Source organism: Coffea arabica, chromosome 1c (assembly GCF_036785885.1).
Source record: "Coffea arabica cultivar ET-39 chromosome 1c, Coffea Arabica ET-39 HiFi, whole genome shotgun sequence".
Taxonomy (NCBI): domain Eukaryota; kingdom Viridiplantae; phylum Streptophyta; class Magnoliopsida; order Gentianales; family Rubiaceae; genus Coffea; species Coffea arabica.
Window position 1 is genome coordinate 48192254 of NC_092310.1, and position 72089 is coordinate 48264342.

General features: G+C 38.5%; 5 protein-coding genes across 5 annotated transcripts; all 5 read left to right on the forward strand.

Annotated features, from left to right (window-relative positions):
- Positions 1 to 25136: 25136 nt before the first annotated feature.
- LOC140005844 (uncharacterized) lies at positions 25137 to 26369 on the forward strand. The gene has a single exon (XM_072046924.1). The coding sequence runs from the start codon at positions 25137 to 25139 to the stop codon at positions 26367 to 26369; it is 1233 nt and encodes a 410-aa protein (XP_071903025.1).
- Positions 26370 to 28822: 2453 nt separating this feature from the next.
- Positions 28823 to 42745, forward strand: LOC113741433 (uncharacterized). The gene is made up of 4 exons (XM_072046932.1): positions 28823 to 29081; positions 35782 to 38774; positions 38869 to 39123; positions 42629 to 42745. Exons 1-4 carry the CDS (start codon positions 28823 to 28825, stop codon positions 42743 to 42745), a joined length of 3624 nt encoding a protein of 1207 aa, XP_071903033.1.
- Positions 42746 to 43587: 842 nt separating this feature from the next.
- LOC140005846 (uncharacterized) lies at positions 43588 to 45370 on the forward strand. Its single transcript, XM_072046935.1, has 2 exons — positions 43588 to 44158; positions 45072 to 45370. The coding sequence occupies exons 1-2, from the start codon at positions 43588 to 43590 to the stop codon at positions 45368 to 45370; spliced, it is 870 nt and encodes a 289-aa protein (XP_071903036.1).
- A 4661-nt stretch (positions 45371 to 50031) lies between these two features.
- On the forward strand, positions 50032 to 60273 carry LOC140035050 (uncharacterized). The gene is made up of 2 exons (XM_072074457.1): positions 50032 to 50468; positions 56348 to 60273. The coding sequence occupies exon 2, from the start codon at positions 56426 to 56428 to the stop codon at positions 59936 to 59938; it is 3513 nt and encodes a 1170-aa protein (XP_071930558.1). The 5' UTR covers positions 50032 to 50468; positions 56348 to 56425; the 3' UTR covers positions 59939 to 60273.
- LOC113694481 (uncharacterized) lies at positions 51383 to 56120 on the forward strand. The gene is made up of 2 exons (XM_027213298.2): positions 51383 to 51825; positions 54573 to 56120. The coding sequence occupies exon 2, from the start codon at positions 54573 to 54575 to the stop codon at positions 56073 to 56075; it is 1503 nt and encodes a 500-aa protein (XP_027069099.2). The 5' UTR covers positions 51383 to 51825; the 3' UTR covers positions 56076 to 56120.
- Positions 60274 to 72089: the final 11816 nt, after the last annotated feature.

Genomic DNA, 72089 nt, shown 5'->3' on the forward strand with positions numbered 1-72089 from the left:
CATTGTCAACCTGAAAATTTGTCATGTAATCACCACCAGTCCTCTTTTTAGCCTTAGGGAATTTTTTTCCAAAAATAAAACAGACCAAAAGTAATTTTAGAATAAATAAAATTTTAAAAAACAAAAAAAAACACATTTCTTTAGATTTATGGCGAAAAAGTATTCACAACATTACATGCAAATTTCAACTTGTCTCTTTTAGGGGGAAAAAGGAAGTCAAATGAAGGAGGAAATGGTAACAAAAAGAATAAGCAAAGGTTTCTGATTAGGAGGCAAAAAGTAACAATAAATATTAAATAGTACACACCAAAAAGAGACGGTAAGAGGAGAAAATCATGAATCATGATTACTAGACTTAGTAAGAAAGCAAATGTCAAACTCTTTCTGCAGTTCCTATAACGAAACCAGTTATTTAGTTATATATGGATAACATTGAAAGAAAATTCATCAACTAATCCAATAGAGAAAAAAGCAGAATAAATGATGAGAATGAAGGGAAAAAAAAGAAAGAAGTACAAAATAGAAACTAAATGAAAAAGTTGCAATGTAAATAAGGGTTTGTTTAGTTAATTTTATTCAGAAAGGAGAAAGGAAATAAGGTGACAAAAAAAAAGAAAGTAAAAAGAAGAAAAGAAAAAATGAAGATAATTTCCTCAAAAGAGAGATGTGGCACGTGTCAAAATAAAATGAAAATCACTTGGCAATCATTGGAATTGCTACAGTAACTTCACTTTGTTATCCAAAAACAGACTCAAAAAATTGAATCCGGGCACCCTCGCACCCTTGTAACTCATTGTCTCTTATGTTAGATACTTTGAAATAGACAATTTTTTTTTTAACTTTCCAAAAGAATAAGAAGAAATATTGCCACCTTAATAACATAATGGATGATATTTTGCTCTAAAACATGTCTGAATTTGTGAATTGTAAAATGCCTTCAAAACGGCCAGCCCTAAAATTACAGAACTTCAATTCTAATCACTGAAGATAGGCGACTGTGGGGTTCTTGAGCAGATGAAGAAGCTACCAATTGCGACTCTTTAATTTCTCTACTACTTTGTCCATGGTAGAAATGAAGTTGTCGAGGAATGTTGAACTAAAGAAATTGCCAACAATACTATGATGAGGTACTTTCTTGAGACAGGTTTGCTTTGCTTAAGTGGTTACCTATACACTACATCCATGGCTATAGGGTAATTTTTGCATGTTAGTTATATTTCATTGACACAAACTAGTACCAGAAAAGCAAAACACGGAGCAGCTCGTCATAGAGCAACTAAAAAGGAATTAAAAAAAAATTTTGACAATACCTATTAACGGGCTATGATTAAAATTTTCCTAAGATTGATAATATGCTAGACTAAGAGTCTAAAACTTACCATAGACCATTCAAGAACAAAACATCAAAAACTACAGTTGCCCCCTATTGTGAATACCGTTGACATCAGAGACAAAGAAACCTGTTTTTACTTAAATTTTTTTCCATATTGAACCTTTAAAGGTATGAGTCGCGGAAAATATGTCTTGGTGCAGCAATTTTGGGTTGCGAGTAACGGTGCTTTTGTGATGACCGTATAGATACTCAAATAAGAGTCTTGGTTGTTGTGTCAATTGAGATGAACTCAAATGATTCTTTTCTGTTTCTCTATAGTTTTTCTTTTGTAATTTCTCGTGAATTTGGTAAGATATTTATTCGTATTACAATAAGATATAAAATTTTAGAATATAATACTTTATTTAATAGCACGTGTCTTTCACGTGATATTAATGATCTCTAATATTATCTGCAATGATTGTTTTAAAAGTTAAGGTCCATATATTTTATTCGGTGCAAATGGAATAATGTCATAAAAGCACATTCAAATTATTCTATTTGAAGAAATTACAAAAGATTTTAACAAAAGAATGAAAGAGAAAAAATTTAGTTGCATATGAGGTTTCCATATATTGCTCATAAAAGAAATCAGGAACTGCCATTTAAGACGAACTTTAAAAAGATTAACTCCAGGTGGTAGTACTGTAACAAACAAAGAAAAAGCAAAAAATAAAATCGAAAAGTCCAAAACAAATGACCTTGAAGAGATAGACTTAAAATTGTAGCTTTTTGTGTGGAAGGAGCTGATGATATTCGAGATAATATATCTCTGTGGAAAAATACTTATTTTAGATGGCTTACCTGTTTGATATTGAAGTATTGTGGAGCTACAAAAGTGGATGGCAAGAAAGTATCAGTAATTTATGCTCTAAATTCTGTTGAGATATGCGACCTTATTACAGACTTGTTAACCCTAGAATAAATGAATTAGTTGTTGAATAAATCTTGTTATTATGAGTAGTTCCACATTTATAGTTTTTTTGACTAGTTCAAACATTTTGAATTATAAGTACTTTTGTTGAGATTTGTTGGCATAAGATTATATTGATTTGTTTATCGTATGCTCTATAAATAGAGAGTTGATGAATAGAGAATTTAAACTCCATTTTTTAAGCCCCAATACAAGTCTTAATAAACCATTTTTTTTTTCTCAGAACTAAGTGTTATTAGAAAGTTATACTATAAATTCTAATAAATTGGTATTAGAGCCAACAAAGCGGCTAGGGACTGAAAGATTTTTTTTTTTTTTGAAAAACCGGTTAGGGATTGAAATTTAAAGTACTGAAAATAGTATTTGAGTGATTCTGTAGTTTATCTGCCTTTGTCCAAGCTAGAAATGAAGATGTCAAAAAATTTTGACTCGTGTAAATGACAACTAAATTGATGACTTTCAAGAAATTATTTGCTTAAGGCTTGAAGGTAATTTTCATGAAACTCCTGTCCAATTTACTTGCATTGTGAAGTACGCTTTGGACTTGATATTCACCTGAATTTTGTTATTGTCAGTAGCTCAATGCTATGGACGTGTCAAATGAGATTCAAAAAAAAAGTGCACAAAAATCTCTTGAACCAAGTTTACTACTTATGTTGTGCTCCAAAAAAAAAAAAAAAAAACTACTAATGCTGTGTTTATGCTTGTTTCATTTGGGGAAATTATTAGGTGTTTAAATAATTTCTTACTTAAAATAATTATTAGGTGTTATTGAACATTTCCACATTGTGCAAAAAAAAAAAAAAGCGTTTTCAAGTAACTAAATAAATAAATAAACTTGAACACTAATTTAAAGTCATCTTTTTTTAATTACCTGTTAACAATTTGCCAAATTGGATACTTGCATAACTTATTTATGTTCAATTACGTTATTTCTATAATCTAGATCACTAAATTGGCCACAAAAAAAAAAACTTTGACTTTATGCATGTTTTTTTTTAATTTTTTGAAAAAGGAATATGGAAAGGGTCACAGAAAAGAATAGGAATCCTTAGTTAGACAGATATTTAATTTATCTGGTAATCAAGCCAAGGCAGAAAATTGGCTGAAACTTTGACTAGTGAAGAAACTGAATCCCAACTCTTCACCCCCTAACTTAAGATTTCGTAAGAGAAATCTAAATCAAGGATTAAAGCCAACCAGTTGGAGCTTCATCATCCTTAAATTTTTGCCCGCTGCCCATTCAACTGTTCTGCATACGCATCCACGAAGAAGCTGTCAACAATATCAACAAGCAGGAACGGTAAATCGCAGGTGTAATACCATATGAAGTATGAACAAGTTGTAACTTTTTTTTTTTTTTTTATTATTAAAAGCTGTAACTCAATGTTAACAAGTTGTACATATCCATGAAGAATTTGTCAACAACATGATCCTAGACAAGTCAGAAGAGAGTAGTAATGAAGGGAAAAGAAGCAGGAACGGTTGAGTGGCGGGTGTCATGAAGCGACGAAGTTCGACGAGTTCCTTTTGGGGGGTAGAACTTGTCCAATTCTTTGTAGCTTTGGCCGTACTCGAGACTTAGGAAAAAGTCGTGTTTACTGCGGCTAATGAGACGAACTAAATGGTATTACGTATGTTTCTTTATAGTATTTCTTTTGTAATTCTACGTTAGTTTGGAAATTATTACTAGTTACAATAAGAAAATAAGTTTAAAACATGCTAGTTTTTTTTTTTTTTTTAATTTAAGAAGTAAGGAGGGGGTAAGGAGATTTAGAAATCTCGAATCTCTAATTCTTGGGATCTTAACATTAGCTACTAAACTAGAGTCTTATCGACTAAAAATGCTAGTCTAGGTGTACGTGCATCACACGTGCCGATACTCATCTTCGATATTATTTGTAGTTGCTTTTCTAGTGATTAATGTTGATTTCAGTATACCAAGAAAGTATGCATCTAAGGATCAAAATTAGTTACAAAAATTCTTTTGCTGATAATTAATAAATTGCATTAATTCTGTTTAATGAGATATACTTTTCTAGAGTTAAAACAATGGGGTTATTGAATGGGACATCTTTCTCAAGTTACATCATGTGCAACTGTCTTGTAGATTTCAACACCTTTCATAGCTCTCAAGTTTCACAATTTTTACAATAAAAACAAGAAAAGATATATTAAGCAAAAACATTGAACGTATGGACAATAATGAAGAGTGCTTCCAAGAATAAAGTCTAGACAATCATGATCACCAGAATTCAATTTGGAAGAATACGTCCGCGGAATAGCAACCAATACATATATTAATGAAAAACTACTGGAGCATTAGTGACTAACACATCATGGCTCGCTAACCTTGGCAAACTAATGAGGTGGCCGATTAAACGCAAGTTCTCTCTCTCTCTCTCTCTCTAATTAGTTTTGATTTGCTGCTAATTGGTGCCCATTGAGAACTAATCACATTGTTTCAAAATATTTTTTTCAACACAAGAAATATTTTAAGTTTGTCAGACTAATCTCCTTGCGCATGTGTATCCCGTCACTCGAGGATACACAAGCAACAGAGAGGTTATTCGAACACACGATCTCGGGACCTAATTAAACTATTCCGAAACCATCTGAGCCAACCCAAGGGGCTAATCACATTGTTTCAATTGAAATCCAATTTTGGTTCTGCATCTATTTTCAATATTCCCAAAATCAAACAAGTCACTGGCAAGGTAATAAATTAAAAACTTAAAGTTCCTATATAAATGCTAAGTCTTATTTAAATGTCAAGCTTACGGTTCTGCATCTACATAAATGTACATATAAATAATGCTTGTGATTTAGATTATATGAGGGAGAATAAGAATCGAGCCAGACAAAATAAGTAGAAAGAAGACCTTAATCACTATGTCAACCCTTTCTCAAATCAAGAACTAAAGATTCATCGATTCATTTATGGACTCAAAATAAAAAAGGAGACTTGGCAAACTGATGAGAAGAAGGAAAAGCTTACCTAGGATAGCACGATTTTTTCTCCAAAAAGACGAATTCTGGAAAGCACAAAAGTACTTCAATGGCAGCGTCAACAGCGGCGGAAATTGGAGGCGGAGTTGGAAAATTTCGCGTCACTACTCAAGAGGAAGACAAGATTGATGCTGTGCTGCACTAGACTAGAGGGTGAAAGAGGTTTAGCAGGGAGAAATGGCAGAGGAAAAATATGAAATTTTTTTTCTGGAAATAAATGAAGACAAGGAATGGGAGAAGCAGCGATAGGTACGGGGTTATGTTTATGGGGTGTGGGTATCGGGAGTGTATGACTATTAAATGATTAATATGTATATATATTTTATAATTATTTTTTATTTAAATGGGTTTGGGTTTGGATCAGATGCAATACTTCATATTCGATTCGGATCGTTAATTTCAGTAAATGAGTAGTGTTTGATTCTCGAATTTGACTCGTGCATCTATCGAGTCAGGCTCGGGCTCGCTCAGCTAAGTGGACGAGTCTTGAAGTATGTTTAACATTGGATCGACGAATGAGACTTGTGACTCGAGCTCGATTCGTTTATCACATACGAGCTGAGCTTGCATGATCTTGAAATCTCGAACAGCTTTTATTGTCAATTTTGGTGATATTCATAAAAATGTCACAATTCAATCACACAAGTTTTATAAAATGACATATATGTCATTTCTTATTGAACCCAAACGAACTACTCGAATAACAAACGATTCGAGCTGACTTGGCTCGTTAATTAATTGAGTATATTTCTAGCTCAAACTCGACTCGTTTACTAAAATTAATGAGCCGAGCTTGAACATTATCCAACTAAGCCCATTCGAGTTTTCGAGCTACTCGTTTTGTTTAACAGCACTATTCCTATGTCAATCATTTCTCATGGTTAATGAGCTGTTTTGGTTTCAAAATCTTGCTAATAAGGGAACACATTGGCCTAAGTCTTGAAAATAAGAAACCAAAATAGTGATTTTTCCTAATAATAAGTTTTTCAACTGCTCAATTTCATATTTTGTCGTGCAGCAGGCGTGCCATGTCAAAAAGACCTCAATCCAAGTTTTCTATTTGGTCATGTGAGTGTCATTACTTTTTTGTAATTGTGTCAACTTAATTGACTCAATTTTTTTTAAAAAAAACTGAATTATGATCCCTCTAATACTAGCAATTTATCCAAGTTCCTCCATCCAAATACCAGGTTTTAATGTGTAACTGCCAAGTGAATGAAACAAAAAAACTTTATCAAATATCAAAAGTTAAAGCTAAACCAGTACTTCCAAAACCAATACCAAGATAACATATACATCTCCAGATCACACAAATTGAGGCCAAAATTCTGTATAGGTGTATAAGTCCCATATTCCAAATGTGAGGCCAAAATCACAAAGTATAGGTGTAAATTTGACAGGTTGTCGAGCCTGTACAATAATAAATACCTGCTTAAAACATAATTTCTATAGATAGTGATAAGTAGGGTCTCTTTTAAAATTCAAACTAACAAAGGGGGGTTTTTTTTTATATATAAATGGTAATAATTAAACGGTTCAAATAAAAATAAATAGCCAACTAAAAATTAAATGACAAATTATTAAAACCAAATTAATAATAACTAAGCTATAGCCAAGAAATAACTTCGACAATGGTTCACCTAATTGATCATCGATACAAAAGTAATATTAATTATTAACTAATAAATAAGTTATAACAGCAAAACAAGTGATGACAGTCAACTCCTCCTTACTGTGTCGGTGATTAAGGTACGACCGTTAATCACTACTCTAATCAAGAAATAATCCTAAGTACGACCATAAGATTTAATTCCCCAATTGCCTTACGTATTAGAGGAACCCTATTCTAACCAAATAATACAGTACCAGGGTTATTTTAGATTAACCCGCGTATTCCCCTGACACAAACCCAATCATGCCAGTTGCCATTATTTTAGAGCAATTAAATAATTACAGATTTAACGCTCCAATTGACATTAGGTTGCTAAATTAATTTAACGTCCAAACCCAAGATACTCAATTAATAAAACAATCATAAGCACTGCAATCAGACAGGATCATCAATTCCCTCCAAAAGTGAGAGTTTCTCTCTCTAGGTAAGAGTGCGAGTCTCTCAACTTTGAGAGTTTCAAACCTTTTCAAAATTTTCAAAATTTCCGGAAAGACACATTCACAATCCCAAGCTTCGAACAGCAACCAGAATCATTAGTGCGTGGTGAAGTTAAGAAGATTGAACATTTAAGAGTGAGGAAACAAAAGCCGAGAACTTTGAGAGAATCTGGTTCCCCACTCAGGGGAAAGCTTGCACCTAAATTTTAGTAACAATGTCGGAATATGAGAACATACAGAAGCGATCTTAGCTAATCTGGCCCAAGGAAACAGACTCCATGGAAGACGTAAGAGTGCTGACAGGTATCTTCAGAGCCATTAACACCACTGTTCTTGGTCGGGTGCTTTTTTCTGATTGAGTTTTGTTGTCTCTCTCTTCCAAAAGTTTTCCTGCATTTAAGGTAGATATTTTTTTTAAATAAAAAGAAAAAAAGAAAAAAGGAGGTTTTATATAGAATAGTCGGTTAATTTTTATATAAAGACTGTTGCTGATTTCCTTCGTTTCAGGGAGGGTGGTCCTCCTTTCTTAAGCGACCAAGCCTGCCTGGGTAGTTTCTTTGGCCTTTGTTTGTCTTGTTTTTGGTCTTAGTAGAGATAGTGGGAGGTAACTTAAGAATCTGGTTATAACCCATGGAGGAGGAACTAACAGATGCGATAAAAAAGTTCGCCCTCTCAGATAAAGAACTGGAAGGTACCGACCTTGGAGGTGAAGAGATAGATAGAGGTATTCAAGAATGTCAGTCAAGTTTAGTGGGGAGAATTAAAGGGGAGAAAGTGGTGAACTTTGTTGGAGTTAAGAATTTTGTGAACTCAGCCTGGGGGTAGCCAAGGAATCTAAGGATCATAGAGTTGGGTCCAAATATTTTTCAGTTTTATTTTCCAAATAAAGAGGACAGAGATAGGATAGTAGGAGGTGGACCGTGGGTCATGGACAATCAGATTCTGGTGATGAAACACTGGTTTGAAGGTATAGAGGAAGACTTATCTGCGTTTGACCTGGCACCTCTCTGGGTCCAAGTTTGGAATCTACCAGTACACTGGATAACAAAAGAAGCAGGGTGGAAAATTGGTTCTGTATTTTAGGAAGTAAAGGATGTTCTGGTGCCTCAAGTTGGAGGGAAGGAAGGTAGACATCTAAAGCTATTAGTGGTACTAGATACTTCCCTACCTCTATTCAGGGGATCGACAGTTAAAGTTAATGGAGCTCTTAAATGGTTGAACTTCAGATATGAGAGATGTCCAGATTTTTGCTACAAGTGTGGAGTTCTTGGACATGGAGAAAAGTCATGCAAGGAAGTAATACAGATTTGCAGAGGGAAACAGGAACATCAGTTCGGCCCTTGGATGAGAGCCAATACAGGAAAATCATCACCCCAAAAGGAACAACAGAATAGGTATAACTCTGAAAAGAATGATTGGGGCTATAAAGATGGAGAGATGGTTCTGCTAAATCCTAAGGAAAAGGTGAATAAGAGTTATAGTCAAAAGGACTTTATGCCAGGGAGAAAGGAAGTCAATAGAAAGGGTAATGAAGTGGAACAGACAAATAGGGAGAAATCCAAAGAGATTGGAGAAGGTGAGGTACAGCAACAAAGAGTTGAAGTTAGCTGCAGTAAAGAGAAAATGCATAGCTTCAGTTCAATTAGCAGCAAGAGTCAGAAGGAAAGTTGTTCCAGAGAAGCTTCAAAGATCCTCATTGGAGGGAAGAGTAACAGTGTCCTTGAAGAAGGAAGGATGAGTTTTTCTGAGGAGGTAGAGAAACATGAGAAGAATAAGGATGAAGTGGAGAGGACTGGTCTTGAAAAAATAGCACAGGAGCTAATGCAAGTAACAGTAGTGGAGGAAGATTCTGGTAGGCCTGAAACAGCCTTAATGCAAATTGATCCAGGATCTTCTGACGTGGGTTCAAAGGCTGCCCAGAAGCATAACAGGAACATGAAGAAACAGTTGAGATCTCCCAAAATCTCTAGACAACCTTTGAGAGAACTGAGGGGGAACAGGTCTCTGACACCTCAACAAGGGAAAAGGAAACTGATCTTGGTGGATGAAGATATGGTTGAAGTGCAGGTGAATGAAGTTGGTCCTAAGAGAAACAAAAAGGAAGAGGGGGAGGGGGAATCTGAGTGAGAATATGGAGGGGGTAGGGGCCAACCTTAACTGGCCCCTCATGTTCCAATGAAGGTTCTGGTGTGGAACTGTCAAGGTGCAGGGAGCCCCTTGACAGTTCCCCAGTTGAGGGAGATTAACAACCTCCTCTCACCAAACTTAATATTTCTAAGTGAAACCAAAAACAGATTTTGTTATATGAAAAAGGTTCAAAAAATTCTGAGATTTGAGGAAAGTGTAATTGTGGAAGATATGGATAGGAAAGAAGGGATGGCCTTGTTTTGGAATAATGATATAGAAGTTAGGAAAGTGGTTACAACTGCCCTCACCATAGAGGCACTAGTGTTTGAACGGGATACTCAACTTGAGTGGTGGTTTATTGGGGTTTACATGAGCAGTGATGCTAATATAAGGAAACATCAGTGAGATGTTTTGACAATGAGACAACAATTGTGGGGGGATAAATGGCTGTTAGCAGGGGATTTCAATGACATTCTCTCCAATGAAGAGAAGTGGGGAGGGAGAGTAAGAGATGACAGAAGTTTCAAGAATTTTAACAGTTTTATAGAGCATAACAGCCTTGTGGACCTAGGATTTACGGGTAACCCCTGGACATGGAGCAACAATTGGGAAGGTGAGGGAGAGATTACGCAAAGATTGGACAAGGGTCTGAGCACTGTAAGCTGGGGTCAAATTTTTGATAAAGCTAAATGTGAACATGTGGAAACTCTGGGATCAGACCATAGTATGCTGTTCATAGACAATTGGCCTAGAGTAGAAAAACGAAGATCAAGATTTTTCTTTGATAAGAGATGGCTCAAAAGGGAGGACATTAATCAAGTGGTTGAGCAAGCTTGGAAACAACCAGTTGTAGGAAACAGTATGTACAAGATTACTAGACAGGTTGCTAATTGCAGAGTGGCTCTACTCAAATGGAAAAACAACTTCATAGGGAACTCTTTGCTAAGAATCAATCAAGTTAAGCTTCAGATTAAGGAGATCAATGACTCTAAGAACTCAAGAGTTAAGGATAAGATTGCAGATTTGAAGAAGCAGTTGAAAGAGGCTTACTCTGATGAAGAGCAGTATTGGGTTCAGAAAGCAAGGATTGATTGGTTGAGAGAAGGGGATAAGAACACCAAATTTTTCCATGCTTGTGTGAAGGGAAGAAGAAAGAAAAACAAAATGCTTAACATTCAAAGGGAGGATGGAACTTGGACAAATAGTGAGGAGGAACTGGGAATGGAAGTAGCTGACTATTATAGAGGCCTTTTCTCTAGTTCAGGGAGTGAGGGTATAACAGAGATTCTTCATGGTATACCCCCTACTATCACTACTGAGATGAATGCTAAGTTAACTAGAGAAGTAGATGAGATGGAAATTAAATCAGCTTTTTTTTCCATGAATCCTAATAAGGCACCAGGTCAAGATGGTATGTTTCCCTTGTTTTTTCAAAAACTCTGGCAGGTTGTTAAACCTGATTTAGTTGCAGCCATTAAGCATTTTTTCCAATCTAGCCAGTTGCCTAAGTCTTGGAATCATACGGTCATCTCCCTCATACCCAAAATTCAGAATTCTACTAACTTGAAGAGCTATAGGCCAATTAGTAAAAATCAGTTAGCTTTTATCCCAGGCAGGCAAATCCTTGATAATGTCATTTTGTCTCATGAGTATTTGCATTACATGAAAAATAAGAAACAAGGACAGAATGGTTTTATGGCTGTGAAGCTGGACATGTCCAAGGCCTACGACAGAGTGGAGTGGAAATTCCTTGATGCCATGATGGAAAAGATAGGCTACTGTACAGTCTGGAGGAATTGGATATGGAGTTGCCTCTCCTCAGTTACATACTCCTTCAACATTAATGGAGTACCTAAAGAGTTTGTAATTCCAGAAAGAGGAATAAGACAAGGTGACCCTCTGTCACCTTACCTTTTCCTTTTATGTTCAGAAGGGTTCTCCAATTTATTGAAGCAAGCTGAGGAAGAGAAAAGGATCTCAGGGATGAAGATTAGTAGGTCTAGACCAAGCATGACTCATCTATTTTTTGCGGACGATTCATTGATTTTCTGTAAAGCTGAAAGAGAGGAAGCCAGGGAACTCATTCAAATTTTGAGGAAGTATGAGAAGGGGTCTGGTCAATCTATAAACCTGGAAAAGTCCTCAGTGTTCTTCAGCAGCAATGTTAGTTATCAGAGGAAAGGGGAAGTGATACAAAGCCTAGGCACAATTCAGGTGGCTACTCAAGGGAAATATCTGGGGCTCCCTATGGTGATAACAAGGTCTAAACAGCAAGTTTTTGGATACATTAAGGACAGTATCAGTAGAAGAATGAATGGCTGGAAAAACAAGTTGCTCAGCCAAGGAGGGAAAGAAGTTTTGTTAAAGGCAGTTTCCATGGCAATGCCAGTTTATACAATGTCTTGTTTTAAACTCCCTAACAAACTGTGCAAAGATGTGACCTCCATGTTAGCTAACTACTGGTGGGGAGAAAATGATGGGAAATATAAGATGCACTGGTGCTCATGGGGGAGATTGGCTAAAGAGAAAAAAGAGGGAGGGTTGGGGTTTAAAGATTTGCAGAATTTTAACAAAGCCTTGCTGGTTAAACAGGTATGGAGACTGATTTCCAAACCAAATTTATTAGTCAGCAAGGTTTTGAGGGCAAAGTACTTCCATAGGGACCCAATCTTTAAATGCAAAGTCTCAAAGTGTACTTCCTGGATTTGGCAAAGTATGATGAATGTGAGAGATTTTGTGCAAAATGGAATTAGGAAGAAGATTGGCAATGGCAAAATTACAAATATTTGGGAGGATAAATGGATCCCAGGAAATAAGGATGGGAAAGTCAGATCTGCAAGGCCTCAGAATTGCAATATCAGAAGAGTAGATGAGCTGATCAGTGGCTTTAGATGGAGGAAACCATTGGTACTCAGAACATTCAATAGGAAGGATGCTGACGAAATTCTGGATATCCTCATAAGTATCTCAGGAAGGGAAGACAGCAACTACTGGCTACATAGTGGCAATGGCATCTATTCGGTCAATTCTGGATACAAGGCTTTGAGTAGAGATGCAACCCAACACATAGGAAGAGGAGCTGATGAGGCAGAAACGAGCTCAGCAAACTCCAATGGAAAGCAATGGAAGTGGCTGTGGAAGCTGAAAGTCAAAAGCAAGATAAAACACTTCATTTGGAGGAGCCTAAATGGGCTATTGCCAGTTAATGCTTTGGTGTTTAATAGAACACACCATGGAGATCCAATATGTGATGGCTGTGGAGAACATACTGAGTCTATTGAACATATGTTTTTTCAATGCAGCAGAGCTCAAGAGGTATGGAAAATGGCCCCAATACAGTGGGATGGGCTAACTGGACAGACAGGGAATTTTAGAATTTGGTGGACTGCAATGCTGGAAGCCTCATGTAGGAAAGAGGGGAGGGAGCATATAGAGCTTACCACGAATATCCTTTGGCAAATTTGGAAAAGGAGAAATGAATGGAAGTTCAATGCTAAACGAAAGCATCCTTGGAAAACAGTTAACAAGGCTCAACAGGAATGGCAAGAGCAATCACCAGCTTGGAGTAATGAGACAATGTCCCCTGAGGATACTGGAAGGGAAGGTGAGGAAGTAGAACCAATGGAGGTACGAAGTGATGAAATGCATATCAAAATATCAACCAGTGTGCAGGAACAATCCAAAAGAGTTGGTATTGGGATTTTAACAACTAACCACAGCAATCAGGTGGTGTCAGCCTGGGCACTAGTTGATAGGAAATCAGGAAATCAGTTGCAGACTATAGCAGAAGCTGTAAAGATGGCCATTATAAAGGCCAGACGGCAGCAATGGCAGGAAATTACAGTCCATGTTCCCAGCCCGCAGCTGCTGAAAGTGATTACGTCGGGAGTGGCTAAGGATATCAAAATGTCTACTTTGGCTGATGATATTAACAACCTCAGAGCATTGTTCCAAAAATGCTCCTTTTGTCTAGATAGGAGATTAGATAAAAGAAGTGATATGATTAGTGATTATGCCTTAGGCATTGTTCAAGATGAGGGATGGATTAACCCTCAGTGTTTCTAACACTTTTGTATAGAACTCCTTGGGCCTTTGCTCATATAAGTGTACATCTTTTGCCAATCAATACTAAAACTACCGTTGCAGAAAAAAAAAAATCATAAGCACTGCAATCAGAGAATATGTAAATACCAGTAAATAAGAGGAATAAACAAAATTAATTCGATCTCACAATTTTTATATGAACTAAAGTCTCCGTTATTTTTTGACTAGAAAAAGAGATTTAGTTCATCGACATCGAAACAATCTCATGCGATATTGTAGAAGTAATTGTCGCGTACATTGTCCTCAATTGAGATGATTGAATCCGATGAAATAAGAACAATTGAAAGAACTACCAAGTCAAAAAGATGACTAAATGTTCCTTCCTTCGAATTGTCTACCCGAAGGAGTAAGAAAAACAAGAAAAAGTCAAAGTTGCTCTATTATGGCCCTCTGATTCCTTTTTGAAAAGCTACCAAAAGAAGAAAAAAGGAAGTGTTCTAATTTGACTCCAAGTCTGCCGCACTTTTTCCACTGGTTAAGGAAACATAATTGAATTAGTCTTCTCCTTCTTACTACTACTCAAACTCTTTTACTTATTGCCACAGGAATTATTCCTACGCATCTCATGTACACCGAGGATATATGGCCAGCAATTGCATCAATTGCCAGACTTTGTGACCCCGCTTTGCAACTTTGGATGTCCTGCATCAATTAGCAAATGTAGCAAGGAATTTGCGCCTTTTACCGTATTTTATTCCAACTCCCTGCAATCAGTACAAATTTTCAAAAGTAAATAAAATCTGTCCAATAACGCACATTTGGTAAGATAATAAGAGGGAATAAGAGGGAATTAATTATAAAATAAATGACAAAATTATGACCTACCAAAATCAACTGACTTCCGGTACATATTGCTCAAAATTAAGCAAAGACACTTGTCCACCGAAAGTAATTACAAATAGCTTATTATCAAACAATAGGTGGATATTGCTTGACCTAGTGTCCAATCCTTCTTTTGTATTCAGCAGGGTAATAGCTTTCAGTTTGTGTTAGATCAGCAAGCTTTGGTTCACCAGGAATGGTGTAGTGGTTCACCATCAAATTCACCGACCCATTAGCACTGGATTCTGGCATTGCCACAAAACCATGTGGACGTTTTTCATGACCTGCTTTGCAAGTTTACATTTCTCAGGGAAAAGATAATGACATTTTGGTAATGGAATTTGGTGGACAAGACCTATTTTAGGTGGACAGAAAATTGAAGTATTGTCCAACATTTACTCGTTTAGCATGAAGTTGAAATAAAGGTGTAAAGGATGAAGAAGTTGTGCTTAGTGATTCAGTTGTTCCTCCACCTATTTCGTTGAAGCTGAAAATGAAGTTGTCAAACCTATCAATATACCGTCATCAAAATTGGCTAGGATTGGTAACATGTTTACAGTCAAATAATACTAGACCAAGAATTTAAAACATACCATAGTCCATTCAAGAACAGAACATCAGAATTACAGTTGCTTCTATTATGGAGTTCCATTTTGACTCCAGATACAAATACACTAGTTTTCACTTCAATGCTATTTCTTGTTCAAATTTTAAGAGTTTAAATCGAGGGAAATATGTTTTGGTGGAATGATTAAGGGCTGTGGAGTATTGTGCTTTTGTCATGACTGCAAATTAATTCTTTCTAATTGCAGGTATTTAGATGAAAATCAAATGATTCTTGTATGTTTCTTTATAGCTTTTCTTTTGTAAGATGGTTATTAGTGGTCACAAAAAGCAAATTTAGAATTCTAAAATGTATTAATTTAAAAGCACGTGTGTCGCACGCACGTAGCATTGCCAATCTGCAATATTATTTTTAACCTTTTTTAAAGTAGGATTATCATCAAAAGTTCTCTCCTTCTTTTTCTTCTCAAGTCCTATCGCCGGCAGATCTTCATCGAGTTCATGGCTGCCCTTCAGCCTTCGACTGAGGGGCAAGATTCACCTACAGGAAAAAAGTCTTTCTCACAACTTTTCTCACAACCAGCAACATCTCCTATCCACATTAGGCAAGCGTCTGTGTACAAGGGTGAAGCAGCGGTAGTTTTTTCTAAAGCAGATGCGGACAAACTTGCAGCGCCTTTTCAATGGGCTTTAGTGGGAAAATTTTCTCACGGGAGACCGTCCTTGGAAGATATTCGAAAGTTTTTTGCTTTGTTAAACCTGAAAGATCACGTTTCTATTGGATTGATGGACTACAGGCATGTTCTCATTAAGTGCACGACTGAAGCTGACTTTAATAGGATCTGGATGAGAGGGATTTGGCAGTTGGGCAAATATCCGATGAGGGTGTTTCGATGGACAAGGGAGTTTCATGTTCTCAAAGAATCATCTTTGGTTCCAGTCTGGGTAGATCTTCCAGCTTTGCCTATTCATTATTTTGACAAACATTCATTGTTTTCCATAATTTCTCCAGTAGGAAGACCATTGTTTCTAGATTCGGCAACGGCTGCTGGAACCCGTCCTAGTTTGGCAAGGGTTTGCGTGGAGCTAGATGTAGCGAAGGTTGTGATACCAAGAGTATGGGTGGCTGTTGAAGGGGAGTCTGGATTTTGGCAACGTATTGTGCCAGAAAACATGCCACCATACTGCTCATATTGCTCTCGCTTGGGGCACTCACATGAGCAATGCAAGAAGAATGCAACTGAAAATGAACCTCGGTATCAATATAAGCAAACAACGAGAGCCAAGCATGATCCGCAGAAAGAAGTAAACAATGTTCAGGTGTCTAATTTAGACAATGTGCAAAATCCAGATGCTAACTCCAAAAAGACAACAGAGGTGCTGAATATTTCTGCTATGGTTACTTCAGATGATACTCCAAACGCAGCGCAATGCACAGATACGATTGATAACGAAGGTAAGCCAAAAGGAGTAATAGAGGAGGAAGTCAGGACTGCCAAGCAAGCTGAGGAATACGTCGTACCAGTTCACCAACATGACAAATCTACCGCTATTATTGGAGATCAGGATGCTGCAATAGGAGATGATACCAGTCCGTCGCCTTCTGCTGTGCATGGGTATTCCGATTCTGATCACATGAGGGAGGATGCATTGGATGGGGAACAAGGAGAAATGGAAAACCAGCTGGAGAAGGTCCATGAAAATGAGTATGAAGGGACCCAATCTGAATTGAATAAACAATTTAGAGAGGCACATCAAAGCATGGCCGACAGAAATTCTTTGCAGCACCTCTATGTGGAATTGTGTGGGCCGGAGAATACCTTTCCTAAAGAGCATGGGATCGATGTAAATCAATTGCCAATTAGTTCAGCATACTTGTCTCCCACTTTAGCGGACCCACAAGAAAATTTGCCGGGATCTTCAAGTCAATCTTTACAGCTTGATCAATCGGGGGTGGCTGACCGTAATTCCAAACAAAAAAGGCTGAAAGGTGCGCGGGTAAATGTCCCAACCGACAGACAGCTTCGGTCAAAAACATCAAACAAAAACTCATTCCAGGTTCTCTCTCATGATTAGTGGTATTTTTTGGAATATTAGAGGGGTAGCTAAAACTCCAAATTTAAGAAGATTGATTAAACTAGTACGGTCTCATCATGTTCATTTTGTTGCCATTTGTGAGCCAAAGTTAGACGTAGCTAAAATTGAGTCCATTCGATTACGTCTATTATTTGATTATGTATGTGTTAATTGTTCGAGTGATATTTGGGTTTTCTTTAGTAGTCCTTTTGTTTGCTCGATTGTGGGTAATTCGGATCAGCATATTTCTCTACAAGTTCAAAGTCCGCTACTCCCTACTCCAATAATTATGTCCTTTGTTCATGCAAAATGCTCAGTTGATGAGCGCCGCAATTTATGGAGTTCATTGTTAGAAGATAAGTCTAGCTTACTTCCTTGGTGTATTGGGGGTGATTTTAATGTTATTTTGGCTCCTCATGAAAAATGTGGAGGACGTCCGTTTGCTATAGCAGAAGGGGTGGATTTTATGTCTTTCATGGAGGAAGCTGAGGTATTTGATGTAGGGTTTTCAGGAGCCAGATTCACATGGTCCAACAATCGACGGAGTAGAGCTCGCATTTCAAAGAGGTTAGACCGATTTTTAGTCAATGGGGCTTGTCTGGATTTATCTGATGCCATTTCTGTCCTTCACTTGGCAAGACATCCGTCCGACCATTCACCTTTAAAGATTTCATTTGTGGCTCGGTCCAATAATAAACCTCGGCCTTTTCGATTCTTGAATGTTTGGACAACCAAACCTGAATTCTTGGAGGTCATTCGCCAGGCTTGGAATCTAGATATCAGTGGGTCTCCGTTGCGTATTTTATGTTCTAAATTATTGGCAACGAGGAGAGCTATTCAAGCATGGAACAAGCAACACTTTGGGAATGTGTTCGACGCTGTGAGATCTGCAGAAATGGCGGTACAAAGGGCTGAGGAAAGTTTAGATAACAATGCCTCGGAGGAGTGTCAGATGGAGCTCAACAAGGCTCAGGCGGAGCTAAGGCATGCACTATCAATTGAAGAGCAATTTTGGAGACAAAAATCCAGGGTAAAATGGCTTTGCCAAGGAGACAGCAATTCAAAGTACTTTCATGCAATAGTAAGACAGCGACGGTCTCAAGGAATGATACATCGTATCAAAAATTCTGATGGCGTTTGGGTGGATAATGAGGATGATATAGCTAGTGCGGCAATAACTTATTTCCATGATCTCTTCAACGATTCTTTGGCATCATCTTCAGATATGTTAAGCCTTATTCCGCCTATGGTCTCGGGGGAGGATAATGCAAAGTTGGAAGAAGTCCCATCAATTGAAGAGGTTTACCGAGCCTTGAGGTCAATGGATGAAGAAAGTGCCGCTGGCCCAGATGGTTTCACAGGGAAATTCTTTACTTTTGCATGGCAAGTGATCGCTCAAGACGTCTACAAAGCGGTACTAAGTTTTTTTTGTGGGGCGGAGTTACCTAGGTTCATTACCTCTACTTCAATTGTACTAATTCCAAAGGTGCAAAATCCTCAAGAGTTTGCTCAATTCAGACACATCAGTCTTTGTAATTTTTTCAACAAACTTTTATCCCGCATCTTGGCAGATAGAGTGGCGGATATTTTGCCAAAAATCATTTCCCCCCATCAGACGGGATTTGTTAAGGGCCGTAATATAACGGAAAATTTTCTGCTAGCTCAGGAGGTGATATCGGGTATGGCGAAAAAAAATAGAGGAGGCAATGTGGTTATGAAGCTAGACATGTCTAAGGCGTATGACAGAGTGGCATGGAGTCATATTATCAATGTTCTGAGGAGGTATGGTTTTGGTGAGAGATTCATCGATATGGTTTGGCGGTTGATTTCAAATGCCTGGTTTTCAATCATTATCAATGGATCCTCATACGGTTTTTTTAAATCTTCCAGAGGACTCCGGCAGGGAGATCCTTTATCACCAGCATTATTCATTATAGGGGCTGAGGCATTATCTAGAGCATTGAATAATCTTGCCAGGAAACCAGGTTTTGTGGGTTTTAAAGTTCCGTATGCATGCCCGCCTATTACTCATTTGGCTTTTGCGGATGATATTCTCATATTTGCAAATGGATCCTCATTTTCTCTGAAGGCTATCATGCAAGTGTTAGAGGCTTATCAAAGATGTTCGGGGCAGCTGATAAATGTACAAAAAAGTTGTTACTTAATCCATCCATCGATGTCATCGGCGAGACGACGGGTGATTGATCGTATCACTAGGTTTGCCTGGCAATCATTTCCGATTCGCTATTTAGGGTTTCCGCTCTATTTTGGAAGATGCAAATCATCTTATTTTGCAGAAGTGTGTCAGTCGATTCTAGCAAGGATTTTGTCTTGGAAATCAAGGCTACTCTCCTTTGGAGGTAAGATAATTCTAATCAAGCCTGTATTATCATCAATACCAGTTCATCTGATGTCAGCAGCGGTAATCCTGAGTAAGGTGTTTAAAACTATAGAAAAGGCATGCTCGATATTCCTGTGGAGATCATCACCCGACGAGTCGAAGTTTCACTGGATACGTTGGTCCCAGTTGTGTTATCCGATTGAGGAAGGAGGAGTTGGTTTCCGGAGACTCCGTGATGTATACACAGCTTTTTCCTGCAAGTTGTGGTGGAACTTCCGAACAGGATCGTCGTTGTGGTCGACATTCATGAAAGCAAAATATTGCAAAGGTCTTCACCCTTGTCAGGTTGAACTCAAGAAAACGGATTCGTCAATTTGGCGAAGGATGGTAAACGTGAGCCGACAAGTGGAACTCTCGATGTTATGGGTGGCCAAAGATGGGGCGTGTCATTTTTGGTACGATAACTGGTTGGGAAGTGGTGCTTTGTCTCTACAAGTTCCGGTTATCCCACATTTATCATTTAAAAATTTCACACTCAATGGTCATTGGGATTTGAATCTTTTATTCCAGACATTGCCAAGGGAGAATGTTTTTTCCATTTTAGAGCAAATGGTCCCGGAAGAAGGAAATGAAGTTGAAGTCATTTGGATGCCCACAACATCCGGAAAATTCTCCCTAAAGTCCGCTTTCGGGGATATTAGGCAGGCTCGCCCCACGTCTATGGTATTTGCCTCTATTTGGCATTCCCGCATTCCTGTAAAAGTCTCTTTTTTCATGTTGAGATTACTTCTGGGAAGGATTCCGATACCAGATCAGTTATGCAAACTGGGTTTCCATTTACCTTCCAAATGCTTTTGTTGTTCTGCTTCATCTGAGGAGTCTATTGAACATTTATTTTTCAATGGCCACATAGCGACGGTAATATGGAATTATTTTGGAGGTCATGTGGATTGAAATTTTCAGGATCTTTCTTACGCGCTCGCATAGTAGGTTGGTGGTTGCGATCACATGATTATGAGCTACGACGGTTTATTGACCGCATTCTTCCAAGTGTAGTTTGCTGGCAGATTTGGAAGACGAGGAATAAAGCAATGTTTGAGGGTATTCAGATGCGATCGTCGGCCATTTGCCAAGCCATCTTCGCAGAAATCCATACTATGGTGGGAATACAGTTCAAAAAGGTTATTCGACTGCAATCATTCTGTCAGTTGTATGATTGGATGATTCCTTCTGGTGGCAGGGTTGCATATAAAGTTGTCCGCTGGGAGACAAAAGAGACAGGAAGGTATATACTTAATACAGATGGCTGTGTTAAAGGTAATCCAGGAGTGGGTGGAGGTGGTGGTGTTCTTCGGGATTCAACTGGCTTACCACTGATTGCCTTCTCGGCCTACTTGGGAGAAACTACAAGTCTCCGCGCAGAGGCTCGAGCTCTTCTAATTGGCCTTCAAACGTGTATACAAAAGGGCTTCGAAGACATATGTGTACAATCGGATTCATTGATTTTAATTGGGATCATTCAACGTCGTACTCAGTATCCCTGGCAAATTCGAAGAGAAGTTAACCAGATTTGGAAGCTAGTAGAAGATTCTGCTAGATTTTCACATTGCTATCGGGAAGCTAATACAGTTGCCGATGCTTTGTCTAATGTGGGAATATCGCATCCACAGCAACCAATCAAGGTTTATGATACATTAAGTATGTTCCCAAGACTGGCTCGTGGAGCAATCTGTTTGGACAGATTAGGAATGCCTTCACTTCGAAAAATCACAAATATGTAAGAGGAATATTTTTGTATTCAATCCCATGAATAAATAGTTTCACGTTCAAAAAAAAAAACAAAAAAAAAAACCTTTTTTAAAGTTAATCTTGACACGAATTTACCAAGAAGCTAGGAATCAAATATAAAAATTAGTTGACATAAATTGTTTTATTGATACTTAATAAAATAAAATTTAATAAATAAAAAATGATGTACAGTTTGAGATCCATTTCAGATATGAACTAATATAAACATAAATTCTAACAGATAAGAAAATAGTGCAACATGAGCATTAGTTCTAAATAGGAACATATCTAGAGTTTAAACATATTTTAACCCCTAGTTTTTAGTAACTTAGGTGGTATTAATTATAACTTGTGCAATTGGACTATTGGAATTCAGATTGTGTATCACCTATTCTTGATAAATTGCATTAGATCAGATCATCGTAGAGCAACTGAAAAAGCATCAAACAGCAAATTAAGATTACTTGTCAATAGACTATCATCAATATTGCCTAAGATTGAAAATATGCTTACAATAACATAACACGTACAAGACTAAGAGATTGAACAAACCATAGCCCATTCAATAACAAAGTATCAAAACTCCGGTTGCTCCTATGGAGTTCCACTAACACCAAACATAAACAAACTGTGATTTACTCCAAAATTTGTACTTGGTTCAAATTTTAATGGTTCGAGTCAAAGGAAGTATAACTTGGCAGGGAAATCAACATCAATGGGGAGTATTGTACTTCGGTGAGGACTCCAAGGGGGACTTGGGTAAAGAGTCTTAGACACTTAATTGAATCATCAAATGTTAGTTGGAACTCGACTCAGTTTCGTATATCCATTGATGGATATCAAAATATACTTTAGGAGGGGGAACCTTCAAACACATACAAATCTTGGAGTCAACATGAAAGATTTTGACATTTTCTTGAGAGCAAAGATCTTAATTCTTAAACGAATTTTTGGTAAACTTTCAAAGAGGGGTAAAAAAAATGGCATACATAAAAAAGGAAAATAACATGCATTGACCACTATAGAGATATCAACATCTCCAAATGCCAAAAAAAAAAGGACTAGGAATTTGCTAAATGTCTAAAAATGGTTAGAAATGGAATATAATACTTAATTAGTAGAGCTTTGCCATATACTTGGTACTTGACTATAAATGTAAATCATTCGCTTAAGGTGAAAAATAAATAGAATTTTGGTAGCGTTAGAGATTCTCCAAGGATTAACTCCACTTTGCACCTATGAACTTGCCTCACTTTCTCATTTTGCACCCTAAATTTCAATTTTGGATATTTTACACCACAAACTCTTAATTTTAGATACTTTGCACCATAAACTCTCAAGTTTGTCCCATTTAAGTCTAATCGATGATTATATTTGCAAAATTAATGAGATAAAAGATAATGTTCAATTATTAATATTGTTAATAAAATTAATGAGATAAAAGATGATATAAATTAACGATAATATATTGTTTTATTTTTGCTATGATACTTTGATTACTTTAATACATTATCATTGATTTATTGGGCTCCCTATGCCATTAATTTTGCAAAAAGTTATCATTGATTGGATTTAAATAGGACAAACTTGATAATTTAGGATATAAAGTATCCAAAATTAAGAGTTTAGGGTGTAAAGAGTTCAAAATTAAAACATAGACTGCAAAATGAAAAAATGATACAATTTCGGGAGTGTAAAGTGGAGTATGTCCATTTTCAAATTTTGAGTCATAAACACATGCACAAATTTAAATTATTACTTTATATTCGTCTAGCTTTTTAAGAAAACTAAACGAGTATTATAAACTAAACTATCGGGTGGATACGCCTAAATTATAACAATAAAGAAACAAGAATAATGTTAGATTTGGATGGTTAATAAGTAGTTTAGTTTAGTGAATACCAGTGTCTCAATAGGAAAACTCGAACCGAATCCACTAGTATAGAAAAGGCATCTCCCTTCAATCGTCCAAAAAATCTATAATATTAGAATTCGACTTCCTCTTCTTTGACCTGCCTGGGGAAAAAACTTCGAATTAGCTAGTGGAAGAGCCGATCAAGGACGTCGGATAGCATCAGAAGATCAAGAAAACTCCTGCGGGATCGCTTTGGGGCTACGGACATCTTGGGGCTACGGACATTAAAGGATCGCTTGGATTGATTATGAGCAATTGAATTCATCCCATAATTTTCTGGAGTTATTACTCACACAAAGATTGTTGGAAAATTTTGGATTTTTCAATCAGCTTAGCTTCAAAGAACCAGAGGAACTTAAGTCATGTAGACCACATGTTTGTCATAATGCCTATACAGAAAACTAGTTTTGGATTTGCTAACCTGGATTTGGTTTTCTAGCCAAAGGTGAAGTCCACTCCGGTTCTATAAACTTCTACATTCTTACCAGTTTTAAAGGTAAGGATTTGGTGCTAAGGTTTACAAGAAGTAGTTTGGGCAGTGGTGCGGCAGTCCATGGCTGCCGTACGGCCACCTGATGGAGGGCAGCCTGCCCCCCTACATTTCAACGCAAATCATTTTCTGATTTGTTCACGAAAAACTCACAGCAGCCAACACTATCCTTTGCGGCACAGGAGGCTACACACAAAGGAGAACCTGCATTGATTTTCCCACAGGCAGCGGTTGAAGCTTTGGCTAGTCCATTTCGTTTTGCATTGATTGGGAAATTCTCTAGAGGTAGACCGAAGTTGGAGGAGGTGAGGAAATTCTTTGCATCGCTGGATTTACGTGAGAACCCGATGATTGGCCTATTGGACGCAAGACATGTGTTAATTCAGTTGAACAATGAAGCTGATTTCCATCGTGTATGGTTCAGGAGGATCTGGTATGTGGCTTCATTCCCCATGAGAGTATTCAAATGGACCACAGACTTCCATGTTGATAGGGAGTCGTCGGTGGTTCCGCTGTGGCTTCAATTACCAAAGCTCCCACTGCATTTTTTCAATAAGGAGGTGATTTTCCAGATTGCTTCTATGGTGGGTAACCCTTTGTTGGTTGATGCGGCTACCCTTGCGGTGTCAAGACCAAGTGTGGCACGGGTGTGTGTTGAGATGGATTTGTTGCGGTCAACTCCGTCGCGGGTTTGGATTGGCAATGGAAATCATACTGGTTTTTGGCAAGAGCTGGTGGTTGAGAACCTTCCAAGGTATTGCTCACATTGTTTCCGCCAAGGTCACGATGTGGAGATTTGTCATGTTTTAAAGCCCGAATTGAGAGGAACCTCTGGTCAACATGCCAAGACTACTGGGCCTGATGGGCCTTCGGAGGATAATACAAAAAACCCAGCAAGGTTGTTACAAGATGCTGCAGCGATTGATGGGGCAAAGGGAGAAGTTAATAGGGCTGTGGCTAGCAAAGAGTTAGTTGCTCATGATCAGTCACCAGGTGTTACATCTCACGAGCCTGAGCAAGAGGACCAGGTGCAGCAGTCCTCTGATACTATAGCAGCACAGCATGAGAGGAAAACGGAGGAGGAATGTGGGGCGGTGGCTGTCGAAGGTATCGAGGTGGTGCTGGGACATGAGAAAGGAGAGGAAGGTTCTGAGATTGCAGGGAGTGCGCTGCCCGCGAGGGTGGTAGTGTGTTCTGTTGAGGGACAAATTGATGACATACAGGAGTCTCAAAGAAGGGTAGGTTCCCTCTCTCCTAGGGGCAAGGACCTTGTCCGACAGGAGAAGTCATCACTACAGACCGGGCATTTGGAGACGGTGTCACGTGGTCTCCGAGCTAGTATCCCGTCAGATAGAACACTACGCTCCATGGTTAGTTCTTCATCAAATTCTTTTTCTGTCCTTTCTGATGATTAAGTTTCTTTTTTGGAATATAAGAGGGGTAGCTCGTGCTCCTAATTTAAGACGATTAAGGAAACTTATTAAAATGTATGATCTTCAGTTGGTGGTTGTTGTTGAACCTAAATTGAGGGTGGAGTCAATCACTAATATTAGAATTAAATTAGGGATGGATTGTTGCTTGTTCAATCTTTCGGGTTCTGTTTGGATTTTCTACCGGTCGTTGTTTACGTGTCAGATTACAGGGGAGTCTCCCCAACATCTAACTATTAGAGTTAAATCTCATATTTTTCAAGACTTCATTACTTTATCTTGTATACATGCGAAGTGTACGGAGCAGGAAAGAGAAATTTTGTGGAATGCACTTTTGGGAGATAAACCCGACTTCAACTCTTGGTTTTTGATGGGAGATTTCAATGTGGTCATAAATACCGAGGAGAAGAGGGGTGGATTGCCATTTAGACCGTCAGAGGGATCAGATTTTTTGAATTTCATGACGATGGCCGGTGTCTGTGATGCGGGATTCTCTGGTTCAAGATATACCTGGTGTAATAACCGTTCGGGAACGGCGCGGATATGGAAACGTCTGGACCGCTTACTTCTATGCGGGCGTGCTTTAGAGCTTCCATACCAAATCATGGTGCAACATTTAGGACGTGACCCGTCGGATCATGCTCCATTACTTTTGTCGGTGGATACGAAACTAGATAACAAACCCAAGCCGTTCCGTTTCTTAAACATCTGGACTACTCATCCTGGTTTACTGGGGGTTATCAAGGATTGTTGGGCTCAACCAGTCAATGGTTCTCCTTTGCAAGTATTGGCCTTGAAGTTGAGGAATATTAAAAATGCCCTCAAGCAATGGTCTAGAACGACATTTGGGGATATTTTTCAGGGAGCACGTGATGCCGAACGTATGGTAACAGAGGCTGAAACAGCATACGACCTGGATCCTACTGAGCAACGGCGGAGCGAGTTACATCATGCTCGGGCTCGGTTACGCCGAGCGCTTATAGTTGAGGAGGGTTTTTGGAGACAAAAGGCGCGGGTAAGGTGGCTCTCGGACGGAGATAGGAACACCAAATATTTTCATTCCTTGGTCACGGAAAGGAGGCATAGGGCAGTAATTCATCGGATCAAAGATACCGCTGGAGAGTGGATCGATGAGGAATGCCAGATTGGGGAAGCAGCAGTGGGTTTCTTTAAGGAGCTTTTCACAGCAGAGGGGGGCCTTCCTTGCTTTACTGGTCTGCAGATCATACCGAAATTGATAACGGACCAAGAAAACTCACGGTTAACGGACATTCCATCTCTTACATAAGTTAAAGACATAGTCTTTGCTATGGACGGAGAGAGCACAGCAGGGCCGGACGGGTTTACAGGGAAATTCTTTACCTTTGCTTGGGAGGTAGTGGCTTTGGATATATACCGTGCGGTTATCAGTTTTTTCTGCGGCGCTGAACTACCTAGGAGTATCATTGCTACTTCAATTGTGTTGTTACCCAAAGTGGAGAACCCCCAAGATTTCAAGCAATTTCGGCCAATCAGTCTATGTAACTTCACTAACAAAATCATTTCCAAACTATTATCGACAAGATTGGCGATAATATTACCCTGGATTATATCTCCACAGCAAAGTGGGTTTGTCCAAGGGAGGCAGATTACAGATAATTTCTTGTTAGCCCAAGAGTTAGTAGCGGATATTAAAAAATCAAATCGGGGTGGCAACGTGGTCATCAAGTTAGATATGATGAAGGCTTATGATAGAGTCTCATGGCCCTTTCTACTACAGGTGTTACGGTATTTCGGGTTCAGTGAAACTTGGATAGACATGATATGGCGCTTAATATCGAATGTTTGGTTCTCGGTGCTTGTAAATGGCGGTTCACACGGCTTTTTCAAATCTTCACGGGGTTTACGGCAAGGAGATCCCATTTCACCAGCCTTATTCGTTATTGGAGTTGAGTTGTTGTCTCGAGCCCTCAACAAGCTACCCACACAGAGAGGATTTACTCCGTTTAAAGTGCCTCCTCATTGTCCTATAATTACGCATTTGGCATTCGTCGATGACGTGATTATCTTTTCTAGTGGCGGCAGGTCATCCCTACATTTGATCAAACGAGTTCTGGAAGATTATAGTGAGGCATCAGGTCAACGGCTCAACCCTCAGAAGAGTTGTTTCCTTACTCATCCACGCTCACCAGCTCAGAGGATAGCGGTTGTTAACCAGGTATTGGGATATAATAGAAGAGTATTTCCGATTCGGTACCTTGGTTGTCCCTTATATGCCGGAAGGAGTAAGATGATTTACTATACGGATACATATAATGCGGTGGCGAATCGCATTTTGTCTTGGAAGAACCAGATTTTATCGTCAGGGGGCAGGGTGGTATTGATTCAGAGCGTGTTAGCCTCTATGCCAATTCATTTGCTGGCAGCCGCGTCCCCTCCAAAAGGGATGTTGATGGCCTTAGAGAAATTGTTTGCCAAGTTCTTGTGGGGATCCTTGAATTTGGGGAACAAGTACCATTGGTTCAGTTGGGCAGATCTGTGTCGGCCGAAGGATGAAGGGGGTGTAGGCCTGCGGGGGTTGAAGCAGGTCTACGACTCATTTTCCATTAAACTCTGGTGGAAATTCCGGCAACAGCAATCATTATGGGCAAAGTTTATGCTCCAAAAGTATTGTTCAGGGCAGCACCCTTGTCTGGCTGATATTGGTCATCGGGGATCCCAGGCTTGGAGGAGGATGGTCACAATGCAGCGTTTTGGGGAGGAGAATATTACTTGGATAGTCCGTGAGGGTGCTTTGGATTTTTGGCATGACAATTGGATGGGGTCAGGAGCGCTTTGCAACAAGGTGGATATCTTCCATGATCATTCCGTGGTGGATTTTGTAGATCGACGGGTCTGGAATGTGGGCATGCTCCATAAATTCTTAGATGGAGAACTGGTTAGGCAGGTTCTGGAGCTTGATCCTCCTTCCGGTAGGGGCAATGACAGAATGGTGTGGGCATTGACGAACTCGGGTGTTTTTTCCACTGCATCGGCTTACTCATTGATCAGTCATTCCAATGACACCTCTTGGCTTTTTGCCCGGATATGGCAGCAAGGCCTTCCAGTCAAGATCTCTTTTTTTATGTTACGACTACTACAGGGGAGGCTCCCTCTTATGGATCGATTACAGAGGTTTGGGGTCTATGTCCCATCTAAATGCTTCTGTTGTCAGAACCCTCATGAGGAGGACTTGAATCATGTATTTTGCTCAGGAGAAGGGGCACGATCGGTCTGGAGTCACTTCGAGAGTACTGCTGGTGAATTTAGTGGGGTGCATACGACACGTCACATGGTGTGGTCTTGTTGGGTAAGGAGGGGAACTAATGACCGTGTAAAATTTTTACAAAATATACTTCCTTCGGTAGTATGCTGGGTTTTGTGGAAAAGAAGGAATGAAGGGGTGTTTGAAGATCGGAAGATGAGGATAAGGGATACGGTTACTTGGATTGTTCAGCTTCTTCATGATTTTCTTCAATCACGGTTCCCGGGGGTGCAGTGTTCTGCTCCTACATGGGAAGGGTTACTTCTCGAGTTGGGTAATCATCAAAGGCGGATGATTATTAAGCCAGTTTATTGGATAACTCCGTGTGGAGGTTATAAGTTGAACTCAGATGGATGCTCTCGGGGAAACCCAGGAAGGAGTGGGGGGGTGGACTTGTACGAGACAGTCGAGGAAATTTTGTATTTGGATACGCGGAGCCCTTCGGAGTGATATCTAGCATGCAAGCAGAACTTCGAGCGTTGTTATGGGGAGTTAGACATTGTGTGATTCAAGGGTACTTGGAGTTACACTTAGAGGCAGATTCTCTCACCCTGGTTCAGATTGTTCAAGGGACTAGTGAGTGTCCGTGGCGTCTACAGAGAGATCTGGATGAGTTGATGATATTCAAGCAGTCTTTCCAATCCATCACACACTGCTACAGAGAAGCAAACACACCGGCAGATCATCTGGCAAATTTTGGTGCTGATGCTTGCGCAGGTCATGTGTTTAATACATTTTCAGATTTACCACAATTGGTCAGGGGGGCTATTAGATTAGATCGATTAGGACTTCCTACGTTTCGTACACGGTATCTGGCATGAATGGGAATAAGAGGCAAAAAAGACCAATGCAGGTGAAAGTAACAAGATTAACCGCTGAGCTTCAAGGATCAACATTCAGATTCACTGGAAGACATCCTAATATGGACAACGGAAGATTTAATCTTAGTATCATATTTTAAGTGCTTAATCCTTCGCTATATTGTATTTTTATTGTCAAATTGTGGTTTGATGGCAGGGAGTTTCGTCCTTTTATAAGGGGAAACTCTGCCGAAATTTTTATAAAATAATTAAAAAAAAAAAAAGTAGTTTAGTGTTATCAAGATATAGCCATTGATTGAGAAGACAACATTTGTAAGTTTAATTTTTTTTCAAGTAGATATAGTGCTTTTTACCAAAGAAAAATATTTATATTACTTACATTGAGTTCAGTGCATTCAATCCAACTTGGTAAGTTTTATACATTCCTATGTCATTTTTTCTGTAAGAAGAATAATCGAATTCTCACAAGTCTTAAGAGGGAGGGCAATGCCCCTAGTGTTATGATAACAAAGGAACACCCATGCATATATAAACATATGTTAGAGATTTTTTTTTTTTTGTCAGAACATATGTAAGAGATATAAATATATGGAAAAAAATCCATACATATCTAAACATAATTATGTACAACTGAATCTTTTAAATCGTGACGGTCCATTGACTTTGATTAATTGATTGCGAGGTCAAATTATGCAGCAGATAGTGCTTCATTTGATGTTTCTACTAACTGACACGAATGGTGTTTACTTTGGCCATATGGAAAGCATGTCTAAATGCCGATTTCTGTAACGTAATTTAATTCGAATTTTCAAAAGGCTATTGCAAATCTCTATGAATTGGTTAAGTTCCATGCCTGTGGAATGATTTAGGTCGTATGTATTGTTATGCATAAGTTGTTTAGGAGCTGAAGCCTGATTGATGAAAATGAAGAAGGAATCAGGCACAAATCAGCAGCTAATACACAATAATGTCATGACTAGTTTGGCATGACCGAGACTATCATCAAAATTGTCTAAGATTTAAAATTTGCTTACAGTCACATAATACTAGACTAGAAGTTGAAAACATCATATAGACCATTCAAGAAAAATACACCAATACTATAATTGCTCCTATTGGAGGAGTTCCATTTTGACTCCAGACACAAATAAATTACTTTTGTTTGTTCCTTGTTGAACTTTTAAGCGCATAAATTGGGGAAAATATGTTTTGGTGGAATGATTAAGGGCTGTGGAGAATTGTGCTTTGGTGATGATAGTAAATGGGACTCGGATATAAGTCTTGCTTATTAGCGGTGTTTAGATGAAAATCAAATGATTCTTAAATGTTTCTTTAGTACTTTTCTTTTGTAATTCCACATGAATTTGGTAGATATTTATGAGTAATTGCAGCAAGCAAATTTACTATTTTAAAAATCAATGGTGTGAGGCCACGTGTGTCGCACGCACGCACGCAGCATTATCCATCTGCAATATTATTTTTAGTTGTTGTTTTAAAAATTAATCTTGACATGAATTTACCAAAAAATGGGGAAACCAAATATCAAAAGTAGTTGGCATGAATTCTTTTGTTGACACTTGAGCAGGCGATATCAACTAGAAGGAACATAGCAGTGGAAGAGCTTTACAAATTTCAATTGTTACTCTATATTCATCTAACTTCTAAGAAAATGGTGTGAATGTTATAGACCACATTAGAGGATGGATGCACGTAAAATATAATGATAAAGGAATCAGAATAACATTAGATTCGATTGGCTAAGCAGTACTTTAGTGTTATTAAAATACAATAAATGAGTGAGAAGTATCACAACTTTTGTAGGGTTTTTTTTCCAAATACATATAGTGCTTTTTACCAAAGAAATATTATTTATATTGAGTTCAATGCATTCAATCCAACTTGGTATGATTTAGACAATTCTATAGTCATTCTTTTTATAAAAAAAGAAAAAGAATAATCGAATTCACACAAATCTTGTAAAGAGTTCAACACCCTAGTGTTATGATCACAAAGGCATACATCTGCATTTATAAACATATCTAAGAGATAAAAATATGAAAATCTATACATATCTAAATATAATTATATAGTACTACTTTCTTGTTTATTGCAGATTTTTGCAGGCACCATAGAGTTGAGAGAGAGAGAGAGAGAGAGAGAGAGAGAGATCTTGTAGATTGCTTAGATCATATATGATGTGCCTGATCGAACCTTTCATAATCTTCAATGTTTGTATCTGGATGAACCATTTCTCTCTGTTTTACACTTCTTTGGTAAGAACGAAGTGTCTAATGCCATTCAATAGCAACTGCTTAGAGATATGAAACTCCCAATGCATCGTAGACGAATAGCCAACAAAGTGCATGAGGGGCATCCCTAAAACAACTAATCTAGCAGATTGTATTAACCCAACCTTCACTAGATGATCCATGAATGAATTGCCTGCTCATCACACACGAGTGATTCAGCAATCCTAGTCTTTTTCCACACCAACCATCTCTGTCGTGATAGTTAATAGTGCAATATTGTTGTGCTTTGGTAATGACTTCAATGAGAATCAGACAAAATCTATTAGTTTAAGAACATATGTATCGCACTTGGCATTACTAATCTGCAGTATTTATTTCTAGTTGTTGACTTAAAATCTGTAGTTGGAACTAATTTACCAAGCGATTGTACATCAAATGATTAACATTAGTTACATAAATTCTTTTGATGCTTAATTAATTATATTAATAATGTCCTAAAAATGCATAGTGATTTTAAATTCTAGAAGCTAATTAAAGCCCTGACAGTAAATTAACAATACCTATCAATTGACCATCATCAAACTTGCCTATGATTGATAGATAGCATGCAACTATGCCATGACACTAGAGAAATAGTTTAGAACAATGCAGGGACCTTTCAAGAAAACATCAAAACTACTGTTGCTCCCATGTCTTACATGGGATGGAAGTAAACAAAAGTCGCTAAGGGCCGAATGAACAATGAACCCATCAAACTGTGATTCACTGTACTTTGGAGGGCGTTAGAATCATTTTCCAAGGCTTTTGTGGTGGTATTTTGGTCATGCCAGCTTTCTTTGGATAGACTCACGTAGTTTCTGCACCCATCATTACATCTTACAGTTTGCTAATAAGTGCCTTTAATCTTTCCCTTTGCTTTTTGTTGTTGAGGGATCAAGGACCTGCTCCTCGGATTCCTTCATTCCTTGAGGTCTTTACAGTGTATGGACACAAATTCTTGGAGCTCGGAAGGTCTCACGAGACATTCACGGAGAAGACAAAGAATAATTGACGTGATATTCTGACATAAAGGCAGGCTTTAGAGGACCGACCTTGTATGTGTACAGGACCTGTGGCCGAACTATAACCAAACTCTACCCCATAAAAGCAGTTCAAAACACAAGAATCCCTCTCTCCTAGATTGCTATAAATAACTTCATATGAATGAGAAATGGGTAATGAAAAAACCCTTCTAGAACTTTTCGCCTACTATTTGCCAAGCTCCTATCTGACTTAAGCATCAGAGATAAAATGAGGGGAAAGCCCCCACTTTTCTCTTTCATTTTGTAGGGGCTTCGGGAGTTTGCCGACTTCACCTTCCCGTGGAACTCCTTGTATGCACAGTTGTCAGGGAGGAAAAATTGTCACGTCATTTTTGGCATGCATCTCCTTTTTACATGAATTCTCTCAATGTTTTTAAGATAGAAAAACTTTGAACTTTTTCATAGGTCTGAACTGTAGCTGCTCTGCTCAATTTCTTTGGAGCTGCTCCTCTTGCTATGCAAATCTAATATGTCATTTGAGTCCGCTTTCCTTTTTTGCGTTTAGTTTATAGTTTTTGACATAACTTAGCTGATCAGCATTCTTTATTTGTATGTCTGGTACCTGAGCCGTGACCTCAGGATGAACCTTGGTCTCTTCGACTCAATGCTCGAGTTGTCTAGACCACGGGCCTAAGAAGAATTATCAAAAGTGGATCCGAAGATAAAAGTGACATAATTGATATTATTTGATCTAATGTAACACAGTAGGGTAATAACTAAAATATTCTACAAGATCATCCAAGGAGAACGCACCCCAATGGACAATAGCTCCCCATTTGGTATAAATATCCCACTTCTCCTCATAACTCGGGTAACCAGATAACCTCAAATTTCTCTAATACCAAGCTCCCAAACACTTTGCAGACTAACTTAGGCATCGGAACCAAAACGGGAAAACCCTCTTCACTCCATTGCTATCGTTCTTGTTCTTCTTGTGCTTTCAGTAACTATTACTTCTCATTATCTGTATTCCTCCCTCTCTTTTCTCGTGTTTTAAATGACTTTTGCTGCCACGTATTATATATAGTCTGTTTTTGCAGCATAGACTATTAAAAATTGGAGCTTCTGATTGGTCCTACTTTTTAAGTTGATTGATTGTTGTTTCAGTGTGTCTATTTCTGGTTTGGTTGCATGTTGATCCCGTTGCATCAGCTCATATTTATGGGTTCTAGCAGGGAGTTCATTTCATTGTTTCGTGCCTTTTATGGATTCAAAATTCATTTCACATGCATGTCTTATACCATGTTTTGCCGGCATGGGATTTTCAAATTTAATTGATGTATAAAAATTGTACCAGAGTTTCTCGTTTGATGACAAATGTGCACACTTTAAGAAGCTGAACATTGAAGAAGTAAATCAAAAGCAGGAAAATGATACCTTTTGTGTACACTTTAAGAAACTTATCTTATCAAAGGAAGACAACATCCCCAAGAGATGACTAGAAACACTACTGTTCTTCCTCGTGTATAATATAAAGGGAAAATCGTCCAAAACGTCCCTCACATTTTGTAAAATAACTTTTTTCGTCCCTCACTTTTAAAAGTGTAATTTTATGTCCCTTACATATTCACATCGGTCAAATTTAGTCCCTAACTAGATTTCCGATCATTTTTTGGCCGGAATCCATCACGTGCAAGGCACGTGATCATTTTTTAAGGGTAAATTTGTCAAATTATATTTTACATAATCTGATTTATAGTCCTCCACATTTTATAAAACAAATTTTTTCGTCCCTCACATTTTATAAAATGAATTTCTCCATTCCTCACATTTCAAAAAATGAATATTTCCATCTCTCACTAATTATGTGTGTGAGGGAAATCCTAAAAAAAAATGTGTGAATACATTTTTTTTAAACACATGTATATGTCTATTTGATTTTGCTTAATAATACGAATAGCATAAATATATATGTGTCTATTTGATTTCACTTAACAATACGAATACCATATATTATACATGATCATTTGATTTCATCTGGTATTAGCTAGTAAATAATCTTGCATTCATTGTCAAGTTGGCCAATAAAACTATCTTCGGTCAAAATACAATAAAAATATGCAAATTAAGGTTATATTGGTAAATATTAGTCATAATCATACAAAAAGAGAAGATAGCCCACAAGCTGGACCCAATTACATACATGTGTTTATGCTATTATTATTAAACAAAATCAAATAAACATATACAAGTATTTAAAAAAATGTATTAACACACATAATTAGTGAGAAATAAAAATTTCATTTTTTGAAATATGAGGGATGGAGAAATTCATTTTGTGAAATGTGAGGGATGAAAAAAATCATTTTATAAAATGTGAGGGACGAAAAAATTTGTTTTATAAAATGTGGAGGACTATAAATCAGATTATGTAAAATATAATTTGACAAATTTACCCTTAAAAAATGATCACGTGCCTTGCACGTGATGGATTCCGGCCAAAAAAAGATCGGAAATCTAGTTAGGGACTAAATTTGACCGATGTGAATATGTAAGGGACATAAAATTACACTTTTAAAAGTGAGGGACGAAAAAAGTTATTTTACAAAATGTGAGGGACGTTTTGGACGATTTTCCCTTTAATATTTCACTTTTTTTTATGTTGCAAATGCCCAATTATCTATCTTTTGTAAAGCCAAAGACTAGAAAAGTGTCATTCTCTAGTACATCAATGCAAACATTCTATTAGATGGTACCATAAAATTGTTAAAAGCATCTGCCTTTATTAAGTAATCACAGCTACTTCATTCTTAACTGGTCCTGCTCTAGAATCCTTCTTAATTTCCTCTCACCACTAACCTCAAATTTTCAAGAAGCCACACATTCTGGGCACCAATTCAGAAAAGCTCATTCATGGCATCAACCAAAAGACTTGTTGAACTTTTTAAGGTGTAATTAAGTCAGGAAAAGCACGTCTTTATGGAGTACACAAGGGCAGTGGACTATTGTGCATTGGTGATGACTGCAAGGGAACTTAGGTAAGAATCTTGCTTATTGCAGCTATTCATAAAAGGAGTTCAAATGATTTTCGCATGTTTGTTTATAATTTTTCTCCTATAATTGCACATGAATGTGGTAAGATATTTATTATTGATTACATGTTTACAACAAGAAAGTATAGTCTGGTGTAATAACCGTTGGGGCAGAGCCAAGGTTTGGAAGCGCTTAGACAGGGCGTTTGTTAACCAGGAGTGGTTGAACCTAGCGGTCACCACATCGGTCGCCCATTTGTGTAGGGTTGCTTCAGATCACTCTCCTTTGTTAGTCTGTTCTAAGGAGGTGGGTGGGGTTCCTACTAGTTTCCGATTCCTTGATGTTTGGAGGTCACATCCTGATTTCCAGAGTGTGGTAAGGCAGGCATGGGAGGGGGAGTGTGAGGGGCGGCCGATTCAAGTCCTCCTCAGAAAGTTAAAAGCGGTAAAGCAGGCATTGCGCAGATGGAATAAAGAGGTTTTTGGGAATATATTTGATCGTGTGCGGGACCATGAGGCTAAGGTCTCGGAGCTGGAATGCTCGTTAGAGGAGGGTCCCTCGGAGGAGGGGACATATCAGCTAGTACAGGCTCAGGGTGAACTCAAGCAATCGTTGCTTACGGAGGCGGCTTTTTGGCGTCAAAAGGCATGTCTGCGGTGGCTTCGGGAGGGGGATGCCAATTCTAAGTTTTTCCATGCTCAGGTGAAGCAGCGGAGGGCCCGCTCGTGTATACATCGGGTGAAAGATGGTGATGGGGTTTGGACGGAGGAGGCTGGCAGGATTGAGGATTTGGCGGTTGCTTTCTTTGAGGGCGTCTTGTCACAGCCTGACCGGGGGCAGGTGGATCCCTCTCAACTAAGTGTGATCCCGTCGATTATTACGGCACAGGATAATGTGAGTCTTCAACAGTTCCCCACAGAGGAGGAAATTAGGTCAGTTGTTTTCCAGATGGATGGTGAGAGTAGTTCGGGTCCAGATGGCTTCAAGGGGTCTTTTTTCACGACGTGTTGGGAGATAGTGAAGGGGGATATTGTCAGGGCGGTTTGTGATTTTTTTGCAGGAGCGGAGCTGCCCTGGGGGTATACGTCTACTTGGTTGGCTTTGATTCCCAAGGTCCCCGGGGCTGCCTCTTTCTCAGATTTTCGCCCAATTAGCCTGTGCAATTTTGTCAATAAGATCATTTCCAAGCTATTAGCTAGCCGTTTGGAAAGTGTGCTGCCAAAGATTATTTCACCGCAACAGAGTGGCTTCGTTAAGGGTCGGCAGATCTCGGATAATATTTTGCTGGCTTTAGAGATGTGTTCGGCTTTAGGGAAGAAGGTGCGGGGATCTAATGTTGCACTCAAACTGGACATGGCCAAGGCGTATGACCGGGTATCTTGGAATTTCCTAATCCAAGTAATGAGACGGTTTGGATTCGGGGAGCAATGGCTTGACATGGTGTGGAGGCTGATTTCGTCGTGTCATTTTTCGGTATTGGTTAATGGGAAGCCTTGCGGATACTTCCAATCCTCTCGTGGGTTACGTCAAGGGGACCCTTTATCCCCGGCTCTTTTTATTATTGCAGCGGAGGTTTTATCTAGGCGATTGAATGAGCTACCTCGAGCCTCAAGGTTTGTCCCATTCTTGGTGTCGCGGGGCTCTCCGCCGCTGACACATCTGGCCTATGCTGACGACATCATCGTTTTCTGCAATGGTGGTAAGCGTTCCTTGGAGTGTGTCAGGGAGGTGCTCCAGGGGTATCAGGAGGTGTCAGGGCAGCTGGTGAACGTGGCGAAGAGTTGTTTTTTGGTTGGCAAGAAGACTTCGGTGGCTCGCAGGAGGATAATTGCACATGTTACTGGTTTCTGTTCTAGATCTTTACCAGTCACGTACTTGGGATGCCCGTTGTTCGAGGGGAGACGAGTGAAAGCTTTGTTTTCTAATTTGCTGTCTAAGGTTTCCCAACGGATTGCCTCCTGGCATGGTCGGTGGTTATCTATGAGTGCTCGAGCTATATTGATTAAGCATGTACTGTCGTCTATGCCTATTCATATTCTAGCGGTTATAGAGCCGCCCAAGGGGGTGATTTCTGATCTAGAGCGGATTTTGGCGAGGTTTTTTTGGGGTGAGTCGGAGTTTGGAGCTAAGCGCCACTGGTCGAAATGGGCGAACTTATGTTTTCCGGTGGAGGAAGGAGGGGTTGGTTTTCGGTCACTTCAGACGATTGTGGAGGCTTTTTCCTGTAAACTTTGGTGGATGTTTCGACATGGTCAATCGCTCTGGGCGCAGTTCATGAGGGCTAGGTATTTTGGGCCTCTGCATCCTAATCAAGGCCCGTTTTCTGTTCAATTGTCTGCTACGTGTAAACGTATGCTGAGTGTCCGTACAACCATGGAGCTTTGGTTGCAGTGGGATCTTTCGAGAGAGGAGGTGGCTTTCTGGTGGGATAATTGGAGTGGGCTAGGCCCTTTGGCGTGGCGGTTCCCGGAAGCGGCGTCAGATGTGAAGGTCTTGGATTTTGTACGAGAAGGGAGATGGGATTTTTCGGCTTTGGCCTCGGTGCCCGCAGCGATTTGGGACGCCGCTCAGGGGTCTTTCTTCTGTTTTGGGTTGGATCCGGATACCCTGGTTTGGCGGCGGGATCCTTCGGGAGTTTTCTCCACTAGGTCGGCATATCAACTTGCTCGCCCGGCTAGGGCTCGCTCCTGGACTTTCTCTTTTGTTTGGCATTCCTTTATCCCGCGTAAATTGTCTTTCTTTATGTGGCGATTACAAAATGGCCAGCTGCCGCTGGATGATGTTCTCGAAAAGTATCACATTCATGGTCCTTCTAAATATCACTGCTGTGTGCTTGGCCAGGTTGAGACAATGGAACATGTTTTTTCAGCTGGACAGTTAGCTTCTGCGACATGGGTGTTTTTTGAGAATTCTCTTGGTCTATCGACATCAGCGGCCACGGTTCGCTCCCGGTGCGCCGCTTGGTGGTTACGCCCTGTGAAAGGTAAGGCTTTACGCTGGTTAATGCGGATTCTCCCAATTCTGATATTATGGTTTCTATGGCGGGCGAGGAATTTGTCCCAGTTCGAGGGTCGCAAGTTTTCTGTTTCGCAGGTCCGTGCTTTTATCATACAAGAGGTAAGAATGCTAGTCAGAGCCCATTTTCCGGGTATTATGGTGCCTTGGCAATGGGAGGAACTTCTTCAGGCTCTGTCTGGGGTTCGGAGGGTTTTAACTGCAACGATTGTCAGGTGGGCTTTCCCTCCGACGGGCTGCTACAAGTTAAACACTGACGGGTGTGCCACGGTGCGTGGTAGTGGGAGTGGGGGTGATTAGGGATTCGTGTGGGAGGTTTATTGTAGCTTTTGCGGATTCATTTGGCGGGTTGGACTCTTTGCAGGCGGAGGCTCGTGCTCTCCTTTTGGGGCTGCAACTGGGCCGCCAAGTAGGGGTCCCTCAGCTAATTGTTGAATCTGACTGTCTGGCTCTGATTAAGTGTTTAAGGAAGGAATGGGGAGTTCCCGCAAGGATTCGGCCTATTGTTCGTGCTATTTGGATGGGTGAGTCAAGTTCTCACTGTTTCTTCCATTGCTACCGGGAAGGGAATACAGTGGCGGATTCGCTAGCAGCATATGGGGCCTTGTCAGGCGCTCAAGTTATTTTCACTAAGGGCTCTCAGTTACCGACTCGTATTAGGGGACTTTTGGCTTTGGATATGCAGAATTTTTGTAACTTTCGATTTTCTTTTAGGGGTTAGGGCATCTGCTCGAACCTCGGTTTTGTTCTCAGTTTATGATTAATAAAATATTAATTAAAAAAAAACAAGAAAGTATAGTCTTCTAACATGTACTAATTTAAGAGCACGTGCGTCGCACATGACAATAATTACTAGTTCATTTGTAATATTTTTTGTCCTTGTTGTTTTAAAACTAGTCTTGACATTAATTGGCCTAGAAACTATGCATCAAATGATCAAAATTAGTTACATCGATTCTTTCATTGATATGTAATGAAATAAATTAGATTAATTATTCCTAGAAACAGTATAGCAATTCTATGCTATGTTCCAGAAGTTAAAACCTCCAGGCTATCTTTCAATGGAAATTAGTTGCATCTGAATTTCTAGAGATCGCTCATAATATTAATCAAGAAATGCTTGTTATATAAATTCTAGACAAAATTAACTTGAAGTGGAAGTGTGACCAAAAAAAATAAATAAATACCTTTCAGAAGGGAGATAAACTTGTAGCATCAGTGTTGGAGAGCTCATGGCGTTTGAGATGAAATGATTTATTTGGAAAGCACTTATTTTAAACTAGTCATTCAACATCCAAGATTTTTTTTTTAAAGTAAAGGAACATTCAAGTCGAAGGTAGAGGTTGTGCAAATACGAAATTAGATGCAAGGAAAGGTACAGACTACAAGGGCTTAAAAAGTTGTTTAAAGAGATGTGATATTTTAGCTGCCTCTGTCCCCTTGAATGTTGGAAAATACCCTTATTTCTTGATATTTCCCTTCACATTACCTTCCTAAGTAACCAATTAGTTTTAGATATCTCTCATATAGTAAAATTGTTTCAATATTAACATACAAAAGTGGTTAATATTGTGATAAACATTAATGCTAAGGACTCTAAAATACAACAAAAAAGAAGAGAATATTCAAAATAAAACTATAATATTGAATCAAATTTTTGTTGACATCATTTTGGTTGTACAATACTACCCCATTCGTCACTAAATTCACAATTCCACATTGTCTAACTTCTTCAATTCTTTATTTCATATTGAACATCTTTATCTGCATAACGGCATTGTAACCAGGATACTAGTCAAATCATAACTAAATTTTTCCTCAGCTCATTTGGATTGTATTTTTTTGTTGAGTTTTTGAAGAAAAATTACTGTAACGCTTTACGTAGGATGTGAATCTGTGAAATAAAAAAGTGATTGGAAAATACATAAGAAATATTCTCAGAGAAACTTGAAAACTTTCTCTGCAAAAAAAATGCAATCCAAACAAGGCCTAATTTCTCACATCCTTCATTTGTCACCACTGTGCAAATTTAAGAGAATAGCATTATTCATTCAAATAACTAATTTCGAAAAACCACTTATTTATACAAAGGAAAAAATGCAGTTTTGATTCCCAAAATTTGCCATAGGAACTATTCTAGCCCCCAAATTAAAGTTTCAGGCGAAACAAATCGGGTCCCTAATATTTCTGTATCCAACTTGTTTAAGACTATAGTAATGTTTTCAATTCCCGCTAAGATAGAGTTACGTGAGATTACGTGACCTGTGCCAGAAATTTTGGTTTTAGATTTTCTTCTAAAGAAGGCGGGAGAAAGAAACGATATCAATCGAAATTAATTTTGGAATACTCGAATGTATATCTTTATGGTTTTTATAATTTCTCTTTTTTTTTAGGTTACATGCATGTGGTTATGATGTTATTTGAGTGATTAATCTTAGTATCATGACTATTTTTAATTTTAGGTAAAGGTCACATCACTACATTCCCATAAAATTCAAAAGAATCAATCAATTATCCTAAATATGCTTCAAATTTGAAACATTGGAAATGAGATTTACTTTGATTCAAATTTCGAGAACTAAAATCCCTCCTATGCCAAACTTTAGAGACCAAAGTTACATTTTTTTCTTTTATTCAAACATATTTCATTAAATTAAATTTAATTTACCCAATTCAAATATCGAAATATGCTTGCCTACACTAGTAGATAGAGCAAGTATTTGTTTGATTATTATTTCACTATTATACATAGTCTACTTTCATTTGATTATTTCATCTTATTTTATCATCAAGTTTTAAAATTTTGATTTTTTTTGTTGGAGTTAAATCAAGATTATTATTCTTTGTTAATTCCTATGCGGTTGGTTCTGGTTTCTTAGTTACAGTTGGTTTCTTAGTTATGTCGGTTGTGTTTTTAAGTCCTAGTCCAATTGTATAAAAGATTCCCTTTGTGGTTCCGAAGCTAAGTTTTAGGAAACTAGCTGATCTATATATACCACTACTGGTAGTGTTGTTTAGCACACCGTGAATTGAGAAGAATAAGATTGATTGGTGCCTCCTAGAGCTCTGCTTGTTTCCGTCTCTTGTCGTTGCTTTTTCCTGCGATTTTCGTTTCCGCTATCATACTTATTTCTTTGACTTTGAGATTTGTCTTGATTTGTTTTATCCTGTGGGTTAGATTCCTACAAAGTGGCATCAGAGCTTTGCTTGAGGTCCTGAGAAATTAAAATATGGATCCAAATTATTTGCACAATTGTCACATTTTTTATCTTCGATGGTAAAAACGATTTTGAGGCTTGGAGGTCGATGATGAAGAATTTTTTCCAAAATATTGTCGAGATAGGATATACGGAATCGGTAATAGGTATAGAAGTATCAAGCGATGCAGTTAAAAAATTAGAGAGAAATAGACAGTTGAATTGCCAGGCAATGTACTATCTTAACACTCAAGTCCAGTTGCATGTTGCAAAAAAATTTATGCATGCAAAGTCGGCAAAAGAGGTTTGGACAATTTTAGTGAACTCAAATCGAGGTGCTGCTAACGTGAGAAAAATAAAATTGCAAGAACTTAGGAGACAATTTGAGTTGGCCTAGATGAAATCCACGGAGTCAATTAAATATTTTATTGGTACAATTAAAGAAATTGTCAATGATATGGAGTCCAATGGTGAGAATTTGGAAGAGGTTAGAGTTGTTGAAAAAGTTCTGAGATCTCTAACTACCAAATTTCACACCAAGAAGACGGTCCTTGAAGCCACAAAGGACCTTGACAATTTGTCACTTGCTGAATTGGAAGGTGAATTGCTGACTTATGAGATGTCCCTGAATCAGTAGCCATTGGATACAAAAGAGAAAGTGTTACAAGCCAAAGTGGATCACCCAAAAGGAAAAGAGGAAGTGAATCATATGGACACAAATCAAAAGGGCTAGAACTTCAGAGGTAGAGGACGTGGAGGCAAAGGTAACTTTCGTGGTCGTGGAAGAGGTAATTAATCTTACCAACCCAGAAATAATTCTAATAGGGATCAGAAAAACAATCACAGCAAAGTCAAAGAAATAATTTTCAAATGCGTGATAGATCTAATGTCCAATGTTATAATTGTGATAAAATTGATCATTATCAGAATGAATGTTGGTCCAATAAAGAGATGCATGCTAAAGTGGCTGAAAATAGTAGTGATAGAGAGAAGACCTTGCTGTTTTGTAGTTCTACATCTGAAGAGTCTATGAAGAATGATTAGTTTATTGATTCTGGTTGTAGTAATCATATGTGTGGTAAAAAAAGGAGATGTTTTCTGACCTGGATGAATCTTTTCATACATCTGTGAGATTTGGAAACAAGGAAAAAGTACCTATCCTTGGAAAAAGAAAAATTAGAATTATCTTGCAAGATGGGTTTTCAAATTATATTTCTGATGTTTTCTATGTGCCAAGTTTATATCATAATTTGTTGAGTTTGGGACAACTATCTGAGAAAAGTTAAGATCTGCATCTTAAATATGGTGATGGCACCATAAGTGATGAGAAATTGGGATTAATTGCCATGATAAAAATGAACCGTAGTCGTTTGTGACCTCTTTCTCTTAACTGTGGTGATTTACCTTATTGTAATTCCATGACTTGTGATGATTCTTGGTTATGGCATATGAGTTTTAGGCATTTGAATTTTGGGAGTTTGAAATTTCTTGAAAGAAAGAAATTAGTTATTGGGTTGCTTTCTGTTGAGTTTCTTGATAACAAGTGTGAGTCTTGTATTTTGGAAAAGAAACACAGGGATCCTTTTCCAAAAGGCAAGGCTTGGAGAGCCCATCGACCGCTTGAACTGATTCATTCAGATTTATGCTTAGTTGAAGTTCCTTCCAATGGTGGTAGTAAGTATTTTATTACCTTCATTGATGATTTCAGTAGGAAGACATGGGTGAATTTTTTAAGAAATAAATCTGATGCATGTGATGTGCTTAAAAAGTTCAAATATTATGTAAAGAAGTAGAGTGGCTACTTTATTAAAATTTTGAGAACTAATAGAGGCACTGAGTATCTTGTTTGTGATGACTATTTGGTGGAAAGTGGTATAAAACATCAAATGGCAGCCAGATATACACCTCAACAAAATAGTGTGGCAGAAAGGAAGAATAGGACTGTGATGGACATGGTGAGATCAATGATGCAATCCAAAGGTATTCCTAAATCCCTTTGGGTAGAAGCAATATCTTGTGCTATTTATGTTTTGAACGGGTGTCCTACTAGATGTAATTTTGGAAAGACTCCACAAATAATTTGGACTAGTATGAAACCGGATATTTCTTACTTCAAGGTATTTGGCTATCTTGCGTATGCGCATGTTCCAGATCATTTGAGAAAGAAATTGGATGATAAAGCAGAGAAGTATATTTTTATTGGATATAGTCATGAGACTAAGGAGTATAAGTTATTCAATTCAAACACAAGAAAGGTGATTGTTAGCAGAGATGTAACTTTTGATGAACATGGAATCTGGGATTGGTCTAGAAAAGATCCTGAGACATCGCCAAAATATTCATTCATTTCTCCCATTATGGGACCGAGTACTAGTAAGCAAGTAGTGGAGCAAGTTGTGCACTCTTATGGTGATCCCTCAACTTCTACTATTCAGGTTGAGACATCTAGCCGACCATGTGAGACCCCGGTCAGTTCTTAAGTTTGATATTAGGTGATATTCATTATTTGTGTGGTAAAATTTGGGGTTTTAGGGTTAATTAGAAAACCCTGAATTGGGGTTAGGATTGAAACCCTAGTTTTTGTATTAATCATCAGTTCGAGTGGTTATTAAAGTTAGTTATGCTAGTGTGTGTGTTTTCGTGCGGGTAAGTATAGGATTTGATCCATTTTATATTGGTTAAGTAAGTTTAAAAGGTAGATAACCTCAGACTAGTAAACCCTCTAGTGTTCCAATAGATTAGAAAGCTTAAGTTGGGTTAAAACCCTAATTTTGCCAATGTTATAAAGGTTGTTGTTTAATTGTTTTTATTATGGAGAAAGTATGATTAAGTGTAGATGATTAAGTTTGTGAGGTAACTGGCCAGTGAGGGTGATAAAGTGTTAGGTGGAAGCACAAGTGGAGTTCTACGGATTTTAATTGTGGTCGATGGAGTGTCGGCAGGAGGTCACGCATGGCAAACGACTTGGCTTTGGAGCCAACTCGTGTCCTACCATTGTGATGTTACAATTCTATACTGATGTGAAATTTTTGGATTTATATGTTTATTCAAATATGCAATTTACGATTTTACCCCTGTTTACTTACTAAGCATATAGTTTACCCCGTTTCCTTTTTTTTCCTTAGCAGGGGACGACACGGGGAACTCCTTAGCACATTCACTAGTATAGTTAGGTTTGCTTGTAATAGTTGGACAATTAAGATGGTTGTTTTTGTTTTGGTGGTTTGTATAAGAACCCTCCTTAGGGTCTACTTTCTGCTAGTTGTTATCATAATGTAATGTAGTGGCTTGACTAACTGATTTTGGGGATGTAAATAGAACTCTTTTGGAGTTGGCTATATTGTGAATAGTACGCTTTTGGTTTATCTAGTTTTTATTGCTTTGAAATTTCGAGTTCTGGAGCGAGTTAGGCAGGCCTCCCTCCGATATCCTAGGGTTCGCCCTTGGGAGAAACGGGGGCGTCACAGACCACAAAGAGAGCGCCGCATGCCAGCTCAATTTGATGATTATGTTGTTGGCAAAGATGATGATTTAACTGATGAAGCAATTGTGAATTTTGCTCTTTTTATAGATTGTGATCCTGTCTCATTTGAAGAAGCTGTCAAAGATGATCGTTGGGTTCGTATAATAGATGAAAAAATTCATGCCATTGAGAAAAATGATACATGAGAGTTGGCCACTATCCCACCTCAAAAAAAGCCAATTGGAGTGAAATGGGTATATAAGACCAAGTATAAGCTAACAGAAGAGGTGGATCGTTTCAAAGCGAGATTGGTTGTCAAAGACTACAAGCAGAAGGCAGATATTGATTATTTTGAAATTTTTGCACCAGTTACCAGACTTGATACGGTTCGTATGATTGTATCACTTGCTGCAAATAATTGCTGAAAAATTCATCAAATGGATGTGAAATCCGCATTTTTAAATGGTTTTCTTGAAAAAGAGATATATGCTGAGCAGCCTGCAGGTTATGTTAGAAAGGGTTAAGAAGACAAAGTATATAGATTGAAAAAGGCATTATATGGTTTGAAACAAGCTCTCAAATGGAGTTGGTTGCATTAGTAGATACATTCAAGGTACGCAATCTGATGGTATATTTTATTCATCTTCACATGGTAGCAACCTTGTTGGATATACAAACAGTGATTGGGCTGGTGATACAATACAAAGGAGGAGCACTTCTGGTTATGTATTTTATTTGGGATCTAGTGTATTCTCTTGGTCTAGATATGTACGTCGGGTAGGAATCTCAAATGTGGATGATTTACTCTTGGGACCGGCCGACTTGAGTTGTGAATTATCTTATTTTCGGATTCTTGTATCCGAATACAAAATATTTATACATTGGTGTATTTGCAAATTGACAGGAGTTAGTATATTACATTATGATGTGAATAGAAATCGTGATTAAATTTGGGGAAGGAGAATCGAACTAAGGCTAGCTTTTGAGAGTTAAAGGTAAAAGGCAATAGTGAGATCTTGAAGATTAGTGCAAATCCCCCATCTTAAGGTGAATAACTTTACTAGCCTTTCAATAGTAAATGAATTATAAATTATCTATTGCCTAAAAATGTGGTTTTCAGACCTGAAATTTAAGTGAAATAATAGTTCAAGTAAGGATTCTAGAGTTGTAAACTAATGTGATAGAGGAGCAAGAGTGAACTAACATAATGCATGATCAATTGCAGGAGACTAAAGACCGCCTTATTAGGGTACCAAGATAGGCAAGGGATAAAATTGAAGGGATTTTGGCAGAATGTAGGTTGTGATTGAAGAGATTGTGGGAATGAATTTGGATAGGAAAAAACCCAAAAGAAAAAGCTCTTAGGGTTGAAAATAAATTTGAACCAACTAAAGAGACTGGATCTGCCAGCTCTATTATGGACTGACCCAATAAATCACTTGATTAAAACTTTTGTATGGATGATTGAGTTGGAACTTTGTCATGTTTTTATGGATACTGAATGTACTTATACTAAAGACTTGTTTGACTTCTTATTAAAGTGTATTTCAGCTTGATATATATTACAATTGACCTTGTTATGTGGCATAATTTAATTGATCATGAATTGCTTAATAGTAATGATATATGTGGAGTGAATGTGTTTCTGGGTTACAGTTGAAGTATAAATTAAAGTAGTTGAATTTTATATACTTGAGGAAGTAGTCGATACAACACTTAAATTGGAAAGGAGAAAATGCTAAGACCAAATTTCTTTTGTTAAGGTTTTGTGGAAAACATGAATGATTAGACGAAATGATGTGGAAATGGAAGATAAAATATGGAAAGAATACTCAGAACTTTTTACAATTAAAAGTGTGAAATTTCGAGGACGAAATTTTCTTAAGGAGGGAAGCATGTGAAATAAACAACAAGTGGTTGCTTTGTCCACAACAGAATCAGAGTACATGGTAACTACAAGTAGTGCTACTCAAGCACTTTGGTTGCGGAGAATGCTTGGATTCTTACAACACAAGCAAGATGGTCCTACCAAAATATTTTGTGATAGCATGTCTGCTATTGACTTGACAAAAAATCTAGTTTTTCATGGACGCAGCAAATATATTGACATCAAATATCATTTTATTCGAGAGTTGGTTCGAGAGCAAGAAATTGCTATTGATTATTGCAGAAATGAAGATCAAGTTGCTGACATTTTGACAAAGCCGCTCAAGTTGGAGATGTTCATGAAATTGAAGACAATGCTCGGCATGGTGAAATTTGAAGATCTTAATTTAAGGGAGGTAATGTTGGAGTTAAATCAAAATTATTATTATTTGTTAATTCCTATGCGATTGGTTCTAGTTTCTTAGTTATAGTTGGTTTCTTAGTTATGTCGGTAGTGTTTTTAAGTCCTAGTCCAATTGTAGAAAAGATTGAAGGTAAGTTTTAGGAAACTAGCTAATCTATATACACCACTACTGGTAGTCATTTTTTAGCGCGCCGTGAGTTGAGAAGAATAAGATTGACTGGTGCCTCCTAGAGCTTTGCTTGTAGGGGTGGGCAAAATTATCCGCTAACCTGAAAACATGTCATATCCGATCCGATCCGATCCGAAAATTAGGATATCCAATTTTTATTATTTGATCGGATCAAAAGAGGATCGGATATCTGCTAAGATGCGGGACGGGTTAGACTCACATAATTAAAAACCCGCGGGTACCCGATTCGCCCCGCATATTTATATTTTTTTATTTTTATACACACACTATAAAATAATAAGTTAGAACTAAATAAGTAATCCTATTGAACAAATTGCATTAAAAATATGAGAGATTATAGTTTATCTACAAGATTCATTTGTAGAGACCATGATCTTGTATTTTATGAAAAAAAGTAATTAATGCGGAACATATATATTAAAAATTGTGCTATTTATTTCAAATTTTTATTGATTTTGAATTCTTTTAATTGTTTTACTTTATCTTATATTCTCTTCACATGTTTATTTCTTGGTGAAAAACCTTTTTTTGGAAAAAAATTATTAAATCTTAGATGAATGTGTAAAATATAAAATTAAATTGGTATAAATTATTTTTTTTAAATTAAATGATAAATGAAACGGGGCGGATACCCGCTTACCCGATTATAGGGTACCCGCTGATATGCAGGACGGGTAAGGGTCAGAAAATGGCTGACCCGTAAAGTGAGGGTCGAGTCAGCCAAATGGTGAATAGGACGGGTACCCGACCCGCACCCACCTCTATCTGCTTATTTCCGTCTCTTGTCGTTGCTTTTTCTTTTGGTTGTCGTTTCGCTGTCATACTTATTTCTTTGACTTTGATATTTGTCTTGATTTGTTTTATCCCGTGGGTTAGATTTCTACATTTTTGTTTTTATATTCTTCTTCAGTATCTCCGAAAGGTGTCAGCATCCCACCGTAAACCCTAAACCCTGTGTCTCTCCCCTCTGGCTCGCCCTTCAAATTCAATACGTCATTCCCCAAAAACTACTTAAAAAATACGAGAAAGAACCCAAGAAAAGAAAAACAAGCTCTGCACCGAATCCCAATTCCAGCCAATTATCAGCAGTATTCCTGATGATATTTTGCTTGAAATATTCACGAGGCTTCCGGTCAGATCCCTGATGAGGCTCAGCTGCGTTTCAACATCTTGGCATTCCTTGATCTCTAGCCCCGATCTCGTTAAATCCCATCACAAAAGATTGACGGAAGACAAGGAAAACGAGCATCGCAGGAACATGTTCGTTAAGGTTGAGAGGCAAATTAGTATGAGGCTCGGGATCAACCTTAGGCTCGAGCAGTTTGAGTGTTCTCTTCACAGTGCTTTTTCCTGTGCGGTACCCGAGAAAATTGAGGTAACCAACAACTGCGTTATTAGTTTTCCTGCAGAACGCTACGGCTTTAGTACATTTAAGATTGTGGGTTCTTGTTATGGGTTGGTTTTGATCATGGTTGATGAAGAAATTATGTTGTTGTGGAATCCAGCTACAAGAAAATATAGAAAGTTGCCTGTGATGGTATCAAACAGTAACTAGGCAACAGACCAACCCCAATGGACTGATTTATGAGACTAGTGCAGAACAAGATTGAATAACAGGAAGAATCAATAACGAATGGATGAATAACTAATGAACTGATAGTGATATTGATCAAATAAGTAGATTACAGAATTGGCGGAAAGAAGAAAGGAAATGACAGAATGAAGGAAAACAGAAAGAGAAAAGGCTCAGGAAATGATCCCTTACAATCAGCTAACAAATCTTACTTTCTGCTTCTGATCCTATCCATATATATAAGCTAGCTAACAACTAACTTCCTTGGCATTTTATAACCCAACTTGGCCATGTGAGTGGTTACGGAATCTGTTGCAAAACCACTTGCTTGAGAGCTCATGCTGATTGAGCTGGTTTCCAGCAAAGGCGTGTTTGCTGATTCTGCGCCTTTGATTCTCTGCTTCTTTGTCCTTCACGTCTTCTATCTTACTAAAACGTGATAAGGAATTTCACGTCTTCGATTGATCTTAAGCTACTTAATAAAGGCGTGATACTTAGGTTCACGCTTTCAGCTTGCTAACTTCTATTCCATGACAATTGCTCCTCCTTCAATCAATCTTGTCCTCAAGATTGAAATTCAGGGAACTCCTTCCTGATTCTCTCTGCATCTTCCCAAGTAGCTTCAGCAGGGGTGGTTCCCTACCAGTGGATGAGCCACTGTACTACTGCTGCATTCCTTTTTCTGATGCTCCTTTGATCCAGAATGGCTATTGGAGCCACCCTTAAATGCCCCTTCTCATCCAGGTTTGGTAGCTGGGGAGCAATTATTACTAAACTTACACATTTTCATCATTTTCTCTACCAAAACCCCTATTAACCCATTCTACACTCAACTCCCACGGGCTTTTCTTTTCATTTGGCAGAAGCCATCATTTGGAAAAAAACCAAACCCATTTGACTCCTTCTTAGCCATGAGTTTTTTGCTCTGCCAACACTCAACATTTGCAGAGGAGAAAACACGCACAAAAAGCTAATTTGGCGACCCATTTTACTCACTCGGCTCTCTCTGGAAAAATCAGACAGGCCACAAAGAAAAAAAATTCCCAACTCCCTCTCAATATACATCCCTCGGCCCTTTCTTTGACTCTCACCAGAAAACACACAAGAACAAAGCTCCCCATTTTGGCCTTCCTTAAGCTCTCAACGGACAGAAAAGGATAGACGAAGGAAACTTTGGGAGCCAGGGAGATACGCTCAAGGTGTGGAAATTGTATCAAACATTTTGGTTAAGGAACTACCACCTACATTGAGGTATTTTCTAGTTTTCTTTCTACCATATTACAATCCATGTTTCAATGTCTAGTTTCTCTTGTTTTGCTGTTTTATTATTATTATTATTATTGTTGTGGTTGCATATTAATTTTTCTTGTTTGCTGGTTTGTATTGTTGTTGTTGCATTGCTGAAATTTGGGAAAAGGCATGAACTAGATGAGGGAAAAGGAAATGATGTCTGTGAATGCATATTAATTGTTTGAAAAAATGCCAAAAAGATTTTTAGGGACTGTTTTGCCTTAATGTAGTCTTTTGTTATTGTTTTCTGGTTAGTTAAAATCATAGTTGTATTGTAGAGGTTATAAGGAGTATTGTAATATATTTTTTATGATTTTTGGTGAAAGATTTGGGTGTTTTGAAAAATAAAAACTGGACTGTATTTTTGACATTTTGGCCACTTTCAGACCATCTTTTGTAAAAACTAACTCCGAAAATGGAGTCTACTCGAAAAATCGAGTGAAGGGGTGTATTTTGAGAAATTTTGATCACCGGAAAGGTCGCCGGCGGTGGCGGTCCGGTGGCGGCGGCGCCACCGGCGGCCACCATGGCTGCCAGCTGAAGCTTCTTCGGTTAGCCGAAGAAGAAGGAAAGGAAACGTATGGGGAAGAAAAGAGAAAGAAAAGAAAGAAAAAAAGGGGATTGGGCTAATGTTTATTTTTCGTTGGGCCAAGAGCTAGTCTTGTTAGGTTTTGGGGAAGGGCTTTGGTTGATGTTTCTTTTGGGTTTCGGTTGGGCTAGGAGGTTGGAGCCCACGTGTTTTGGCTGGGTTTGAGTGATAGAAGACGGGCTGGCCTGTGTGTTTTGGCTTGGACTTTCGGATGGGCTTAGGTAGTTTTCGGCCCAAAGAAATAAATAATGGTCCAGTGGCCTGTTTTCTTAAGAAGATCTGATAACGAATTTGCATTTTAACCCCTGATCTTTGGAGTAGTTTCGTTTCGGCCCATAACATTTTAAATTCTTTTCAACTCGGTCCTTATAGTAATTGCACTTTGGTCCCTGATTTTTATCTTTCATTTAATTTTGACCTCTAAACTTTGAAAAATACAATTTTTGTCCCTCAAAAGTTTTCAATTTTTGCAATTCAGTCCTTGACAAATTTTGACTCTTTTTTATTGTGATTGCTTCTTTTCTTTAAAAGCTAATGATGTTACTTTTGAATATATTTAACTTGCAATTTTTAGATGTTCTTAAATTTCTTTGCGTTTGACATGTTAATGTGAATTTAGTATTTTAACATTATTATCATTTGCAATTAAAGTGGTGCCATGATTCTTTTGTTCATTGTGAGTATAAATAGGATAATTTGACTCCACTTAGTCACCACTTCAAACGGGAGGTACTCCTATTTTATTATTTCAATGTCAATTACGTGTTCTTATGTGCTCCTATGTGCTCCTATGTGTTTATATATTTTTATATGCTTTATTTATTTGATTTAAATATTCATTCAAATTTTCTTATATATGTTTTAGTTAGTTTTTATAATGATTCGAGAGGTATTTAAATACCTCAAAAATGTAATAGATAGGATAATTAGATTTGTTTTATTATATTTTCCCTTCCTAGATTGTGGTTAGGCGCTCCTCGATGTAATAGATAGGTTGCGTGTTTATGTGGCTTATGTGTTAATTGTTTTATCCGCTTTTCTTAGGATTTTGGCATCTAGATATTATGCTTACGTGTTATGTGTTACGTGCTCTTATGTGTTTATTTGTTTTAATTTATGCTTTATTTGCTTCACTATGAATTGTTAATGCATAACGTCACCACACTAGTCCAACGCTAGTTGTGGCTTCTCTCTTCGCTTACTTGCTAGTCCAACGCTAGTAAGGACTATTAGAAATGGGCTAGTCCAACGCTAGACCCTTTAGGTTGTCTTGCGCTAGATTCATCTTTGTGTGCTATTCACTACATTTTCATGCAATATTTTCATTTTTAAGATCTTTTCTCATTTGCATGATATTCCCTATTATATTATCCCTTATCCTCTATATGTGTTAATCATATCATTTAGAATTGCATTTCATTTAGGACATTGTATAATAGGTTAGTTCATTTGCTTGTGCATATTAGGAGAATTATTTTTCAAACATGGGAAATGGGTGATTATAACTTTTTAGTTCAAATACCCCATTAATCCCTGTATAAGAAAATTATGTCACGAGTTTTTGCCTCCCATACCCTTTATGTTGCATTCCCTTTTTCTTTGATCACTTATATCTATGTATATAATTTAATTTACTTTCTTTACTTTTCTTTTTTTCATCATTTGCATACTCGTGACCCTTTCAAGGAAATATTTTGGCTTTCGCAATTAATGCGATTGTTTCAATTAAACCTTTGAATGGATATTTTGACCCTTTCGATATTTTATAAATTTAAATTTGCATTCATGTAGGAAACATCCAAATATGATAAAATTAAGGGTTAGATTAGGAAGATTTTGACTAAACCTCGCGACTAGCTTAGACTAGGTTGAAAGGGTGCCTTAGGTTTGAGTCAATTGAACCTTTGCCTTCCCTTTCTTCAACCGTGACTCCCGAACCCATTTTCTCTTGTTTTCAATGACCTGGAGTTGTCAAAAAAGGTTTTGATTTATTTTATTTTTGTCAAAAAATATTTTTGGGTGACTTGGTACACCAAAACACCATACCAAGTGGCGACTCCTATTTTTTCTAAAAAGCCCTTTTAGACTGAATTTTTGGACCCAAATTGTCGCATTCTTTTAAGTCCCATTCTAGGTCCTTTTTAATTTATTATTAATAAATCACATCTTTTTATAAAACTCTTTTTCTTTTCCATCGCGAAAAATGGGGCGCGACAACTTGGCGACTCCACTGGGGACCTAAGAGAGTCCAAGCACTTGGTTTAGTCGTCTTTTTCTCTTTTTAACCCTTATATTTATCATATTTGGATGTTTTAGGTTGCATTTTTCTCTTTTAGGATATTTTGCATTTCACCCTCGTATTCGTTTATCGTTCCTCGTATATGTGATGAATGATTTATTTATTTACTTTTGTTTATTTACTTATATGTATCGCGCTTTGCATTTGGGGGTGGGGAATATTACCCTAGAGCTTCGCATTGGTTATCGATCCCTCCCCTCCAAAATGAGCACTGGCATACGTGCATACGTTTTATTTTTTATCCCTTATTTATTTTTCTTTTAGTGGCTTGTCACGCCACTCCACCCTACTAGGATTTTAGGCGACCCACTTGGACATGTGATCGTATCACGACGTGTGCGTAGCATGATCCGAGGGGTCACTCGATCTTCCGCTTCAAACTTTAGGTTGATGACCTATTAGTTTTTAGTCGAAGGTTGAGGATTCTTTTTAGATTCGCCCAGACGGGTAGCCGTAACACGACGTGTGCGTAGCAACGTCTGGGGAATCGCTCGAGCCACCGACAAGGAACCTTGGGAGTGATGACCCTTGGTTTCTAAGTCTGAAGGCTCGGGGACCTATGACTTATCGAGTCTAGATGCATTAGTGAACCCTAACCTCATGCATCCATTTTAGCTTGCCTAGGGTAGAGTCGACCTTACCCTATTAGGGACACTATTCACGAGGGGAGGGGTCCAACCCTTTTCCTCTTTTTATTGCTTTATTTCCTTGTGTTGATTCCGTTGCTACAATGTGTTATGTGTATTTATCTGTTTAAACTAACTTTTCTTGGTTTTTGTGTCCCCATTGCATTCACAAACCCTTAGCAAATAAGAGGTCTGGCATGACCTTCTTTTAGAAGCCCACCCTTGTAGATAGGTTATCGCACGTTTGAAAATTGTGATGCATTTTGTTCATAAATTCATAATGTTATACCATTTTAGGCTTACCCTGGCAAACAAAGGGCTCCTTAGGTCACGTCTCATTTCAAATCGCATTTTTCCCTGCTTTGATAAGAATGGCATCATGCATAAGCCTTAGAAAGGGAATGCCTCTTAGGGAATCCCACATTAGGGACAGGCCAACCTAAATCCCGTGGGTATTTAACCCAATTTTTGGGATTTGCACGTTTAAATTCCTGTTAACCAGAGAAATGGGACCTGTAGGTAAGGTATTTAACTCCGGTTTTGGTTTCTAGATGGAAAGCCCTCGCCGAGTGCAACAGATGTTAGTAGTGCCGCCAGAGGTACAAAGATGGCCCACGTTACTCTCACCCAATGAGGTTAACCAAATAGCCGATCGATTAGGACACATCGGGGATTTCAAGAATATTAAGTCCGATGGATATTTGGTAGAAGCTTTGGTGCATCTATGGGACCCCACTTGTTCTGCTTTTAGATTTGGAAAAAGGGAGATGACCATAACGATTGAGGAAGTCGCCGGATTTCTCAATTTGCCGATTCAAGGAACTGCCGTGGTATTGCCACTAGCATCTAATAAAGTTGAATTTTGCCGTTTCACTGGGTTAAAGGAATCAGTACTACAAGGGGCAGACCAAAATATAGAGGCGAAGTTCTTATTTGATCGATTTGCGCTAAGAGATGGTTTTGAGAGGCATCGAGGGGACTTCTCGTTTACTTCCAAGGAAACGTGGAATCGAAAGAGAGTCTGGGTATACGGTTTAGTCATGACGGGAACCTTCTTTTTTCCTAGGAAAGATAAAAAGATAGCCTTCAAGCTCACTAGAATCCTGTATGACTTGTTTCTTGGAATTAATGATAGGCCGTGTTCCATTATTCCTACCATTTTGGCCGACATCTTCATAGCCTGCACTACCTGTCAGAAAGGGAAAAAGTTTTTTTGTGGTTCAAATTTGATCTTACATATATGGGGAATGGAGCATTTCATGAGACGACCGGCTATTTCATCAAGTCTACCAATGTTCGCATACAACTGGATAATCACACATCACAAGAGGATTAATAGAGACAGTCTGCCGTGCAATGCATCTGAGTTTGTGGATTTCTTGAAGAACGTGACTGATCAAAATATTAGATGGGTGTTGGATTGGACCGATTGTACTAAACCCGTTCTTCGCACCCAGGCATCCGAATTCATTCTCTTACTGGGTACTCAAGGGATTACTGCCTACGCCCCAAAAAGGTTTCTCAGACAATTAGGGCGTACCCAAGAAATACCACCCGTGCTTGACATGAGCGAAGTCACCATTATTTTTAACTGGGGAATGTGCCCAAATCAAATCCCTATGAAAGATCGGATTATTGACGCCTGGGTGACGCTATCTGATGACGTGAGTTTTAGATACATCCCAGAGCTCAAGCAGAAGGGTTTGACGACTTCACAATACGAAGACTGGGTAGGAGGATCCGCTGCGCAAGAAATTCAAGATGAGCCATCTGAGGAGGTGAAAAGGTTGAAAGCCATTATCGAAGCAAAGGATAAGGAAATTCTGCAGTTAAGTAAGTCTGCCGAAGCATACAAAGGGATGGCCGAGCAAAGCAAGCAATTGTATGAAAATGAACGAGGAAGGCGTCAAGAGCTGAAAAGGAAATGTGCAGAATTATATGACCAAACTGAATGTGTTAGAATTTCATATGCTAGGGAAACAAAGGACTCTGTATTAGATAGGTTCAGAAGCTTTGGCAATCTTGTACGGAATCGTCTTCGTGACATGATGTAAATATTGGCAAGTTTATCAATGAAAATGATTTTTCTTCTGCTCTCATTTTGGATTATTGTCAAAAACAGGTTTGTATTACGGGTCCCATTTCGAAGGTGTTGCATCATGCTAGGCCTACCCTTGGCACAAAAAGGGCTCCCCCATAGGACATGCATCCGAATTATTTAAATATTTACTAATTCGTGTTTTTTTTCTTTTCCTTTTTCTTGAATAAATTACAGCAATTTGACAGAGAATTCAATTCTAAATCAGTTTCTTTTCTCCACTATCAGGTATTTTTCACAATTGCTACCCAAAGAAGCCCCATCATCACCAGGTCCCGAAGTAGAGCCTTGAGACAGTCTGTAAACATGAGTTCAGTTCCTGAAGCTTCGGAAAGATCTGCTATGGTTACATCACCGGACTTCACAGCATTGGGAGCTCAGTTAAGTGAGGTACTTGGCAAGTTCAATGAATTAAGTGCTGAAATAGCCGCACAGAAGCGTGTAATTGATCAGTTGGTCGCAAGCAACAATGGTGGTGGTGTCCCAAACGACCAAGAACCTATCGATAATCACCCACCTGCACAAGACTATCAACCACCCCACACATCCAATACCCAAACACCTTTCTTTCCTCCTTTCGCTAACCCCGTTGAAAATACCTTTGCCCGATTAAACTCAGACTTTTCCTATATGCATCCGAATTATGTATTGGTGAACCCAACCAGTAGTCAAATCCCTCAAACTCATCCACAAACCAATCTGAACATTCCTCCCAACCCTCAGGGACCGCACCACCACATTCCGGAGCCTTTTGTAATGGATACGGCATCTCAAGGGAAGGCGGCAATAGAAGAACAACATACACCCGTTGATAAAGACCTGTTAAGAAGGTTGGATCGATTCGATGATTTTATGAGAAAGAATCAAGGATTGAGCAGGCATGGTGGGTTAGATTACGATGAATTGTGTCTTTTCCCGGATATTCAGCTACCATTGGGATTCAAAACCCCTAAATTCAGCAAGTATGATGGAACTGGAAATCCAAAGACGCACCTCAAGATGTTTGCCAACAAGTTAGGTAAACCTGTGGATGATGAGAATTTGCCTATGCGTCTATTTCCGGAAAGCTTGGAGGGAGATGCTCTAGATTGGTATTCAAATTTGAAGTCTGGAGAAGTCAAGACCTGGTTGGATCTATCAACTGCTTTTGTGAAGCAGTATGAATTTAACTGTGAGTTGGCACCAACACGAACCACACTGGAGGGTACGAAAAGAAAGCCGTCGGAAGATCACAAGACCTACGCAAAACGGTGGAGAAAGTTAGCTGCCAAAGTGGAGCCTCCTATGACTGAGGAGGAGATTGTTCGTACTTTCATCAAGGCTCACGATCCACCCTATTTTGAAGAGATCTTCCGCATGACTGGAAGTCCATTTGCTGCTATCATTAACAAATTGGAGGAGTATGATGAATTTGTCAAAGCAGGGAAAATTGTTAATGTGTCTGCATTAAAGTTGCAATTGGATGCTCTACAGAATCAAAACAACAATGGGAAAAGGCCCCAATTCAAGAAAAAAGAAAGTGATACTGCTTTTATATGGGATCAAGGCCCGTCTTTCAGACCCAGAAACCATCCCACCTATTCCTTTCCTTACCCGTATTACACCAATCCTCAACCAGTCTACCACACCACTACCCAATTCCATCATTCCCGGCCAAATCATTTGAATACCTCGCCCTTACCTCCAACTCCACAACCTGTTTTTCAAAATCACTCTCGTCCCATTTACCATTCCAGACCAATCCTGCAAAACAATAACCCTCCTCAAAATCCTTTGCAAACCAGTGGAATTCAAACTCAGAAGCAATTTCGAGCCTTCACCAACTTGGGCCGACCTATTGATCAGTTGTATGAGCAATTAAAAGCAGCTGGGAAAATTGGCACTGTTCCTCCCAAAATCTATCCCAGAGGTCCTCCTGCCGGTTATGATCCGCATGCAATCTGTGCTTATCATTCTGGAAGTCCAGGTCATACCACTGGCAATTGTTGGGCTTTAAAACATAAGATTCAGGACATGATTGACTCTGGAGACATCCTTCTCAGAAGAAAGGGAGAGCAGGGACCGAATGTTAGTAAGAATCCTCTACCTGAGCATGGGAGCACTGTGGGGGTTATCATCGCTGATGAAGATTTTATCGACCCCAGTCAGTACATCGTAGATGAAACTGAAGTGTTTGACGTGATAGAGACTGACCATGCAGAGATGAGGAAAATGCTGTCTGTTGAAAAGTCCATAACTAAGGATAATGCTGAGGAAAAGTTAAAATCTTTTGTGTTTGAGAAAGAGGAGCCGTTTATGATAGAAGGAGGGCCTTCCGAGGCCGACAATTCTGAAGTTCCTTTTATTTTGGATCTACCCTCTTTTGAATGGGATATATCAGAGCCTGCCATTCTCGAATTTCCAGAGCAAATGCCTGTCAATAACTTGCAAGAGGTACCATGGAACTACGAGGAGCCCAGTCTATTAATTGGAGGTAAAGATTGCCTGAAGGAAGATATATCTACTATTACTAGATCTGAAAAAATTGTGGGAAACTCCGATATTGATGTTCAATCCAGGGCCAAGGTTAAATCTCCGACACCCAAGCCTCGTGTGTCTGAAAATGAAGCTGTAGATTTTCTGAAGATGCTGAAAAGAAGCGAGTACAAAATAGTAGAGCAGTTGGATAGGACGCCTGCTCAGATTTCCTTTCTGAATCTTCTCCTGACTTCTGAGCTGCACAGAGAAGCATTGCTCAAAATTCTGAACGACGCTCAAGTCCCTAAAGATATTCCGGTGGATAAATTTTCCAACATTGTGGGGAACGTACTTGCTGCTAATCATATTATCTTCTCCGATGATGATCTGACTGCAGAAGGGATCGGGCATAACAGAGCTTTGTATATATCAGTCCGTTGCAATGGAAAGCTGTTGCCGAGGGTTTTAGTGGATAATGGGTCAGCGTTGAATATCTGTCCATGGAACACTCTCACCAAGCTTGGATTTCTTGATATTAAACTCCGTCCATCTGCAACTGTGGTTCGAGGATTTGATGGTTCAAGGAGGGAATCTATGGGTGAAGCAGATCTGGTATTGGAGATAGGCCCTGCTCAATTCCAAGTTACTTGCCAAGTCATGGACTTCTCCAGTGTTTACAACATTTTACTTGGAAGACCTTGGATACATGCTTCCAATTCAGTGCCATCTTCTCTGCATCAAATGTTGAGATTTATTGTGAATGATCAGCTCATTACTGTATTTGCTGAGGATGACTGTACCATGATCATTGATGCAAAATTCAAAGGTGAAGACAGAAAAGGGACTCCAATTTCATCTCATCATGTTGCTGACATAGTCTCTGTAGGATGGGCATCTAGGGATAAGTCGTTGACTCAATCAGATTTGCCAGAGGCCAGTATTATGATGGCGAGAGAGATGATCCGAGGCGGATATGAAATAGGAAGAGGTCTTGGGCGAGAATTGCAAGGAATTTTAGAGCCGATAGAGATCCCGACGCAAAACGATACATTTGGATTGGGATTTCATCCGACTGCTAAGGATAGGAGGGAAATGCAAGCTCGAAAACAAGCTGAAAAGAAGGGCAAGCAAAATCCCTTAAATGTCCCACCGCTGTATCACACCTTTCCTCGTCCAGCAGAGATGATTATGTCAGAAACAAAGAATCCTGTGGAGGAGATTGAACTGGACCTGTCTCAATTATTTGTCGGGGCCACTTGTGAGGAGGAGCCATCAGAGAATGCAGAATTTTTGCCAATTACCGAAGGAGCTATTCAGAATTGGACTGCTGATTATCTTCCCTCTCGAAGGGAATTTCGGTAAATTTAAGGGGATTGTCTTTTGTCTAGATCATATCCAGATAGGACAGTAGTCTGGATCTTTTGTTAAAAGAAATTGCTTTCATCTTTTAAACCTTTATTCTTGTTTCAGTTAATATAGCTTGCTTTGTTCAAGGAAATTGCTGAAACGAAAATAAAGGTTTGGGTTAAATATGTCTTTAAATAGCAATCATGTCTGTATATTTATCCTTTTGTGAAGTCTCGATGCATTTTGAATTTAATGAAATGAAAGACTTCTTTGGTATTTGCTATTTATTCATTACTTATGTTCTATTTTATTTTCAGATGGCCACAAATAAAATCCTTTGACCCTTTGGATGTCACCATTTTGGAATTCGATGGCTGCAATCTCGATATCTCTCATGAATTTGAAATCATGCAATCTGAAATTCAAAACGAGAGCGATACTGAGGAAGAATTTGAGTCTATTTCAAGGGATTTAAAACAGTATGAAGAGAAACCCAAACCCAACTTAGAAGAAACAGAAATCATCAATATTGGCACTAAGACGGAGGTTAAAGAAGTTAAAGTCAGCATTCATCTGAATAGGAAACAAAAGGAGGAAATGATTGAATTCTTAATGTTTTTTCAAGATGTGTTCGCATGGTCATACGATGATATGTCAGGGATCTCTACGGACATAGTGGTTCACAGGTTGCCAACCAATCCAAATTTTTTACCTGTAAAACAGAAACCACGTAAATTCAAACCAGAAATGAGTCTCAAAATAAAGGAACAAATTGTGAAGCAGCTCAATGCTAAGATAATCATGGTGTCTCATTATCCCATCTGGTTATCGAATCCTGTGCCAGTGCCTAAGAAATCTGGGGAGGTGCGAGTGTGTGTTGATTACAGAGATCTGAATAAGGCCAGTCCGAAAGACGATTTTCCTTTGCCAAACATTCATATTCTTTTGGACAATACTGCTGGACACGAAATTGAATCTTTTGGTGATTGTTTTGCTGGGTATCATCAAATTTTGATGGCAGAAGAAGACAGAGAGAAAACCTCTTTTATCACCCCATGGGGAACATTTTGTTATAGAGTGATGCCTTTCGGGTTGAAGAACGCTGGAGCCACTTATCAGAGGACCATGACTACCCTGTTCCATGACATGATTCACAAAGAGATGGAGGTTTATGTGGATGATATCATAATTAAATCCAAGAAGGTTGAGGACCATTTGGTTGATTTAAAGAAACTGTTTGAAAGATTGAGGAAGTATAATTTGAAGTTGAACCCTGCGAAATGTGCTTTTGGAGCTCCGGCTGGTAAATTATTGGGTTTTATTGTTAGTAAAAAGGGTATAGAGATAGATCCTGCAAAAATAGAAGCAATTCGAGATATGCCCATTCCAAAAAGTCAAAAAGATGTGAAGAGTTTTCTTGGAAAGATCAATTTTATTGGCCGATTCATTGCACAGTTAACCTCTACCTGTGAGCCTTTGTTCAAACTGTTGAAAAAGAATGCGCCGATGGATTGGAATGAAGATTGTCAGCTGGCTTTTGATAAGATCAAGAATTATTTGTTAAATCCTCCGGTCTTAGTGCCACCTCAGCCAGGGAGACCTCTGATTATGTATTTGTCTGTTCTTGATGAGGCTGTCGGATGCGTTCTGGGACAGCATGACGAGTCTGGAAGAAAGGAGCAAGCCATCTACTATCTGAGCAAGAAATTTACAGCATATGAGGCCAACTATTCTTTCCTCGAGAGAAGTTGTTGTGCTTTAGCATGGGCAGCTCAGAAGTTGAGACATTATTTGCTCGGTTATACCACTTACTTGATTTCCCGTTCTGATCCTCTAAAATACCTATTGGAAAAGTCGATGCCCACGGGACGTATGGCTAAGTGGCAAATGATCCTTTCCGAGTTCGATATTGTCTTCACAACACAAAAGGCAGTCAAGGGTCAAGCCATAGCAGATCATTTGGCAGAAAATCCAAGAGATGATGATTACCAGCCGTTGCATACCTACTTTCCTGATGAAGAAATTCTGTTCGTTGGAGCAGTTGAGGACATGAGTGAGCAGTATCCTGGATGGAGGTTATTTTTCGACGGTGCGTCAAACTCTTTTGGAGCTGGAATTGGAGCAGTTTTAGTGTCGCCTGAAGGGAAACATTATCCTGCTACCGCCAAATTACAGTTTCCTTGTACCAACAACATGGCTGAGTATGAAGCCTGTATTTTTGGATTGAAAATGGCATTGGACATGGAAATCAAGGACCTGATAGCATTCAGTGATTCTGATTTACTTGTGCACCAGACGCTTAAACAGTGGGTAACTCGGGATTCAAAAATTATGTTGTATCATTGTAACTTGCTTAGTTTGGCCAGCAAATTCAGGAATTTGGAACTCAGACATATTCCCCGCACTCGTAATGCCTTTGCTGATGCTTTAGCTACTCTGTCTTCAATGATCCAACATCCAGATGAGCTGGTGATTGAACCTATACAGATCCAACTTCAGAATGGGCCAGCGCATTGTCTGGTTACAGAAAGGGTCACTGATGGTCGCTCTTGGTACAAGGATGTTAAGGAATTCATGAAAACGGGATCCTACCCTCCTGATACTGATTCTGTTGCAAAAAGTTTCTTACGCAGAATGTCATCAAGATTCTTCTTGAATGGAGAAGTGCTATACAAGAAAACATCTGATTTGGGCCTTTTGAGATGCATCAATGAAGAGGAAGCCGATTATATGATGAAAGAAGTGCATAGTGGGGTCTGTGGGCCACACATGAATGGGCATCTACTGGCTAAGAAGATCATGAGAACAGGATATTTTTGGCTTACCATGGAGCATGACTGTGTAGATTTTGTTAGAAAGTGTGTTAAATGTCAAATGCATGGTGATGTTATACGTGCTCCTCCTACGGAATTGCATAGTATGACTGCCCCATGGCCATGTTCGATCTGGGGAATGGATGTGATCGGAACTATTGATCCTCCTGCTTCAAATGGGCATCGATTCATTTTAGTGGCGATTGAATATTTCACCAAGTGGGTTGAGGCCGCGTCCTATAAGCATGTGACTAAGAAAGTGGTGGCGGATTTTTTGAGAAATAATATCATCTGTCGTTTTGGGGTACCAGAAACGTTGATCACTGATAATGCCAAAAACCTCAACAATGATATGGTGGATGGATTATGTGAACAGTTCAAGATCAAACATCGAAATTCTGCCATTTATAGGCCTCAGATGAATGGAGCCGTTGAAGCCGCAAATAAAAATTTGAAAAAGATCATTCGTAAGATGACTGAAGCACACCGGGATTGGCATGAGAAGCTGCCTTACGCATTGATGGCCTACAGAACTACCATCAGAACTTCTACTGGTGCAACTCCTTACTCTCTTATGTATGGGATGGAAGCAGTACTACCTGCAGAAGTTGAAATTCCTTCCTTGCGCATTCTGATGGAAGCTCAGATAGAAGAAGCTGAATGGGTCAGAGAACGTCAAGAGCAGTTGTCTCTGATTGATGAAAAGAGGTTGAATGCCGTGTGTCATGGACAATGTTATCAGCAACGAATGGCTCGGGCTTACAACAAAAAAGTCAAACCCCGTTTGTTTGAAGTTGGAGATAAGGTTTTGAAACGGATTCTTCCAATGCAAGATGAGGCTAAAGGGAAGTTTGCTCCCAATTGGCAAGGACCATTCATTGTTAAGAAAGTGCTATCCGGAGGAGCACTTATTCTTATGGAAATGGACGGACAAGTTTTTCCCCAACCAATCAATGCAGACATGTGCAAAAAGTTTTTCATTTGAAAAAAAAAAAAAAAAAAAGAAAAAAAAAGAAGAAAAAAATCTCTTAAAAAAAAAAAAATACTGCGAGAGATGGATTTCAGGCATGATTCCTCTCATTTTTCCATTTCAATATACTATCCCTAATTTTCCTTCTTTCCTTTTGACTCTTCATAACCATTTTCCTTTTCGCTTGGCTGTCCCTTAAGATCACTAACCCCATATTGGGGCAATTTGTTTCTAAAAAAAAAAAAAAAAAAAAAAAAACAGAAAATAGAAAAAAATATAGAAAAAGAGAGAGAGAAAATAGAGATTCTGTCAGAATTAAACTGGGGCAAATTTTATCTCTTTCTCACCCTAGATCGGGGTAAGTTTTGAAAGAATGCTATCTCAAATGATTGCAAACCCATCATATGATCCGCTGTCAAGCCTTTCAAGCCTTAACCTTTCCTTTGCTACTCTATCCGATCCTAATCACAAGAACCAAAATTGCCGAATTTCGTCTTTTGCAGTACTTTGAAAAGAAAAAAAAAAAAAAAGTTTCAACTGGCAAATGATGTAAATACAAACTTTTCTGAAACATGTCAGAGAAGATTGTCTCACTGATGCTACTCATTATCAGATTATGACTGCAATGATACAGTTGGGGTTAAACTTGTCTTGTCTATGTCTCTAGGTGAAAACCTGAAAAGGCACCTTCTAAAAAAAAAAAAAAAAAAAAAAAGTCAAAAAAGAGGAAAAAAAAAAAGAAAAAAAAAGAAAAAAAAAAGAAAGAAAAATGAAAAGGGTGGGGGTAACCTTAGTGAAAACCCGAAAGGGCGCTGAGGTAGGGTTTTGGAATACAAGAGAATCAGCAACAGAGAAGAAGATGTTGAGGTCTGAAAGCTGGTGACTATGTTGATTTGGGTCTCTTTCATACTGTTGTTCTTTTGCCGACAATAAATTCCAAAATGGATGACTACGAAAGGGTCAAATGGAGCATTTTTCCTCAGCAAAGGCCATCCTCTAAACACGAATCCAAATTTTGATCCTTGGGCCTATATTCAAAAACTCAACAATTTTGTTTTACTATTCTATTTGCTATTTCATTTATTTATTGTGTATCATTGTTTATTTCATATTAGCATTATTGCATGATGAATACTATTTTTTGCAATTGTTTATGTTTCCCATTTATTGGGTCTCATTCAAAAGACAATCCCCTATAATTTGTCCCAAAGGGGTCCTGAGATTGAGGATCTTATGGTAACAAAGTCTGGATGACTGACATTTGACGGTTACAAAGATTCTGAAGAGGTTGTCGACCGGACCTAAAGAAGCAGTTTATCGATATTGAAACTCATGTTTACACGGCTCTCAAGGCAAAGGGATCTCATGGTGGTGGCAGTGTTTTCATCACAGTTGTTTCTTTTCCTTTCTTTTCCTTTTTGCAGGAAAGGTTATGTGACATAATACTGGTTTAGTTGAGCATGATTCACACTGGGGCAAATGGTAGAAGGATTGAGCTCCAAGTTTTGCTGCACATTTTCGAAGAAAGAAAGAAAATCATAATTCCCTTTCTTTTAAAGTTCGAAAAAAAAAATTAATCAAGAAAGTTGTAAGTCCGCCAAGTACGTTTGTCTTGTTTTATTACTACTTGAGCAACATGCATTTTAATCTTTCAGTTTGATGGTTTTGAACTTGCATTTTCATTTCTTTCAGTGTTTAATTGGGCTCGGGTCAATCCCACCAATCTGTTAAAAAAAAAAAAAAAATCAATCAAAAAGATCAATTTAAATTCCTGTTGGTGAGTCTCAGCGTCCACCGCGCACCCTTCTACCTCCCCTTCTTGACAATTTAATTTTCTGTTGGTGAGTCTCAGCGTCCAAGCGTACCCTTCTATCTCCCCTTCTTGACAATTTAATTTCCTGTTGGAGCGTAATCGCGTTCCTCCGCGCATCTTTTTCCAAAAAGATCAATTTAAATTTCTGTTGGTGAGTTTCAGCGTCCACCGCGCACCCTTCTACCTCTTTTTTTTGACAATTTAAATTCCTGTTGGTGAGTCTCAGCGTCCACCGCGCACCCTTCTACCTTCCCTTCTTGACAATTTAATTTTCTGTTGGTGAGTCTCAGCGTCCACCGCGCACCCTTCTACCTCCCCTTCTTGACAATTTAAATTCCTGTTGGTGAGTTTCAGCGTCCACCGCGCACCCTTTTATCTCCCCTTCTTGACAATTTAAATTCCTGTTGGAGCGTAATCGCGTCCCTCCGCGCATCTTTTTCTAAAAAGATAAATTTAATTTTCTGTTGGTGAGTCTCAGCGTCCACCGCGCACCCTTCTACCCCCTTTCTTGGAGCGTAACCGCGTCCCTCCGCTCATCTTTTTTCTAGTTATGACAAGTTTCTTTTCCTGATTGTTTTGATTAATAATTGTGCTTTCTCATTCATTTTGTGAAGTTCTAAGAGTTCAGACTTTTTCGACTTTGCAAAGATCATAGTTGGTCAATGCACTTGTTTCATTGTGGAGGACTGTAGATTCGAACTACGTTTGACCTGATTCCCATAGTGGGATACGTAGGCAACTCTACATGGGTTCGGTCACATTTTCTGCAATATTATCGCATCATTTTGTCCAATAATTTCAGCCAAGTGTTGGCTTGTTTATTTTGGCTCGGGTACAGCTAGAAGAGATAGGTAAATAATTTGGTGTCTACGTCTTTGTCTTGAGTTTCTTTGAAACTCTAGACAAAGAGGGGCAAGCTGTAGACACCAAATTTTTGTCAATTTTTAATGTTTTCCTGAATTTTTATCTATTTAATAAGTTATCTATTATTATTATTATTATTAATGTGTAATTTTCTCATTTTTGCAGGTTTATTTTAGAAAAGAAAAAGAGAGAAAAAAAAAACAACAAAACAAAAACAAACAAAAAAGGGAGAAAAGTTAAAAACAAAAAAAAAATCAAAAAATCAAAAAAATCAAAAATCAAATCAAAATCAAATTATTACTAAACTTACACATTTTCATCATTTTCTCTACCAAAACCCCTATTAACCCATTCTACACTCAACTCCCACGGGCTTTTCTTTTCATTTGGCAGAAGCCATCATTTGGAAAAAAACCAAACCCATTTGACTCCTTCTTAGCCATGAGTTTTTTGCTCTGCCAACACTCAACATTTGCAGAGGAGAAAACACGCACAAAAAGCTAATTTGGCGACCCATTTTACTCACTCGGCTCTCTCTGGAAAAATCAGACAGGCCACAAAGAAAAAAAATTCCCAACTCCCTCTCAATATACATCCCTCGGCCCTTTCTTTGACTCTCACCAGAAAACACACAAGAACAAAGCTCCCCATTTTGGCCTTCCTTAAGCTCTCAACGGACAGAAAAGGATAGACGAAGGAAACTTTGGGAGCCAGGGAGATACGCTCAAGGTGTGGAAATTGTATCAAACATTTTGGTTAAGGAACTACCACCTACATTGAGGTATTTTCTAGTTTTCTTTCTACCATATTACAATCCATGTTTCAATGTCTAGTTTCTCTTGTTTTGCTGTTTTATTATTATTATTATTATTGTTGTGGTTGCATATTAATTTTTCTTGTTTGCTGGTTTGTATTGTTGTTGTTGCATTGCTGAAATTTGGGAAAAGGCATGAACTAGATGAGGGAAAAGGAAATGATGTCTGTGAATGCATATTAATTGTTTGAAAAAATGCCAAAAAGATTTTTAGGGACTGTTTTGCCTTAATGTAGTCTTTTGTTATTGTTTTCTGGTTAGTTAAAATCATAGTTGTATTGTAGAGGTTATAAGGAGTATTGTAATATATTTTTTATGATTTTTGGTGAAAGATTTGGGTGTTTTGAAAAATAAAAACTGGACTGTATTTTTGACATTTTGGCCACTTTCAGACCATCTTTTGTAAAAACTAACTCCGAAAATGGAGTCTACTCGAAAAATCGAGTGAAGGGGTGTATTTTGAGAAATTTTGATCACCGGAAAGGTCGCCGGCGGTGGCGGTCCGGTGGCGGCGGCGCCACCGGCAGCCACCATGGCTGCCAGCTGAAGCTTCTTCGGTTAGCCGAAGAAGAAGGAAAGGAAACGTATGGGGAAGAAAAGAGAAAGAAAAGAAAGAAAAGAAAAGAAAGAAAAAAAGGGGATTGGGCTAATGTTTATTTTTCGTTGGGCCAAGAGCTAGTCTTGTTAGGTTTTGGGGCTGGGCTTTGGTTGATGTTTCTTTTGGGTTTCGGTTGGGCTAGGAGGTTGGAGCCCACGTGTTTTGGCTGGGTTTGAGTGATAGAAGACGGGCTGGCCTGTGTGTTTTGGCTTGGACTTTCGGATGGGCTTAGGTAGTTTTCGGCCCAAAGAAATAAATAATGGCCCAGTGGCCTGTTTTCTTAAGAAGATCTGATAACGAATTTGCATTTTAGCCCCTGATCTTTGGAGTAGTTTCGTTTCGGCCCATAACATTTTAAATTCTTTTCAACTCGGTCCTTATAGTAATTGCACTTTGGTCCCTGATTTTTATCTTTCATTTAATTTTGACCTCTAAACTTTGAAAAATACAATTTTTGTCCCTCAAAAGTTTTCAATTTTTGCAATTCAGTCCTTGACAAATTTTGACTCTTTTTTATTGTGATTGCTTCTTTTCTTTAAAAGCTAATGATGTTACTTTTGAATATATTTAACTTGCAATTTTTAGATGTTCTTAAATTTCTTTGCGTTTGACATGTTAATGTGAATTTAGTATTTTAACATTATTATCATTTGCAATTAAAGTGGTGCCATGATTCTTTTGTTCATTGTGAGTATAAATAGGATAATTTGACTCCACTTAGTCACCACTTCAAACGGGAGGTACTCCTATTTTATTATTTCAATGTCAATTACGTGTTCTTATGTGCTCCTATGTGCTCCTATGTGTTTATATATTTTTATATGCTTTATTTATTTGATTTAAATATTCATTCAAATTTTCTTATATATGTTTTAGTTAGTTTTTATAATGATTCGAGAGGTATTTAAATACCTCAAAAATGTAATAGATAGGATAATTAGATTTGTTTTATTATATTTTCCCTTCCTAGATTGTGGTTAGGCGCTCCTCGATGTAATAGATAGGTTGCGTGTTTATGTGGCTTATGTGTTAATTGTTTTATCCGCTTTTCTTAGGATTTTGGCATCTAGATATTATGCTTACGTGTTATGTGTTACGTGCTCTTATGTGTTTATTTGTTTTAATTTATGCTTTATTTGCTTCACTATGAATTGTTAATGCATAACGTCACCACACTAGTCCAACGCTAGTTGTGGCTTCTCTCTTCGCTTACTTGCTAGTCCAACGCTAGTAAGGACTATTAGAAATGGGCTAGTCCAACGCTAGACCCTTTAGGTTGTCTTGCGCTAGATTCATCTTTGTGTGCTATTCACTACATTTTCATGCAATATTTTCATTTTTAAGATCTTTTCTCATTTGCATGATATTCCCTATTATATTATCCCTTATCCTCTATATGTGTTAATCATATCATTTAGAATTGCATTTCATTTAGGACATTGTATAATAGGTTAGTTCATTTGCTTGTGCATATTAGGAGAATTATTTTTCAAACATGGGAAATGGGTGATTATAACTTTTTAGTTCAAATACCCCATTAATCCCTGTATAAGAAAATTATGTCACGAGTTTTTGCCTCCCATACCCTTTATGTTGCATTCCCTTTTTCTTTGATCACTTATATCTATGTATATAATTTAATTTACTTTCTTTACTTTTCTTTTTTTCATCATTTGCATACTCGTGACCCTTTCAAGGAAATATTTTGGCTTTCGCAATTAATGCGATTGTTTCAATTAAACCTTTGAATGGATATTTTGACCCTTTCGATATTTTATAAATTTAAATTTGCATTCATGTAGGAAACATCCAAATATGATAAAATTAAGGGTTAGATTAGGAAGATTTTGACTAAACCTCGCGACTAGCTTAGACTAGGTTGAAAGGGTGCCTTAGGTTTGAGTCAATTGAACCTTTGCCTTCCCTTTCTTCAACCGTGACTCCCGAACCCATTTTCTCTTGTTTTCAATGACCTGGAGTTGTCAAAAAAGGTTTTGATTTATTTTATTTTTGTCAAAAAATATTTTTGGGTGACTTGGTACACCAAAACACCATACCAAGTGGCGACTCCTATTTTTTCTAAAAAGCCCTTTTAGACTGAATTTTTGGACCCAAATTGTCGCATTCTTTTAAGTCCCATTCTAGGTCCTTTTTAATTTATTATTAATAAATCACATCTTTTTATAAAACTCTTTTTCTTTTCCATCGCGAAAAATGGGGCGCGACAGGGGTGGTAGGCAGTGCTTAACTTCAGTTCTGTACCCATCAAGATGAATAATTCAATCCAGAATTGATTGGTGAACACTTTGTCCCTGTCAGACAGCATGCTTAAAGGAACCCATTTAACTTACAGATGTGATCTAGAAAAAGTCTGGCTACTGCTGGTGCATCAAAAGGGTGTGAGAGACTGATGAAATGTGCTAATTTAGTGAATCTATCCACCACTACCATGATAGTGTCCCTTCTCTCAGACATTGGCAGTCCTTCAATAAAATCCATTGTAACATGACTCCATGAATACTGTGGCATGGGGAGAGGTTGCAAAAGGCCCGGATAAGCAGTGTGCTCATTCTTACATTTCCTACACGTGTCACATTGCAAGATTGTATCCTTGATATCCCTATGCATCCCTGGCCAATGGAATAATTGCTTGGCCCTTAAGTAACTAGCCTGGATTCCAGAATGACCTCCAAGCTGTGAATCATGTACTGCAGCAATGATCTTCCTCCTTACATTCCCTTCTGAGCCCACCAGAATCCTCCCCTTATATCTGACCACACCATCTTGATAAGTAAAATCTGGTTGGCTGTCAGGAGCAAGAAGTAGTTGCCTGATGAGATCCTGGGTTTGTGTATCCCCTTTATAACTGCCAATTACCTCCTGTATCCATTCTGGAATGACACAAACTAATGCAGTACAGTCCCCTTCCTCACTGCTAGCTCTCCTAGACAAGGCATCAGCAACCACATTTTCCCTTCCCTTTTTATATTGTATCTCATAACTTAATCCCAGTAACTTTGTGAGCCATTTCTGTTGAAGGGTAGTAGTGACCCTCTGATCAAGTAGATACTTGAGGCTTTGATGGTCAGTCCTTATTATGAAGTGGTGTCCCTCCAGGTAATGCCTCCATTTAACCACTGCCATCACCAGAGCTAATAGCTCTTTTTCATAAATGGAGAGCCCCAGGTTCTCAGGTCCTAGGCTCTGGCTTAGATATGCCAAGGGCCTCTTGTCCTGTATCAGTACAGCTCCCACTCCTCCATAGCAGGCATCAGTCTCAATCACGAATGGTTTGGTGAAGTCAGGCAATGCCAGCACAGGGGTGTTGCTCATTGCTAGTTTGAGTCTTTGAAATGCTTCATCAGCTTCTGCATTCCATAGGAACCCATCTTTTTTAAGCAGCGTAGTGAGTGGTTTGGCTATGGTTCCATAACATTTCACAAACTTCCTATAGTATCCAAAATTCCTTTAGTTGCTTAACTGTAGTTGGTTTTGGCCACCCCAGCATGCCTTCTACCTTCTTGGGGTCAGCCATGACTCCTTGATCAGAGATAATGTGGCCTAAGTATTCCACCTCTATTTGAGCAAATGAGCATTTGCTCTTTTTAGCATAGAGCTGATGTTCTCTTAAGATGTTCAGCACTGTGGCCACATGCTCCATATGACTACTCCAAGTAGGACTGTAGACTAGGATGTCATCAAAAAAAACTAGAACATACTGTCTAAGTTGGTTCCTGAAGATGTGGTTCATGAGACTTTGAAATGTGGCAGGGGCATTGGTCAGGCCAAATGGCATGACCTTGAACTCATACAACCCTTGGTGAGTTCTGAATGCTGTTTTGTATCTGTCGTCCACTTTGACTCTTATTTGATGGTAGCCAGACCTTAAGTCGATCTTGGTGAAGAACTTGGAGCCCTGCAATTCATCCATCAGTTCATCTATCAGTGGCATTGGAAAATTGTCTTTGATTGTCAGCTCGTTGAGCTGTCTGTAGTCAACATAAAATCTCCAACTACCATCCTTCTTCTTTACCAGTAATACTGGAGATGCAAAAGAGCTGTTGCTAGTCTGGATGATTCCCATCTGCAACATTTCCTTGACCAACCTTTCTATCTCAGCTTTCTATACATAAGGACATCTGTATGGCCTATTTTGGAATGGTGCTGCTCCTTCTTTTAGTGGAATGGCATGATCATGGCTCCTAATTGGGGGCATGCCCTGTGGTTCTGAAAACACAGTCTCAAACTGCTTTAATAGTTCTTCCATTGCTATTGGAATTTGCTCCTGGTGGCC

What these genes read in the sequence shown, in the direction of transcription:
- LOC140005846 (XM_072046935.1), top strand. Translation starts at nt 43,588, where the DNA reads ATGGCAGCCAGATATACACCTCAACAAAATAGTGTGGCAGAAAGGAAG. An exon ending in TGAGACATCTAGCCGACCAT is followed by an intron (nt 44,159 to 45,071) that starts GTGAGACCCCGG and finishes TGGTTTATCTAG; the next exon opens with TTTTTATTGCTTTGAAATTT.
- LOC140005844 (XM_072046924.1), top strand. Translation starts at nt 25,137, where the DNA reads ATGTATGATCTTCAGTTGGTGGTTGTTGTTGAACCTAAATTGAGGGTG.
- LOC113694481 (XM_027213298.2), top strand. Translation starts at nt 54,573, where the DNA reads ATGGAAAGCCCTCGCCGAGTGCAACAGATGTTAGTAGTGCCGCCAGAG.
- LOC140035050 (XM_072074457.1), top strand. Translation starts at nt 56,426, where the DNA reads ATGAGTTCAGTTCCTGAAGCTTCGGAAAGATCTGCTATGGTTACATCA.
- LOC113741433 (XM_072046932.1), top strand. Translation starts at nt 28,823, where the DNA reads ATGCAAGCAGAACTTCGAGCGTTGTTATGGGGAGTTAGACATTGTGTG. An exon ending in ACACTGACGGGTGTGCCACG is followed by an intron (nt 38,775 to 38,868) that starts GTGCGTGGTAGT and finishes GACTCTTTGCAG; the next exon opens with GCGGAGGCTCGTGCTCTCCT. An exon ending in GGGCCTTGTCAGGCGCTCAA is followed by an intron (nt 39,124 to 42,628) that starts GTTATTTTCACT and finishes GATCATTATCAG; the next exon opens with AATGAATGTTGGTCCAATAA.